This window comes from Cannabis sativa, chromosome 9, assembly GCF_029168945.1.
Source record: "Cannabis sativa cultivar Pink pepper isolate KNU-18-1 chromosome 9, ASM2916894v1, whole genome shotgun sequence".
Lineage (NCBI taxonomy): Eukaryota > Viridiplantae > Streptophyta > Magnoliopsida > Rosales > Cannabaceae > Cannabis > Cannabis sativa.
In genome coordinates this window covers 37,071,490-37,143,578 of record NC_083609.1, presented here as the reverse complement: position 1 = coordinate 37,143,578, position 72,089 = coordinate 37,071,490, and positions in this window count along the sequence as shown.

Below are 72,089 nucleotides of genomic sequence, written 5' to 3'. Positions count from 1 at the left end.
ACTAATTCAAATTAAATCGAAATTGAGTTCTGTAAAAAAGTAAATTGCTTAATTTTTTCCATACTATCCAATAAAAATAATTCTAGAAACAAAATTTCAATATTTTTCACGAGAATTCACAAACATCAATCAATCATCATATAACACTTAATACAACATGAAACCATCCAAATAACAAATAATCGTTTTAAAGTCCAAATTTCTTGCAAGCAAATCAATTACCATGGCTCTGAGGCCAGTTGTTGGAAATTATTTTACCAGGATCTTAGATCTACTCACAAATATGTTTTTTAACACCCTAAATATGAACTTTCTAAAACGATAAAATAAACACATATAAAGTTAAGAAAACCTTACATTGATGCAGCGGAATTAATGTCTCCTTCCACTCAGATCTCTAACCCTTGCATCCTTTCTGTCACAGAGTATTATCAAGATCTGAGCCCGAATAACCTTCTCTTCATTTGTGATCCTTCACGGTCTTCCAGTCTATGATTGAGTTACCACTTGCTGTGTGTGGGCACTTACTCTATCACTAAGGCTCGAAATTTATGAAGAGAAAAGAGAGAGAGAGAGGTTCGGCCAAGCAATAGAAAAGGGAAGGCTCAGTTTTCTGAAGAGAGAATTTTCTGTCAGAAGATGTTATGAAAGCATGTGTTTTGACTAAGCCATCACTTTCTATTTATAGGCAACTACTAGGTTTAGGTTAGGAATTATTTGAAATTAAAATAATGAAAATATCAATTTGAAAATCCATATAAAGTGGCCGACCATGGTGTGTATAATGGGCCCCACTTGAATTTGCAGTTTTCACAAATTTTATTTCTATTTTCTCAAAAACGCTAATTTTCCAATTCTAACCATTTAAATGCCAAAACTAATTATTTAATAACTAAAATAGATTATTAAATAATATTGTCATTTAATTTAATTATTAATTAGACATATAAAGTCTATTAATAAATAAATAAACCTAGAATCTCTTTTCTTTACAATTTCGCCCCTACTTAGTGAAAATTCATAAATTAGACATAGTCTAACTTTAGAATTATAATTGATTAATCACAAATCAATTATTGAGTCTTACAAGCAGTATGTTCTCAACTAGAATGGGGACCATGGATCTATATGCTGAGCTTCAAATAAGTGAACCGAATTTACTAAGTAAATTCCTACTTATTAATTTTTCGTTGAATCCACTCTTACAACTTAGAATTGCACTCTCAGACTTATATAGAGCATATTATATGTTCCACGATATAGATATGCTATCTCATTTAACCATTGTTATAATCTTATTGTGATCAAAGATCCTCTATATAGATGATTTATATCGAGATGGGATAATTTTACCGTATTCACCCCTCAATGTATTTTGCCCCTTAAAACACTTAGCTACCTGTAAATGGTGTTTAGTGATCTAAGAATTAGTCACTTAAACAAGAGCTCATCCATTTACTTCTATTTTCTAAGCTCGAAGGGAATCATCACTTGACTTCTATACACCAGTAGAAGCTATAGATTCCATATTTATGTTCAGCACTCCCACTCAATCATACTATCATGTTCCCAAAATATACGTATCACCCTGACCCAAAAGTAGGCTTAACTAATAAATCACAGAACATGAATAGTACTCCTGAGTTGAGCCTAAGAATATCAGGATTTAGATTCTTTTAATCTTAAGATCAACTATTGATATTGACTTGGAAAGATATAACGGCAAGTTTATAATATCTTAACTAAGTTGCAATATCGGTCCAGTCCAATGTATACTCCATACATTCGAAACTAGTATACTTTACTAATGTCCTGGAAAGAACATAACACTTACTCCAAGTGTAAGTACACATCATCGCTGATTATCACATTAGTGTAAATCCAAATCACTGATGAAACAGGGACTTAGTCTTTTGATTCATATGATCACAATCACATTCCACTGTGTTGACGATACTGTAATTGTGAATAAACATATGATCTGGATTTAACTGATTTTGTGTGTAAATGTAATAAACATATTAAACCATTAGCATGAAAAATTCATGCAAACATAAATCACTTCAAATTTTTTATATTGATAACTAATCAGATTGTAAAGGGTTTTATTTAGGGCACAAAACCCAACAGAACGTTCCTCCATTAGGGAAGGTTACTCACTAAAACAATAGCTATGTAAAACCAACAATGGAGATCGAATATCCTAATAATAAAGCTCATTATTTAAACTGTATTTTTTCTAATATTTATTTTAATCAATTTATTTTAAATATATATTTATTTAATTAAAATTTTTAATTTAGAATGAAAAATTCTAAATATAAATTTTAATTTAATATTTATAAATTATACTTAGATGGATATGAAAATAATGTGAATTATTTACATCTTAGTGATAATTTCCAATAAATATTAAGAAAATTATTCAATTTAAGTTGTTTCAAAATTAATTTAAATTAATTTACAACTCAAATTTAATTTTCTATAAATATATATTGCATTTCGAAAAATTGAAGTATATATAAGAATACAATTTTCGAAAATGCTTGTTAAAATAAAATAAAAATAAATCTTGGAAAAATTATTCTAATTTTATGTTGGTCCAAAATTAATAAAATTAATTTACAACAAAAATATAATTTACATATTTAATTAAATATTTAAGAAAAATTTCAAATATTTAAGTATCATGATGAATATCAACTTAAATATTAATTTTCTATTTAATTAAATACACTAGAAAAATACTTTAAGCGAAGTAGATAATAACTATCTAGATTTTCATTGACTAATTAATTTAATTTCTAATTATAATATATTTTAGTTCATTTATTTTAATTAATCATTAAATGAAAAAATCATTAATTTAAGTTGGTCCAAAATTAAAAAAAAATTTCAACTTTAATATATTTTTCAAATAAAATTCGAAATTTCTGCATTAAAGAAATGGAATTTCGAAATTATGGGAAAAAGATTAATAAAAGAAAATAATATATATTTTGAAAAATTATTCAGATTTAAGTTATTCTGAAATAAGATTCCAAACTTAAGATAATTTTCAACTTTAATTAAATAACATGAAAATAACAATATTTAAGTATCATGATTAAAATCAACTTAGATATTGAAATTTTCAATTTAATTAAATGTATTAAATTCAAGAAATAAATAATTAAGTATAGAGGAAACTTAATTATTAATTCTAGTTTAATACTAGGAAAATATTCTCAACTTAGATTGTACCAAAATTAATTATTAAATAATCAATTTCACAATGATATTTTCCTATTTAATATTAGAAATAATAACTAGTATAGAAATAACTATCTAGAATATATATCATTAACTAAGTGTTTTTCTAAAATTAACTTTAAAATATTAAAATGAAAAATAAATTTCATATATTTTAAAAGTTAATTATGTTGCTACTTCAATTTTAATTAGGTTAGACTAATATAATTAACCTAATACAATTATTTAAATAAGGCAACTGGGCCTTCACAATTGGGGTAGTTCATGTGAGGGGGAGTTGGGTTCAGTATGTTGTACCCACTTCTATTGGCCCCCAACTCTCACACAAGGCCCAAAAGAGAGGAATTTAACCTTAAAATAAACAATTGTTATTCATTGAATAAGCCCAAATCTAATTGGGTCTAAATAAAATTACTTATGTCAAATTTTATTTTAGCAACCTAGTCCATTTACTTAGTAAAACTTAAATGGGCTTCCTATATGCATCTAAGCCCAATAGCAAATATATAGGCTCACACAGGTCAAATGATTTGGATGGGCCCTATCATGTTATTAGGTTTACACAGATGAAAGAAGTACAAAATTTACCTGTTACAAATTATTTATAAGATCTATTGACAATTGGACTATGATTAAAATCAGATCATGGGATCTGTCAACAAGTTAATCATAGCAATTTAGATCAAATAAATAATAGGTTTGTTAAAAAAAAATTAAATGAACAATATAAATAAATAAACAAACATTGTTCATGTAACAGATGTGAAATAAGATATTAATATAATTAAATTATTATTCTTAAACTAACCAAATAAATTTTGAAAATTTAGGGTTGTTAAAACAAACCTCACTTTCACTAATTAGAAACTAATTTTAAAATATCTAGGTTTATTTGAATCAAATTAAATTAAATATCAAATAAGATCAATGATTTGAAATAAAGAATCTTCAATATCACTTTCAAATCTTATAATTTAATTAAATAAACTATTTTTAAAATAGATTTGGTTAGATAATTATTATTTTAGGAATAAAATAATAAATAAATAATAATTACCATAATTATATGTCAAAATATCTCGAATTAAGCAATATTCAAATTTCTACAAAATATCTAAGTTATTTAAATATTCAAGATATGATTTATAAATTTCCAATAAGGAAAAAAATGATATATATATATAAAAATATCATTTTTAAACTTATAATTTATAAATAATTAAATATTTAACAAAATAACAAATTTTGAATTTGAAAATATTATGGTAAGTGTATCTATAAAAATATCTATGTTAATTTCAAATTTATTAATTATTTAATTTGTCATATAAGATAATTTTAATATAATATTTTAAATAAAAAAGACAAAGTTATCTTTTAATTTAAAATATGTTAAATATCAAAATATCTAATCTTATAATTAAATAATATATAAATATTAAAGAAGTTAACAAATTTTTAAATCTGACCATAATTGGAAATATTTAAAATTGGAAATATCTCAAATTGGAAATATTTAAAATAGGAACCTCAGCATCAGCAGGGTGCTCGTGGGCGGATCTGCAGGGTTCTGGGCGAGGCTCATGCGGGCGCATCCTGCTTGTCCGAAGCACCTGGTGCATATGTGCACGTAGATTCGACAGCCATGAATCCCGATTTTCAAAATGCATAACTTTTTCAATTTTTATCGGAATTGAGTTCCGTAAAAAAAGAAATTGTTTAATTTTTCACAAGGAATCCAAATAAAATATTTTCAAAAATAGAAAAAATATTTTTCATGGAAAAATTTCGTACAACACATACATTCATCACATAAGCACATAAACCAACATGAAACCATCTAAATCAACACAAAACATCGTTTTAATTCATATTTCATGAAAGTAAATCATTACCATGGCTCTGGTGCCAGTTGTTGGAAATATTTTACCAGGATCTAGATTTACTAATAAGTATGTTTCATTAACATCCTAATATGAATTCTAAAACAATGAAATAAACACATAAAAGTTTAAGAAAACCTTACATTGGGTGCAGCGGAATATAATGACTCCTTCCGTTCAGATCTCTAGCTCTTGATTCCTTTCTGTAGTAGAGCATAATCAAGATCTAAACCTGGATCTTTTTCTCTCCTTCCTTGATGCTGATTCTCCTTCTTTGTTGCTTGGATTCTCCTACAGTCTTACACACTATGATTGAGATACCACTTGATGTGTGTGGACACTACTCTATCACTCAAGGATTTCGAAATTGAAGAGAGGAAAAGAGAGAGAGCGTGGCGCATGGCTTTTTCTGAAAGGAACAATATGCAAAGTCATGAGTTTCTTGAAGCCAATACTTTCTATTTATAGAATGCCATCTAGGTTTAGGTTAGAATTGTATGGCATTAAAATAATGAAAAATTATATGGAAAAAGCTTTGCATAGTGGCCGGCCATATAAGGAAATTAGGCCTCACTTTGTAACTTTCCCATTTAGTTATTTTTCATTCCCATTTTTTCAAAAATGCCAATTTTCCAATTTAACCATCTAAATGCCGATTCTAATTATTTAATAACTAAAAAAATAATTATTAAATAATATTATCATTTAATATATTTATTAATTTAGACATATAAAGTCTCTTAATTAATAAATAAACCTAGAATCTCTTTTCTTTACAATTTCGCCCTTGCTTAGTGAAAATTCATAAAGTAGACATAGTCTAACTTTTAGAATTATAATTGATTAATCAAAATCAATTAACTGAGTCTTACAAGCAGTATGGTCTCAACTAGTATGGGGACCATGGGCCTATATTTCGGAGCTTCTAATAAGTCGAACCGAATTTACCAAGTAAATTCCCTAACTTATTAATTTCTTATTGAATCCACACTTAGAACTTGGAATTGGACTCTCAGTCATATAGAATGCTCTTTATGTTCCACGATATAGATACGCTATTAGTTATCCATTGTTATAATCCTAATTTGATCAATGACCCTCTAATAGATGATCTACATTGAATAGGCACTAAATTACTGTTACACCTTCAATGTATTTTATCCTTAAAACACTTAGTTCCGTATAAATGATATTTCAGCAAAGTGAAATGAGATTTCTACCATTTATCTCTGTTTAGCCAAGCTCGAAGGATATCACCGTTTCACTTCTAAATTCCTATAGAAGTTATAGACTCCATATTTATGTCAGCGCTCCCACTCAATTATACTATCATGTTCCCAAAATGTACGTATCACCCTGACCCAATAGTAGGCTTAACTAACAAATCGAAGAACATGTATAGTACTCTTGAGATCAAACCTAATCATATTAGGATTAAGATCATATGATCTAGGATCAACGGGTGATATTGAGTTGAATAGATATTACGGTAAATTTTAATATATGTAATCAAAGTTCAATATCGGTCCCTTCCGATGTATACTCCAGACATCCAATACTGGTAAACTTTGCCAATGTCCTGGAAAGGACATAACACTTTTCCAAGGTGTAAGAATACCTATCGCTGATTATACCATGTCAGTCTAAATCTAGTGTTCTGACAAATCAGGGAATAAACTTTAAAACATATAATTAAGATTATATTCCACTGTGCTGACAACACTATAATCTTTAACAAATTCATATGTTCTGGGGATATGCTATTCAGATGGCAAATGACATTTTAAATGTTATTCCATCTAAAGTAGTCCCTACGACACCCGTCAAACTTTGGAATGGTCGTACACCTAGTTTACGCCATTACAGAATTTGGGGGTGCCCTGCTCATGTCTTAAGAAAGAAAGAAGGAAAACTTGAATCACGTACCGAAGTATGCATGTTTGTCGGAAATTCTAAAGAGACTAGGGGTGGACTATTTTATAGTCACAAGGATAACAAAGTGTTTGTTTCTACAAATGCTATTTTCCTTGAAGAGAACTATATTAAAGACTACAAACCGAAAAGTAAAGTTGTTCTAGAGGAATTGGTATCAGATATAAGTCCTTCCAATGTTCCGTCCTCTTCCACTCGTGAAGAAGACAATCCCACTCCCTCAGTTGAACAAACTGAGAAATCTACTACTAAAGTTTCTGTTCAGAAGATCACCGTACCTCGTCGTAGTGGGAGGGTTTCAACAAAACCAGCTCGTTATGGCTTGGATGGTGAAATCAATATGGTTGTAGGTGACGGTATTGATGACGATCCATTAACCTATAAACAGGCAATGGCTAGTCCGCAACGGAAACGATGGTCGGCCAGCATGGATTCCATGAAAAAGAACAAAGTCTGGGAATATGTAGACGCACCTGACGACTATCATCCGATAGGATGCAAGTGGGTTTACAAGAAGAAAAGAGGAGCTGGAGGCGAAGTCGAAACTTTTAAAGCTAGACTTGTAGCAAAGGGTTATACCCAAACAGAACGCGTGGACTATGAGGAAACTTTTAGTCCTGTTGCCATGCTCAAATCCATCCGAAGTCTTCTCTCCATAGCTGCTGCTTTCGATTATGAAATATGGCAAATGGATGTCAAGACTGCCTTCCTTAATGGGGTACTTGAAGAAACCATCTATATGGAGCAACCAGAAGGTTACGTTCTTCCTGGGCAAGAAAAGAAAGTTTGCAAATTAAATAGGTCTATCTATGGACTTAAGCAAGCTTCTCGCTCATGGAACAAAAGGTTTGATGAAATCATCAAGACCTACGGCTTTCTTCAGAATGAAGATGAACCTTGTGTTTACCAACTCAAGGAAGACCAAATAGTAGTATTCCTGGTCCTTTATGTTGATGACATTTTGATTATTGGAAACAATGTCAAGAAAATGACTCACATCAAGGAATGGCTCAACAATCAATTCGATATGAAAGATTTGGGTGAAGCAGCCTATGTTCTTGGTATTCAGATTATTAGAAACCGGAAGAACAGATCTCTTGCTCTCTCTCAAACAACCTACATAGACAAAGTCTTAGAGAGATTCTCCATGAACAACACCAATGGGGCAAACATTCCTTCTAGATATGGTATTCGTCTATCTAAGGAACAGTCTCCGACTGATCCTCAAGAGATAGAGGACATGGCGAAAATTCCCTATGCCTCTGCAGTTGGAAGTCTAATGTATGCAATGTTATGCACTAGACCTGACATCTGTTATGCAGTTAGAATCGTGAGCAGGAATCAGTCTAATCCAGGACATGAACATTGGAATCCAGTAAAGTATATTCTGAAATACTTAAAGAGTACAAGGAATCTTGTGTTAGTCTACAAGGGTGGTGCCTTAAATCCCATAGGCTACACTGATTCAGATTTCCAGGCAAGTCTTGAAGACAGGAAATCTACATCTGGGATGGTGTTTACTCTTGGGGGTGGAGCAGTGGTGTAACACCCTAACTAACTTAGGCGTATTACGTGATTTTTAAACGTACTGTGCAGCTCGTTGCTAATCAACGAGGTTTATGGAAAAACGTGATTAATTAAAATTTTGCTTTTTAATTAAACTTATAAACCATATTACAAAAGACTCGGGATCCCGATTTATAAAATCATTTACAAAAGTTTTAACTGTTTAACTATTACATAAAATTAAAAGTCGTCTAACGACCAGTTACAAAATTCAGCCTTGCTGTCCCGAGGATCGTACGCTCCAGGCCTAACCGCCCCGACATGTACAATCTCATAAGCTCGCTCACGGGCCATCAGCTATAGCCTTGCCTTTACCTACACATGAACATAAACTGTGAGTCGACAGACTCAGTAAGAAAAGCATAATAATATCATACATAAATCTAACTGCCGTGTCCAACACGATACTGAGTCCCGCTACTGCCATGTCCAACATGGTACTGAGCCACTACTGCCATGTCCAACATGGTACTGAGTTCTGAACGTTCACAGGGACGGTACTATTGACAAGTATCCTCCTGATCGGTCGAACCGGTCATACTCCTGGCCGGGTCATACTCCGGCTGTACCGACGGGATAGGTCAATAGCACTGAACCACTAACCAAATGTCACCTGATCGGCCGAACCAGGTCATACTCGGCCATTGGTCATACCACTGTACCGACGTGACAGGTTGGATGGTTCGAAGCCTATATACATAACTAATGTAATCTAGCAGTGCTTCCTACATGCACGCTAAACATGTCATCTACATATGCATACCGTTATACTAATCTTACCCGGATTCCGATTTCTGTGTGCTTGGGCCAACTCCGACTGGAACTGAAGCTGAGCGGCGGATTACTGGCTCCTAAACCATAAAAATCACAACGCTATAAGTGACACGCTAAATCACTTTCCCGGGGACTAAAACTAGGAACTAAAAGTTTCCCTATCGATAAAAAGCATTGCAATACCCCTAAAAACATAAAAACGAGGAAAACTAGGGTCCCCGAATTTTCCCCGGCAACCGAGACCGTTGCCCAACCGAATTCCCGTTCCGGAAAATTCAGAACCCTCATCCGAATTCCGGATGCACAACCGGAATCGGTTCCTCGCAGGCAGCCAACCAAAATTTTCATAACTCGACCAATTCAACCCCAATTGGTTCCAAACTTTCCAGACCTGCTCTAAACACCCCAAAGAACAAATCTAAGGCCTCAAAACCACCCAGAAAACACATATACAAAAATCAGCATTAGAGCTCAAGCTTTGAGTTCCAAACTCAAGCTTGAGCAAATCCACCTAAACATGCATTCCACTAGCTTAATTCTACTCAATCTAGCATAATATCACCTCTGAAAACTATTAGAAACAACAGCAACATCACAAAACAGATTCACAACATTTTCCTTCCAAAAACCACATTTTTGCATAGAAAACTCAAAGCTTTGAACAACCTAACTAACATGCTTCAAACAACTCAATTAACATCAATTAAACATGCTTTGAACCTCAGAAAATAACAACCAAACACAAGAATAATAAATACAAAAGCATGCATTTTACTCAACTTTTTCATCATTTTTCATCAAAGTTCAAGAGAAAACTAAAGAAGCTAACCTAGCTTGAAGATTGCTTAGCTTTGGATGAGAATCCACTAGAGAATCAAGCAAAAATCCACCCCCTTTGCACCCACATGCACAGCCGAGAGAGAGAGGAAAAGAGAGAGAGCTTTGAGTGTGTGAGTTTTCAAATTTCTTTCTAATTTTGACTAAGTGTGGAATTAAAGGGAAAAAGGAGTTTATAAAGCATTTAACATATTATTTCAGCCAAGTAACAATAGAATAAACATTTATTTTTCCATTTCATAAAGTCACAAAAGACAAAATACTAATGGGGCAAAAAGACCATTTTGCCCCTCCACCTTAAAACCACATAAATCATACTAAAGGGGTATTTTTGGGAAATTCTAAATTCCCGGCCATTCCCGACATTCCCAATGTCTAAAACCCGTCCCCAAATTACTAACATACTAAGTTGTGATTTCTACTGAGCCAAACGCCGAGTTCCAAAATACCGGACACCGGAAATGCAAAATATAAAAACTACTGATGACATAATCATGCATTTCTGAATTCCATAAATAACAGTAATAAATTATTTAAATAGCTATAAATAATTTCATAATTAAACATAAACAACTGCTAATTTCCAAATTAACTAAGCGGGCTTTACAAGTGGTTTGGAGAAGTTCAAAACAAACCGCGATATCAGACTCAACTATGGAAGCTGAATACATAGTTGCAGCCGAAGCTGCTAAAGAACTTGTCTGGCTAAGAAAGTTCTTCACCAGTATAGGTGTCGTCCTGGAATGGAAAAGCCTCTGGTCTTACTTTGTGATAACAATGGAGGAATAGCAAACAGTAAAGAACCTCGAAGCCACAAGAGAAGCAAACACATTGAAAGGAAGTATCACATTATAAGAGAATATGTGGCAAGAGGGGATGTACTAGTTGAGAAATTTGACACAGAGGACAACCTAGCTGATCCATTTACAAAAGTCTTGGCCGTGACAGCATTTGAAAAGCACCGTCAGAATTTAGGATTAATTGATATGTACTAATTAGTTTTATATTAGTGCAAGTGGGAGTTTGTTGGGTTTTATGCCCTAAATAAAACTCCATTTTAATGTAATCTATTTTATTCAACATCAATAAAGAAACAGAAGTATTTTTCATTCATTTGTGTATGTTTTGGTTTACTTTATCAATTGCTTGTCTATTTGATTTATAAATTCATCATAAACCCTTTTCAAATACTTGATCCTGTTTATTGTGTTCTCATCACATTGGAAAGTAAACATGACTATGTGAATAAAGTTTCCTAGATTTATCAGACACAGGGTTTTACTGATATGATAATCTACAACAAGAGTTTACTTGCATTTGGAGAAAGGCTATGTTCTTTCCAGAACATTAGTTAAAGTAAAGCTCAGGTTTGATGCATGGAGTATGCATCGGAAGGGACCGATATTGAACTTTGACTTAGATTTAATTAAACTTACCGTAAAATCTATTCAAGTCAATATCACCTAGTTGATCCTAGATCAAATGTTCTTAATCCTATTATGATTAGGCTCAACCTTGAAAGGCTATTCGTGTTCTTTGATTTGTTAGTTAAGCCTACTTTTAGGTCAGGGTGATACATACATTTTGGGAAAACGGTAGTGCAATTGAGTGGGAGCGCTAACATAAACATGGAATCTATAGCTTCTATCTGACGAATAGTAAGCAAAGGATGATCTCCTTCGAGCTTGACCAAACGAACATAAATGGTGGAGTACTCATTTCACATAAGCTGAAATATCATTTATACGGGATTAAGTGTTTTAAGGATAAAATACATAGTAGGGTGTTACGGTAATCTAATCCCTTTACAGTGTAGATCATTCATATAGAGGATCATTGATCAAATTAGGATTATAACAATGGATAACTAATTATGTGTCTATATGGTGGAACACATAGAGCATTCTATATACTGAGAGTGCAATTCTAAGTTCTATGCGTGGATTCAACGAAGAATTAATAAGTTAGTGAATTTTAGTGATAAATTCTTGATCTACTTATTGGAAGCTCGGTTATATAGACCCATGGTCCCCGCACTAGTTGAGATAATATTGTTTGTAAGACTCATGTAATTGGTTTTGATTAATCAATTATAATTCTCAAATTAGACTATGTCTATTTGTGAAATTTTCACTAAGTAAGGGCGAAATTGTAAAGAAAGAGTTGTTAGGGGCATATTTGTTAATTATGATACTTTGTATGGTTCAATTAATAAATATGATAAATGACAATATTATTTAATAATTATTTATAGTTATTAAATAGTTAGAATTGGCATTTAAATGGTTGAATTAGAAAATTGGCGTTTTTGAGAAAATCAGATACAAAAGTGATAAAACTGCAAAATTACAAAAAGTGAGGCCCAAAACCAATAAGCCATGGCCGGCAACTTTTTTAGCTATTATCCTCTGATATTTTCATTATTTTAATGCCAAATAATTCAAACCTAACCCTAGTGGAATGCTATAAATAGGTAGTGAAGGCTTCAGAAAAAAAAAACACACTTTTCATTCAGAAAAACCTGAGCCTCTCTCTCTACCTTTGCCGCCACTCTCTCTCTCTCTTCTTCCTTAATATTTCAAAACCCCTTAGTGATTAGAGTAGTGCCCACACACAGCAAGCAATACCTCAATCATAGTGAGGAAGATCGTGAAGAAAGATCATCAGCAAAAGGAGTTTCAGCATCAAAGATTCAGAGAAAGAGATCCAGGTTCAGATCTTGATAATACTCTGCGACAGAAAGGATACAAGGGTTAGAGATCTGAACGGAAGGAGTCATTTAATTCTGCTGCACCCAATGTAAGGTTTCCTAAACTTTATATGTGTTTATTTCATCGTTTTAGAAAGTTCATATTTAGGGTGTTAATCAACATACTTGTGAGTAGATCTAAGATCCTGGTAATAATAATTTCCAACAGGAAGCTCATAAGATAGAATTGCCTTGACTCTCGCCTAAACGGGACAACGCTGAATTCCAATCTTGATCGAATAAAAGGTTGATAGAATGTTTAACATTTTAGATGAGCTGACAACTATATTCAATGAATGGTAACTTTGACTCTCGCCTAAACGGGACACTGATATCAGTTTGTTGAAAACCTGGGAAATTATTTAGGATTGTATGTTTTAGTATTTTCACTTGTCATTCCTACTTGCTATATGTTTAATAATTTCTAAATTGTGTATGAATTTATATTGAACCATGTTATTTTCTGTTATTAAATTGTAGTTTAATTTCGAATCTTCATTGTTGGTCTAACTTGGTTTGTTTATCTAATGAGATAAATCCCTAATGGATTTTCACCATTAGACATACTTAATAGTGTTAGATCTCGAAAGATAAATATCGTATATGCGACATCTAGCTGTTCATCAATCGATGACACCTTAGACTAGTATTTTTACGATATGAAACAAGAAGATTATATAAATAAGATTACTTTGACTTTCTCTAATCGAAGCATCGTTGGATTCTTATTTAAACAACGAAATTATCCTAATTCCTCTTAGCTTATTCATCTCGAAATTAGCTCAATAACATATCATTGGATGAATGGTCTATAAATCATCTCATGTCATTCTATATTTTCTCTTAAGAAATTAAATGACACATATGATTATAATCCCGAAATTCTATTCCCAATTGATATAAATCCTCAATCTTAGAAATCTCCTACTTGTATGGGCAAATCAGACTCAGAGTTATATTAGTAGTTGTGGTCCAAGAAAGAATTACTCATTATATTCAGTTACACTTTCCAAGTGTTTAATATCCATCTTCTATTAATGGATTCAAACTGTATGGAATATGAGTTGGTATTCTGTGACCAGGATCCACTTGCACTAGTCTAAGAACTCTTTGATGTAACTATACCTAAGTCATCAAAAAGACACAACCACATTTTTTTTATTAATCTATGGCATTTGTATCTTGTTCATAGTGGATTAGACAAGATCAATCTCTGCAAAGAGTTAATATGCCTATATCCACTGAAAGTAGTTCATTTCATTCGCAGATGGATGTACATTCAGGGGTGGATATGAGTTTTTCGTTGTATTCTTAAAACGATCACTCTAGATTATACCTTATGCAAAGAAATTTGAAATGTTTGAAAAATTTCATAAATTTCTAGCAATGGTTAAAACCATTAAGGTAAGTGGTTAAAGATCTTGCGAACTGATAGGGGTGGAGAAATAGTTAGTAGATATGCAGTTCAAAGATCATTAATTTGATTTTTGAATTATATCCAAACTTACCTCCCCAGAAATTTCGATTTGCATATTGATGATTAGTTACTAGTCGTTGCCTAAATCCTTCTATGGTAATACAATTTCAGAATGATGTAATGGTTGTATACTTAATGTAAATCATTGTTAGATTCATGGATGACCTAATCAAAATCTTAAGAAAAGCTAGAACTGTTAACCATGGTTTGTTAGCTATTCTAAGTGATTTGGGGTGGACCATCCCATAGTCAATAGATAAGAAAATGTTTGTTTAAACAAATACTACTTTTCTAAGATAATGACTAAGTCTGAAAATAAAGTAGCAAATAAAGGAGATATTTATTTCTTGATTCCAAAAGTGTTCTATCATCTTATTTGACATATGATGATCCCACTGCCTCTGTTGTCTTGTCACGACCGAAGAAGTCAATACCATTTAGTTTTCTTAGACATAATTCGCGGTACCTTGTCGTAGTGGGAGAGTTTCTAGGAACTCACCTTCTTATGACTTGGAAGACACTAGTGATTAAAATCCATTGTGAGTTTAAACAAGTAATGGATTGTCAAGATAAGAAACTAAGAAGAAAAGCCAAGAGAACTATGGTTTAATCCATTCACATGGAGTAACCTAAATTTTTCTATTACAAGGACATAAAAGGAAATTTTCGTTTATAAGTCTATTCAATGAACTTAACAAAACTTCTTGTTCCTAGTATTATAGGTTTGAGTTTATCTAAACCTATGGCTTGTGGTATACCTGGTAATTACTTACTCTAATGCAAGCAACTTACTTTAGTAAGATGCTCAAGCATTTTCTTTCTAATGGAATGTTGGGTTTTATGCCCTAAATAAAACTCATTTCAATATAATTAGATTTACTTATTAATATAGATCAGAAATAACATTTAATGTTGCATGGTTCAAATGATTTATTTCATGATTATATGTACATAATGTATAAATTCATTTGGTTCACATACTTGATCCTGTTTATTGTGCCGTCAACACATTAGAAAGTAAACATGACTATGTGAATAAAGTTTCCTAGATTTATCAGACACAGGGTTTTACTGATATGATAATCTACAACAGAGTTTACTTGCATTTGGAGAAGTGTTATGTTCTTTCCAGAGCATTGGTTAAAGTAAAGCTCAGGTTGGATGCATGGAGTATGCATCGGAAGGGACCGATATTGAACTTTGACTTAGATTTATTAAACTTACCGTAATATCTATTCAAGTCAATATCGCCTAGTTGATCCTAGATCAAATGATCTTAATCCTGATATGATTAGGCTCAATCTCGAGAGGCTATTCGTGTTCTTTGATTTGTTAGTTAAGCCTACTTTTAGGTCAGGGTGATACGTACATTTTGGGAACACGGTAGTGCAATTGAGTGGGAGCGCTAGCATAAACATGGAATCTATAGCTTCTATATGGGAAATAGTAAGCAAAGGATGATCTCCTTCGAGCTTGACCAAACGAACATAAATGGTGGAGTACTCATTTCACATAAGCTGAAATATCATTTATACGGGGTCAAGTGTTTTAAGGAATAAATACATTGTAGGGTGTAGCGGTAATTTAATCCCTTTACAGTGTAGATCATTCATATAGAGGATCATTGATCAAATTAGGATTATAACAATGGATAACTAATGATGTGTCTATATGGTGGAACATATACAGCATTCTATATACTGAGAGTGCAATTCTAAGTTCTATGCGTGGATTCAACGAAGAATTAATAAGTTAGTAAATTTTAGTGCTAAATTCTTGATGTACTTATTGGAAGCTCGGTTATATAGACCCATGGTCCCCCCACTAGTTGAGATAATATTGCTTGTAAGACTCATTTATTGGTTTTGATTAATCAATTATAATTCACAAGTTAGTCTATGTCTATTTGTGAAATTTTCACTAAGTAAGGGCGAAATTGTAATGAAAGAGTTTATAGGGGCATATTTGTTATTTATGATACTTTGTATGGTTCAATTAATAAATATGATAAATAACAATATTATTTAATAATTATTTATAGTTATTAAATAGTTAGAATTGGCATTTAAATGGTTGAATTAGGAAATTGGCATTTTTGAGAAAATCAGATACAAAAGGTGTTAAAATTGCAAAATTGCAAAGCCCAAGGCCCAATCCATTAAAGGCATGGCCGGCCACCTTTGTAGCTATTTTAAGTTGATTTTTTCATTATTTTAATGCAATATAATTCAAATCTAACCCTAGTGGAATGCTATAAATAGATAGTGAAGGCTTCAGAAAAATAACACTTTTCTTCAGACTTTCTGAATCAGAAAAGCTGAGCCTTCTCTCTCCCTATCTTTAGCTACCATTTCTTCTTTCTTCTTCCTTAGAATTTCGAAATCCTTAGTGTATGAGTAGTGCCCACACACATCAAGCAATACCTCAATCATAGTGAGGAAGATCGTGAAGAAAGATCATCAGCAAAGGAGTTTCAGCGTCAAAGACTCAGAGAAAGAGATCCAGGTTCAGATATTGATAATGCTCTGCTACAGAAAGGAATCGAGGGCTAGATATCTGAACGGAAGGAGTCATTTAATTCCGCTGCACCCAATGTAAGGTTTCTTAAACTTTATATGTGTTTAATTTATCGTTTTAGAAAGTTCTTATTTAGGATGTTAATAAACATACTTGTGAGTAGATCTAAGATCCTGGTAAAATAATTTCCAACATGGAAATCTATAGAAGCTTCACAACTTCTTAGGCATAGATTTTATTTATCTAAGGAAAAGTTTCAACTATTCCAGAAAAGATAAAGCCATGAAAGAATTTCTTATATCAACAGTGAGAGGCCTTAGATATGCTTTTGTATGCCTTAGACCAGACACCTGCTGTTGAGTGGGAGTAAGGAGTAGGTATCAGATTAATCCAGGAGAAGAACATTGGAAGACAATCAAGTAAATCTTAAGATTAAGAAGAGGAACTATATGTTAGTCTATAAGGGTGTGTTTAAAACTTAGACTACACCACATCAGATTTCGAAATTTGCCTTTGTGCTAGAAAATCTTTCTGATAAGATGGTGATTACTCTGGGGGTGGAATAGTGATTTTGGAGAAGTGTAAAAACCTATCTGAAGTCTCTAGGTCTACCAGAAAGGTACTGAATGTTAAAAGTTGCAGGAAAGGTACTTATTCAGTCTAAGGAAAGTTTTATACATTTTTGGCACCATTCCAAATTGCCTTAACTACTAGTGTTAATTTCCTGATTAACCAAAAGTAGCTGCCAAAGGTATAGAATCCAGTATCCCAAGAGAGTAGACATATAGAGAGGAATTTCACATTATCAATGATTTTGTGATTAAAGGAAGAGTAATGGTGGAGAAAAAGTTGTGCTTAATTCAACCTTTCAGATCCTATTACGAGGAGTTTACTACTACTACACTTGATTTGTATATCAAGGTGTTGAGATTATTTGAAACACACTTTTTGTTTTTTATTAGTGCAAGGGGGAGTTTGTTGGGTTTTATACCCTAAATAAAACTCATTTCAATATAATCAGATTTACTTATTAATATAGATCAGAAATAACATTTAATGTTGCATGGTTCACATGATTTATTTCATGATTATATGTACATAATGTATGAATTCATCTGAAACCCTTTTCACATACTTGATCCTGTTTATTGTGCTGTCAACACATTGGAAAGTAAACATGACTATGTGAATAAAGATTCCTAGATTTATCAGACATAGGGTTTTACTGATATGATAATCTACAACAGAGTTTACTTGCATTTGGAGAAATGCTATGTTCTTTCCAGAGCATTGGTTAAAGTAAAGATCAGGTTGGATGCATAGAGTATGCATCAGAAGGGACCGATATTGAACTTTGACTTAGATTTATTAAACTTACCGTAATATCTATTCAAGTCAATATCACCTAGTTGATCCTAGATCAAATGATCTTAATCGTGTTATGATTAGGCTCAATCTCAGGAGGTTATTCGTGTTCTTTGATTTGTTAGTTAAGCCTACTTTTGGGTCAGGGTGATACGTACATTTTGAGAACACGGTAGTGCGATTGAGTGGGAGCGCTAACATAAACATGGAATCTATTGCTTCCATCTGGCGAATAGTAAGTAAAGGATGATCTCCTTCGAGCTTGACCAAACGAAAATAAATGGTGGAGATCTCATTTCACATAAGCTGAAATATCATTAATATGGGGTTAAGTGTTTTAAGGATTAAATACATTGTAAGGTGTAACGGTAATCTAATCCCTTTACAGTGTAGATCATTCATATAGAGGATAATTGATCAAATTAGGATTATAACAATGGATAACTAATGATGTGTCGATATGGTGGAACATATAGAGCATTCTATATGCTGAGAGTGCAATTCTAAGTTCTATGCGTGGATTCAACGAATAATTAATAAGTCAGTGAATTTAGGTTATAAATTCTTGATCTGCTTATTGGAAGCTCGGTTATATAGACCCATGGTCTCCCCACTAGTTGAGATAATATTGCTTGTAAGACTCATATAATTGGTTTTGATTAATCAATTATAATTCTCAATTTAGACTATGTCTATTTGTGAATTTTTCACTAAGTAAGGGCGAAATTGTAAAGAAAGAGTTTTAGGGGCATATTTGTTAATTATGTTACTTTGTATGGTTCAATTAATAAATATGATAAATGACAATATTATTTAATAATTATTTATAGTTATTAAATAGTTAGAATTGGCATTTAAATGGTTGAATTAGAAAATTGGCGTTTTTGAGAAAATCAAATGCAGAAAAGATAAAACTGCAAAATTGCAAAAAGTGAGGCCCAAATCCACATTGCATGGCCGGCCACCTTTGTAGGGTTTTTCCCTCTGATATTTTAATTATTTTAATGCCAAATAATTCAAACCTAACCCTAGTGGAATGATATAAATAGATAGTGAAGGCTTCAGGAAATTTACACACTTAAATTTTCTAACTTTTCATTCAGAAAAAACTGAGCCTTCTCTCTCTCTCTCTCTATCTTTGCCCGACCACTCCCTCTCTCTCTTCTTCCTTGAATTTCGAAATCACTTAGTGTTAAAGTAGTGCCCACACACAGCAAGTGATACCTCAACCATAGTGAGGAAGATCGTGAAGAAAGACTTTCAGCAAGAAGGAGTTTCAGCATCAAAGATTCAGAGAAAGAGATCCACGTTCAGATATTGATAATGCTCTGCTACAGAAAGGAATCAAGGGCTAGATATCTGAACGGAAGGAGTCATTATATTCCGCTGCACCCAATGTAAGGTTTACTAAACTTTGTATGTGTTTATTTTGTCGTTTTAGAAAGTTCATATTTAGGGTGTTAATCAACATACTTGTGAGTAGATCTAAGATCCTGGGAAAATAATTTCCAACAGGCTGTGTGCAGCCTTCCTGGGCTACACGTGCAGCCCTCCAGGGCAGCCAGCCACCAAATGCGGGTTTCATGGGATTTTTTCCCAATTTCGAATTTTTTGTAATTTTCAAACCCTAATTTCAAAATAAAATATTATTTTTAATATATTTAAACTAAAATATCAATTTTTAAATTAAAAATAATTAATTTTAATAGATTATTATTAATTTTATGATATTTTGAGGTTTAAATTTAAAAATTGATTCTTTTAGTTTTTAAATTATTGTCAGATTTAAAAGTTTGTTAATTTCTTTAATATTTATATATTATTTAATTATAAGATTATATATTATAATATTTGACATATTTTAAATTAAATTATAGCCTTATCTTTTAATTTAAAATATTATATTAAAATTATTGTATACGATAAATTAAATAATTAATAAATTTTAAATTAATCTAGATATTTTTTTATAGATATTCTAACCATAATATTTTCAAATTCAAAAATTTGTTATTTTGTTAAATATTTAATTGTTTATAAATTATAAGTTTGAAAAATGATATTTTACTATTTAATATCATTTTACTTATTAGAAATTTATAAATTGTATTTTAAATATTTAAATAAACTAGATATTTTTTGTAGAAATTTGAATAATGCTTAATTTAAGATATTTTGACATATAATTAGAAAAATTATTATTTATTTATTATTTTATTCTTAAAATAATAATTGCCTAACCATATCTATTTTAAAATTGGTTTATTTAATTATTTAATTTTATTAAATTATAAGATTATAAAATGATATTGAAAATATATTTTTTTCAAATCATTTATCTTATTTTATAATTAATTTAATTTGATAAAATAATTCAAATACACCCAGATATTTTAAATTAGTTTTTTCATTTTTGAATTTTAAATTTTGATGAGAAATTTAAGGTTGGTTTTAACAACCCTAAATTTTCAAAATTTAGTTGGTTAGTTTAAAATAATAATTTAATTATATTAATATGTTATTTCACATTTGTTACATGGATATTGTGTTTGTAATGTTTGATTATTTATTTATTCAAAATTTTTTTTGCAAACCTATTATTTATTTGATTTAAATTGCTATGATCAACTTGTTGACAGATACAATTATCTAATTTTAATCATAGTCCAATTGTCAATAGATCCTATAAATAATTTGTAACAGGTAAATTTTGTACTTCTTTTATCTGTGTAAACCTAGTAACATGATAGGGCCCATCCAAATGATTTGACCTGTGTGAGTATATATGTTTGTTTTTCGGCTTAGATGCATATAGGAAGCCCATTTAAGTTTTAAGTAATTAAATGGACTAGGTTGCTAAAATAAAATTTCACATAAGTAATTCTATTTATTTAGGCCCAATTAGAATTGGGCTTATTCAATGAATAACAATTATTTATTTAATGGTTAAATTCCTCTCCTTTGGGCCTTGTGTGAGAGTTAGGGGTCCAATAGTAGTGGGTACGACATACTTAACCCAACCCACCCTCACATGAACCACCCCAATTGTGAAGGCCCATTTGCCTTATTTACATAATTGTATTAGGTTAATTATATTAGTCTAACCTAATTAAAATTGAATTAGCAACATAATTAGCTTTAAAATATATGAAATTTATTTTTCATTCAATATTTTAAAGTTAATTTTAGAAAAACACTTAGTTAATGAGATATATTCTAGATAGTTATTTCTAGTAACTAATTATATTTTCTAATATTTAATTAGAAAAATATTTTAAGTTGAAAATTAATTATTTATTGATTAATTTTGGACCAACTTAAATTGAATATTTTTCCTAGTATTAAATTAGAATTAATTATTAAGTTGATTTTATACTTGATTATTTAATACATTTAATTAAATTAAAAATTAAATATTTAAGTTTATTTTATTCTTGACACTTAAATATTATTATTTTTCAGAATATTTATTTAAATAGAAAATTATTTTAAGTTGGAAATTTTAATTTCAGAATAAGTTAAATTTGAATAATTTTTAAAATATATTTTATTTTATTAATCACTAGAGAACTAAGTCGCGCTTCGCGCGGTATTCCCAAATTTTTGTAATCTTTATATATAAATGTATATTATACTTATGATGAGTGACATAATCTAAAATATAATATTTTCATGTGTGTACTATTATTAATTACTATAAAGGAATTGATTATAGATTTATCAATTTAATTATATAATTAGATTCGATTTTATCATTATTTATAATTTATTGTATTATGTAATTTTTTTAGATAAGTATATTAAATATCAGAGAGAAATAAATAAAAATATGAAAAAAGAAAAAAAAAATAATAATATAAATATATAAATTTGATTTGATGACCTAAAATAATAATAAAAAAAATTAAATTAAAATTAAGTAAGCAAGATCAAGTTATCAATTACCCATATAATTTTTAACAAATCAAAATGAATGTAAGAATACTTTATTCATAGTATAGAAGTATACTAATAATGTTGTTCTTAATCCATGTCGAATTTTTACAAATAATAAAAAAAAAACTTAATAAGTCATATATCTCAACATTTAAAAATATATAAAATGAACTAAATTTACTAATTTTTTTTTTTATAATAGATTAAAATATTGTAGGATGCCATCTTATTTTCTTTAGTACTTTCATTTATATAAATATATAGAAAGTAGATATTAACGTACATAAATACATAGACTAATAATAGATTTTACAATAATATATGAGATTTAGACTAAAGTAAAAATAATATAATCTATAGTTTTTATAAGAGTTTTTTATTAAAAAATAATTATTATGAAAATTAATTATATTTTAAAAATAATAAAATAAATTATATAATTTTTAACTATTTTATATAAGTAATAATATTATACATATTTAACTAATATTAATAGTATGAATAAAAAATCTAAAAAGTATATGTATTTTTCTATTAATAATTATAGGTTTTAATTATTTTATATACGTAATAATACAATATATCTTCAACAGAAATTAAAAATTTAAAGTAAAAATCTAAAAAGTATATTTTTTATTTGTTAAAATACTTTAAGATTTTTTTTAATTTTAAATATTTGACAAAGATTAAAAAAATTAAAAAAAAATATGTGTAAATAAATAATATCAATCACCTACATATTTTGATCACTGATTGGGGAAGATTATATTTACCAATCTTCCACATATAAAATAAATAATACTAATTTTGAATAAATAATAGTAAAATATATATTCAATAAGTTTAACTTTCACGATAGTCATATATCACTAAAAGTAATTTTCAAAATTATATAATTAAGGAGACTTAGACCATGTTTGGTATTGTTTTCTGTTTTTTGTTTTAAAAAATTGTTTTTAGAAATGAGAACAAAAAATAGTTTTTAAAGTTTTTAAAACACAAGTCATGTTTGGTTAGTGATTTTTAAAAACAATATTGACCAAAGGTGGATTGGTTTTTAAAACAGAAAACAACATTTTGTTGTTTTTAAAATTCTTGTTTTTTGTAACTTTGTTTTCTGAAAACTGTTTTTAAAAAACAAGGCCAAACAAGCCAAATTGTTTTTAAAAACAATTTTCTGTTTTTAAAAACAAAAAACAGTTTTTTAGTTATGATGCCAAACATGCACTAATTATTCTTAATTCTTGTCTTTTATTTTTCTTTTTTTATTTTTTATTTTCTTAAAAAAAGAAGCCTTATTAATCTAATAAAATATGATATTAATAAATTACTATAGTTTTAATTATTTAAATACAAATTAAAACAAAGAATTTAAGAAAATACTTTCTATAGAAAAAAATTAAATAATTTTTTTATAATTATTTTCAACTAGATACAGATTGAAAAATACAAAAATTTAATTTGAATTAAAATTTTATTAAGTTCATCAATCACTCATATAAAAAAATAAATTATACTAACTTTGTGACAAACCAAAATAAAAGAATATTGATCTATTTAATGTAAAAATATATCATTTACAATAATTTCTAAACCATGTGAGATTTTTGTGAAGTGACTCCCATATTACTAGAAGCATAAAAAAATGTCGAAGAATAAGAAAATAAAGATATATTTAACAAAAATTAATAACGTAAAATAAAAATTCTAAAAATATATATTATTTTTATTTGTTAAAAAACTGAGGATTTTTTTTTAAATTTAAATATTTGACAAAGATTAAATAGTGCAAAAATATGTAAAAATAAATAATATTAACTTTGAAACAAATAAATTATATATAACCTATAAATTTGACATATAGTTTTAATTATTTAAATACATTAAAACAAAGAATTATAAAAACAAAAATACATTTTATTGGAAAGAATATTCAAATGATTTTTTTTATAATTACTTTAAACTTGATAAAGATTGAAAAATACAAAAATATAATTTGCATTCACTTGAAAAAAAAAATATAACTAATTGTGTAAGAATAAGTTCATCAATCACCTACATAGAAAATAAATTAAGATAACATTGTAACAAATAAAACTAAAAGAATATTGATCTATTTAATATGAAATTATATCACTCACAATAGTTTCTAAACCATGTGTGACTTTTGTGAAATGACTCTTATATTACTAAAAACATAAAAAATGTGAAAAAAAAATGAAAAAATAAAGATATATTCAACAAAACTAATAATGTAAAATAAAAATTCTAAAAATATATATTATGTTTATTTGATAAAAAAATAAAGGATATTTTTTGTAATATTTTAAATATTTGACAAAGATTAAATAATGTAAAAATATGTAAAAATAAATAATATTAATTTTAGAACAAATAAAATATATAAAATCTATAAATTTAACATTCACACTAGTCTCATAAACACATATAAAAATATATATTTAAAAAGTCTTATTACTCTAATAAAATATTATTTATTAATAAATTAATATAGTTTTAATCATATATATAAATAATAATAAATAATTATATAAAATAATAAATTTTATATAAAAAAAAATAAATAAATGATTTTATTAATAATTATTTTAAACTCGGCAAAGATTGAAAAATGCAAAAATGTATTTTGTATTTACTTTAAAAAACAATTATAGCTAATTGGGCAAAATTAAGTTTATCAATCACCCACATAAAAAATTAATAATATTAATTTTGGAACAAACCAAAGCAGAAGAATCGTGATCTATATAATGTAAAAGTATATCACCCACAATAATTTTTAAACCATGTGGTACTTTTTTAACTTGACACTCATATTACCAAAAGTATAAAAATTTTTTAAAAATGTGAAAAAAAAAAGCGCAAAGAAAACTCACATAAGATGCCACAAAAATATGTGAAAATAAATAATATTAATTTTTAGAACAAATAAAATATATATAACCTATAAAATTTAACATTCACAATAGTCTCATAAGTACATGCAACACCCTAACTAGCCTAGGTGTGTTAACGTGATTTTAAACTTGATGTGCAGCTCGTTGCTAATCAACGAGGTTAATGAAAATCAAGCTTAATTAAAATTTGCTTATTTAATTAAAATTTATAATATTACATACAAAATATTTCGGGATCCCATTTACAAAATACTTTACAAAAGTTTGCTATTCATTTACAAAATATTTGTCGCCCAGCGACTAACAACAAAAGCCCTGATGTCCCGAGGATCGTACGCTCCAGGCCTAACCGCCCCGACATGTACAATCTTCATCTGCTCGTCCTCACGGTTCCTCGGCCTTAGCCTTGCCCTTACCTACACATAAACATAGCACTGTGAGTCGATAGACTCAGTAAAAAAAGCATAAATCATATAACATACATATATCCCGGATTATGATCAGACGCCCATACCCTTGACCATAACCCTAATCCCCGTGTCCCACACGGTACTGAGTCTAGAACGTTCGTACGACGGTACTTTTGACATAGTAACAGCCTATACTCGGTACGCTAGTCATACTCTAGTCGTACCGATGTGATACTGTATCAGCCTATACTCGATACACTAGTCATACTCTAGCCGTACCGATGTTTTACTGTCAAATAGTACAGTGCAATTGACCATAATATCAGCCTATACTCGGTACGCTAGTCATGCTCTAGCTGTACCGATGTGATACTATCAAATAGCACGAAAGCCAACATACATATCTAATGTAATCTAAAAGGCTTACTAACATGCACGCTAAACATGTAAATACATATGCATACTGTTATACTAATCTTACCTCGATTCCAAATTCAGGTGTTCCGGTCGACCTGAGTGCAATAATCTGCTCGGCGAATTACAGGCTCCTAAATCACATCAATCATAACACTGATAAGCGACACGCTAAATCACTTCCCGGGGACCTAAACTTGAAACTAAAAGTTTCCCTATCGATAAATAACATGGCAATACCCTAAATAACATAAAAATGGGAAAAACTAGGGTTCCCAAATTTTCCCCAACCGGTTAGGGATGTAAACGGGGCGGGGCGGGTGCGGGGATTGCTCCCCCACCCCCATACCCGCTTCTTAAATTCACCCACATACCCGTCCCAATACCCGTTTAAATTAAAGCGGGGGCGGAGCGGGTAATACCCGACGGGGGAAGGATCCCCATCGGGTACCCATTACATATATATTTTTGAAAAAAAAATGATGTCTTAAAGAGAATTAAAAAAAATAATCAAAAAAATTTAGTAAAACAATAAACTTAAGTAGAATAGTGTGTATAGTAAAAAAAAATGTATAATCAATAAAAAGCCTAAAGCATGAAGTTATTTTAATTGTAGTAGTTATGATTTTAAAATTTAAATATATACATATATCATATCTATAACACCCTAACTAGCATAGGCGTATTACGTGATTTTTAAACGTACTGTGCAGCTCGTCGCTAATCAACGAGGTTTATGGAAATCGTGATTAATTAAAATTTTTCCTTTTTAATTAAACTTATATAATATTTTATACAAAAATACTTGGGATCCCGATTACAAAATACTTTACAAAAGTTTACTGTCTAATACAAAATACTTGTCGCCTAACGACTAATTACAAAAGCGCTACTGTCTCGAGGATCGTACGCTCCAGGCCTAACCGCCCCGACATGTACAATCTTCATCGGCTCGTCCTCACGGTTCCTCAGCCTTGGCCTTGCCCTTACCTACACATAAACATAGCACTGTGAGTCGACAGACTCAGTAAGAAAAGCATAAATCATAAAACATACATAATCCCGGGTTATGATCAGACGCCCATACCCCTGACCATAACCCTAACTGCCGTGTCCCACACGATACTGAGTCCCGAACGTTCGTACGACGGTACTATTGACAAGTAACAGCCTATACTCGGTACAATGGTCATACTCCAGCTGCTAGTCATACTCTAGCCTGTACCGATGTGTTACAGTATCAGCCTATACTCGGTACACTGATCATACTCCAGCTGCTAGTCATACTCTAGCCTGTACCGATGTGATACGGTCAAATAGTACAGTACCACAAACCCTATTATCAGCCTATACTCGGTTCACTGGTCATACTCCAGCTGCTAGTCATACTCTAGCCTAACCGATGTGATACAGTGTCAGCCTATACTCGGTACACTGATTATACTCCACCTACTAGTCATACTCTAGCCTGTACCGATGTGACACAGTCGGATGGTACGAAGCCAACATACATATCTAATGTAATCGAACAGGCTTCCTACATGCACGCTAAACATGTAATACATATGCATATTGTTATACTAATCTTACCTCAATTCCGAATTTAGGTGTGCCGGTAAACCTGAGTGGAACGAACTGCACGGCGGTTTACAGGCTCCTAAATCATAACAATCACAACACAGATAAGTGATACGCTAAATCACTTCCCGGGGACTTAAACTAGAAACTAAAAGTTTCCCTATCGATTAAAGGCATGGCAATACCCTAAATAACATAAAAAACGAGAAAAACTAGGGTTCCTGAAAATTCCCCAACCGCCAGACTTGTAATGACCGCTCTAGTAATGTGGATTAGAAAAGGCAATTAGCACTAATTTTTATTATTTTATTATTATTTGTGAATTAATTTATTTGTGGACCCCAATATTTAGAAATAAATGTTAGAGTTATAATTTCTCAATTTCGGAGATTTTATTAAACTCTAGGGGTATTATTTATCTTATATGTGAAATATGTTAATTTTGTAATTTTTGCTCGGCGACAACGGAAAATGCGATGGATGGCTAGATAATCACATGAGTAAGTTTAGAACCCTATTTTATAGTGGGGAATATTTTAGAGAAAATTAATTACCGGGTTTGAGCGGGGTTATGGATTTTGACCATTTTACCCCTAGCTTTTAAATACCCTAGTTTTAAGTCTAAGGGCATTTTGGTCTTTTTGTTTATGGATGAGTGAGGTGGCTGCCCAAGTAGTTGACACCTAGCACTTTGTTTTTCAGCAAGTTTTAATTAAGGGAAAAATCATTTCATTTGAGGGAAAAATCAAAGAAAAATCAAATTGAAGAGAACTCTCTCTTTCTTTCTCTTTCTACCAAAGTGGTAAATCAATGGGGAAGGGTCAGTTAAATCTTTGGAGTTTCCAAGAAAGGAATCTTGGAAGATTCAAAGTTGAGGTAAGCCCTAAAGAACCCTTCTTAGTTTTCAAGTTTTAAAGTTAGGTTGAATTGGTGATTTTGTAATTTAGGTCAAGTTAAGGTTTGATGTGTTTAGGATTCGAATTTTAGTGGTTAGTTCGAGTTGATTGAAGTTCCTAGTACTCGATTTTATTGCTTGAGTATGGTTTTAAGCAAGCTTGAGTTTTGAAACTCAAGCTTTGAGCTTTAATGGCATAAATTGAATTATTGGTTTGTTCTCAGGATTTGTTGATTGGAAATGGATGTTTATACATCAAGTATAGTATACCTGAGAGTTTGGTAAAGCTCAGATTGATTTGAATCAAGGGGGATTAATTTTTGGTTCCCAAAGCAAAGAGAATCTCCCGGGTTCTCGTGTTCTTTGCACCAACCTACGGCCGACTACAGTGACCTGCATCGGATGCCTGGCCTGAACCTATTTACTCACGGGGAATTTTCTAACCCTAGTTTTGGCCAATTTTGAGATATTTGTGGTATTGCCAAAAGGAGGTTTATCGATGGGGAAACTTTTAGTTTCAAGTTTTAAGTCCCGGAAAGTGATTTAGCGAGTCACTCATCCGTATTACTATTATCGTGATTAGGCATCCATCTAGCACGTGAATCTGCCTGTGTCTTCGTGGCCAAGACACTTGAATTCGTAAAACAAAAAGAACCGTGTATAATGTATGATGTGATTATCCGAACGTGTGTATATGTGTTTATATATGCATGCTCGAATTATGTTAAACACTACCAACACTTGTATGAATAAGTTATAGAGTGTATTGGTACAAGTTGATTGTTGTGATTAAGAGTACGATATGCTGATACCAACACAAGCATGGATAATGCTAAGTGTGTGCGTGGTACATCACTCGTTGTTACTCCGTGATCGGATAAACCCTACCAACACTCGCATGCTACAAAAGTGTACGTTGTGTATGTGGTATGCTGGTTGTACCTGTGTATTGAACGTTCATACTCATTCCGTTAAGCTTCCGTAAATAGGTGTATGGGCGCCTAATTAAGGTGCTCCGAAATTATATGGTATGTTATATGCATTTCTTACCGAGTCCGTTCGACCATGCGTCGCTTCTTTCCATGTGTAGTAAAGGAAAGGCGAAGGCCGAACAGAATGAACCCGAGCTCGGTGAGGTTGTACATGTCAAGCGCGCGACCCGGAGTGTTCTGGCCTTGGACATCCGGGTGTTGTATTTTGTAGCCGCCGTGCGACCTAACTTGTATATTTTGAATGTAAAGTTTAAACAAGAATTTTCAAAAGTTTGAAATCGTGATCCCGGATTTGTAAATATTATATTATTTTACAAAGTTTAATGTTTAAAGCAAAAATTTTAAGTTGACACGTTTTTCAAGAAATTTCTTTGATTAGCAAAGATTGCACAATAATTGGAAAAGCACCGTAACGTGCCTTAGCATTAGACAGGCGTTACAATTTTGGTATCGTAGCCGCCAGTTTGTCTACCGAAGCTTGCTATGACATGTACAATCTTCATCAAAGAAAGCTCTGCCTCACTGCCTGGGCAAGCCTCGTACTTGTTTAGTATTTTAAATAAATGTGAATGAGAAAGCATGTTAGGAAGCATATTAGATTTAAATTAAATATATTTCTTTAAAAGAAAAGAAAAGTGTGTTGCCTTGGGTTATTAAGAGCGTGTTAATTTTGATCGTCGTCTAACCTGCTCGGCTTATGGATTCGCAAAGCTAAGTCCTATTAAATGGACGCCCCGCGAAATACAAGAAGTCAGTGGTGGCATGGCCGAGACCGGAGGCGGCTCAGTGGGAATCCTCAAAATCCTCGTGGTCGCGCCGTGGCCGTGGCGTAGCCTCGTGGTGGTCGCCCCGTAAATCCACCTCAAGCTCCTCCCGATCGGGAGCAAAGATTTGCGAGATGCAAGATAAAATCCGCCGCAAGATGAAGAGATTCGTAGATTGAGGCAAAGCAGGTCCTCCCGCCGTGCCTCCTCGAAGTTCAGTGTCCGTTGGGGTGCAGGCTGGCGCAGTAATGAACCCGTTGTTGGCACCGTATGGAACCGTTGTACGAAAGATTTCGAAAACAGCACCTCCCGCGTTGTTTCGGGAGGCCCCGATGTGATGAAGGCCGAGCAATGGCTTTCGATGATCGAGCGTATTCTCAACTTCATGGGGAGTGGTTGGAAATGATCTGGGTGACTCGCGCCACTTTCCGCTTTCAGAAGATGCCCTCGTGGTGGGGCGGGAATTGATAACCCTCACTCCTGGGACGTCACGCCGATGACCCGGGAGGAATTTAGGGAGTTATTTAACTCCAAGTATTACAATGAAGCTGTCCGCAAAGGCAAAGCGAAAAGAGTTCACTCGATCTAGTTCGCACCGAGGGTATGTCACTACCAAGTACACAACGAAATTTGATCGGCTATGGCTAAATCAAAGCCAGGAATCGTGCCCACTCGACTCCCGCAAGAAAGAAAAATACTTAGCGGGTTTGAGTGCAAAAATCCGACATGATTTGGTTATTACCACTACCGAAGCAACCACGTATGCGTCGATATGGTTGAGAAGGCTTCAGAGCCGAGGGTGCAAGAAATTTCTTCGTAGCCCCGGTGACTCCGAAAAGTGTCGTGGAACCCCCACCGTTCCTACTCCCGTTTATGGCAGGTGGATGGTGGTGGACTCCACCACCGAGCGTAAAAGAAAAGTTGTTCCAGCCTTCCTGCGGGCTCCTGTGGCAAAGCAAGCGGTTCCGTGGGAACCAAGGGCAGCAGGAGGACGTCGTGGTTACTCTTATCCCGAGTGTCCAAGGTGCAAGAAACATCATCCGGAGAGTGTAACCGGAAGACATGCTTCCCGTGTGGCATGGTGGGGCATTTCAAGAAAGATTGCCCCTGTGCAAAGAAAGAGGAGCCGAAAGATGAGGTGAAACCGGCTCTCGCTCGTGTGTTTGCCATTACCCAAGCCGATGCCGCAGCCGGCCTTCGTTAGACAGTGTCACTCTTCCCGTCAACAACTTGTTAATTACGTATTATTTGACTCGTGAGCTACACGTTCATATGTGGCTACAAGGGTGATTGATCTTTGGGGTAGGCCTTGTGATATTTTAGAAAGAGGGTTTGGAACCCTAATGCCTACGGGGAATTGGTTATCTCTAATAGCGCATTAGGTCTATGCCGATTAGGATCGAAGATAGGGAATTGAGTACCGACCTTATAGAATTGAAATTAATCGAGTTTGATGTTATACTCGGGAATGGATTTTCTATCCAAGTATTCGGCCAAGATAGATTGTAGGCGTAAAATGGTGACTTTTCACTGAAGGTGAAGATCCATTTGTTTATGTCGGGATCTGCTTCGTGGTCTCGATCCCGCTTATTTCGTGTTGAGAGCTGGTGGATTTACTATGCAATGGTTGTGTAGGATTTCTAGCGTAGTATTTGACTCCAGCAGACCTGAAACATTTGGGCCTCGAGGTAGTCCGGTGGTGAAAGATTTTTCGATGTGTTTCCCGAGGAATTGCCGGGATTGCCGCCACAAGCCGAGAGATTGATTTTGTAATTGATTTGGCACTCGGAGTCGAACCCGTTTCTAAAGCTCCGTATAGGATGGCTCCACGAACTCAAGGAGCTTAAGTTACAACTTCAAAGGGGATGCTTGATATCGGGTTTATTCGACCCAAAGCTGTATCGCCCGGGGGAGCTCCGGCTTCTTTTTGTGAAAAGAAAGATGGTTCCCTCGTAATGTGTATTGATTATCTGGAATCCTAAACAAGCCGACGATTAAGAACAAGTACCCGTTGCCTAGGATCGATGATCCGTTCGATCGCCTGTGGAAAGTTGCAAGAGTTTTCGAAGATTGGATTTACTTCGTCCGGTTATCATCAACTTAGAATTCGGAGGAGGACATACCGAAGATCAGCTTTAGAACCAGATACGGCACTATGAGTTTCGGTAATGTCATTCGGATTGACTAATGCTCCCCGCGGCCTTTATGGATCTCATGAATAGGTGGTATTCAAGGATTTCCCTCGATAACCGCGTTATGTTGTTTATCGATGACATTCTTGTGTACTCAATGCCGAAGAGGAGCACGAGCATCATCTTTCGAATGGTGTTACAATGCCGACTTAGTGGATCACAAGCCGTATGCCAAGTTCAAAAAGTGCGAATTCTCGGTTGTCCGAGGTGTCCTTCTCCGGGTCACATAGTTGGGAAAATGGAATTATGGTTGATCCAAACAAGATAGACCGTGAAGAATTGGCCGAGGCCCAAGTCTCAGGATGACAAGAAATTAGAAGTTTTCTCGAGTTAAGCAGTGGTATTATCGACGTTTTGTCGAAGGATTTTCTAAACTTTCTATGCCCCTAACCGAATTGACCAAGAAAATCGAGATTTGTGTGGTCGATAAGTGTGAATCAAGCTTTCAGAGTTGAAGCAACATTGATACCAGCTCCTCCGTGTTAGCTTTGCCATCTGGATCAAGAGAAATTTGTTGTTTATCGTGATGCATCCGCACAGGTCCTGGATGTGTTCGATGTGCAAGCCGACGAGTCATAGCTTATGCCTCTCGTCAACTGAAGGATTATGAGCAGCGTTATCCAACTCATGATTTAGAGCTCGTCCGTTGTGGTTTTTGCTTTAAAGATTTGGCGACATTATCTTTACTTTAGTGAAAAGTGTGAGATTTATACGATCATAAAAGTCTTAAATACTTTTTCACCCAAAAAGATTTGAATATGAGGCGAGAAGGTGGTTGGAGTTAGTTAAAGACTACGACCGTGAAATACTTTATCACCCCGGAAAGCCAATGTCAGTGGCCGATGCTCGAGTGCAAAAAGGTCCCTAGCCAAGTGTGTACTACTAAGCTATGATAGCTCGCTCAACTAGCCTCGAAAATGGTTAGTATGAATTGAGTTCGTGGCCTGAAAATTACATAATTTAACACTCCAACTGACCCGTTGGAGAGAATCCGAAAGGCACAACCGGAAGATCCCGAGCTAGTTAAAGTTCGAGATGAAGTAGTGGCCGGCTCGCCTAGAGGTTTTTCAATCGCGAGCAAAGTTGGAATGTTGTTATATAAAGCTCGAGTTTGTGTTCCTAGTGTTGATGAGCTTAAGAAAGAGATACTTGATGAAGCTCACACCACGCCTTATTCGTTGTGATCCGGAACCACCAAGATGTATCGTGATTTGAAACCCTACTTCGGTGGTATGGGATGAAAAGAGATGTAGCGGGACTATGTGTCCAAGTGTTTAACTCCGCCAAAGCGATTAAGGCCGAACATCGAGACCTGGCAGTAGTTATTGCAACCTTTAATCCTTCCTGCAATGGAAGTGGGAGGACATCGCAATGGACTTTGTGAATCGGGTTACCTAGAACTAATAGGATGTATGATTCCGTATGGGTCATCATGGATAGATTTACAAAGTCGCGCTACCACTTTCTACCAAAGGAAAGTTACCTATTCAAAGGGAACAAGATGCCGAATTGTATGTGAAGGAGATAGTTCGTCTCCATGGAGCCCCTAAATCTATTGTGTCGAGTAGGGATCCAAAGTTCACATCGAAGTTTTGGGTGAGTCTTCGAAGGCTATGGGTACCAAGTTAAAGTTTAGTACAAATTTTTCACCCTCGGGGACCGATGGTCACGTAAAGAACTATCCAGATTTTGGAAGACCCATCACCCAGCCCGTGTCATGGACTTTGAGGGTTCATGGAGTAAGTATTTGCCTTTAATTGAGTTCTCCTACAACAACAGCTACCAAAGTACAATAGGGATGGCTCCCTATGAAATGTTATATGGTAGAAAATGTCGTTCTCCTATTCATTGGGACGAGACAGAGAAAGGAAATACCCGGGGTCCAGTAATTAGTGCAAAGGACCAATGAAGCTATTGATAAGATCAAGGCTCTGATGCTTGCTTCTCAAAGCAGTGCGGCAAAGTTATGCCGATCCGAAGCGCAGATGTCACATTTCGTGCAAAGGGAACATGTTTTCCCGCGAGTTTCACCCATGAAGGGTATTAGACGCTTTCGGGAAGAAGGGTGTTAAGCCCTAGGTTCATCGGGGCCATTTCGTATACTCGAGAAGTTGCCTGGGCAGTAGCGTGACGGCCAGGGGCCTTACCACCAAAGATTATCGCCGTTCATGACGTATTTCACATCTCTATGTTAAGGAAATACGTGTCGACCCGACTCATGTCTTGAGTTATGAAGCCCTTGAACTACAACCCGTACTTATCCTATGAAGAGCAACTCCGTTCGTATTCGGATAGAAAAGAAAAAGTTCTTCGCAACAAGACTATTGCACTAGTTAAGGTGCTCGAGGAACAAGAAGGTGGAAGAAGCCACCGGGAATTGGAGTCGATATGAGGACTCAACATCCGTAGCTATTCAAAGTTAGATTTCGGGACGAAATCCTATTAATCTGGGATAATTGTAATGACCGCTCTAGTAATGTGGATTAGAAAAGGCAATTAGCACTAATTTTTATTATTTTATTATTATTTGTGAATTAATTTATTTGTGGACCCCAATATTTAGAAATAAATGTTAGAGTTATAATTTCAATTCGAGATTTTATTAAACTCTAGTGGTATTATTTAGCTTATATGTGAAATATGTTAATTTTGTAATTTTGCTCTACGACAACTAAAATGCGATGGATGGCTAGATAATCACATGAGTAAGTTTAGAACCCTATTTTATAGTGGGGAATATTTTAGAGAAAATTAATTACCGGGTTTGAGCGGGGTTATGGATTTTGACCATTTTACCCCTAGCTTTAGAAATACCCTAGTTTTAAGTCTAAGGGCATTTTGGTCTTTTTGTTTATGGATGAGTGAGGTGGCTGCCCAAGTAGTTGACACCTAGCACTTTGTTTTTCAGCAAGTTTTAATTAAGGGAAAAATCATTTCATTTGAGGGAAAAATCAAAGAAAAATCAAATCAAGAGAACCTCTCTTCTTTCTCTTTCTCTTTCTACCAAAGTAAATCAAGGGGGAAGGGCCGTTAAATCTTGGAGTTTCCAAAGAAAGGAAGCTTGGAAGATTCAGGTTGAGGTAAGCCCTAAAGAACCCTTCTTAGTTTTCAAGTTTTAAAGTTAGGTTGAATTGGTGATTTTGTAATTTAAAAGTGGCCGTTAAGGCTCGATGTGTTTAGGATTCGAATTTTAGGGTTAGTTTGAGTTGATTGAAGTTCCTAGGTACCGATTTTATTGCTTGAGTATGGTTTTAAGCAAGCTTGAGTTTTGAAACTCAAGCTTTGAGCTTTAATGGCATAAATTGAATTATTGGTTTGTTCTGTGATTTGTTGATTGGAAATGGATGTTTATACATTGCATAGTATACCTGAGAGTTTGGTAAAGTTTGGGATTGATTTGAATCAAGGGGGATTAATTTTTGGTTCCCCAAAGAGTAGAACCTAATCTCCTGCCTGGTGGTCTCCGTACCAACCGTCGACCGTTGGTGACCTGCATCCCGGATGCTTGCCGGGGAACCTGCCTTCACCTCGTTGGGGAATTTTCGAACCCTAGTTTTGGCCAATTTCAGATATTTAGTGGTATTGCCATGAGGTTTATCGATGGACAGAAAACTTTTAGTTTCAAGTTTTAAGTCCCTAAAAGTGATTTAGCGAGTCACTCATCCGTATTACTATTATTGTGATTAGGGCATCCATCTAGCACGTGAATTCCGTTCTGTGCCACAAGACACTTGAATTTAAAATGGTAAGAACTCGTGTATAATGTATGATGTGATTATCCTGAATGTGTGTATATGTGTTTATATATGCATGCTTGAATTATGTTAAACACTACCAACACTTGTATGAATAAGTTATAGAGTGTATTGGTACAAAGGATTGTTGTGATTAAGAGTACGATACAAAGGATACCCACACAAGCATGGATAATGCTAAGGGGTGTGGTACATCACTCAGTGTTACTCCGTGATCGTGATAAACCCTACCAACACTCGTACAGCCAATGAGGTACGTTGTGTATGTGGTATGTGGGTTGTACCCGTGTATTGAACGTTCATACTCATCCGTTAAGCTCGTAAATAGTGTATGGGCGCCCACATTGCTGTGCCTGGAAATTATATGGTATGTTATATGCATTTTCACCGAGTCCGTTGACTCACGCTCGCTTCCATGTGTAGGTAAAGGAAAGGCGAAGGCTGAACAGAATGAACTCCGAGCTCTGGTGAGGTTGTACATGTCAAGCGCGCGACTCGGGAGTTGTTCTGCTCCTCGGACATCCGGGGTGTTGTATTTTGTGCACGCCGTGCGACCTAGAACTTGTATATTTTGAATGTAAAGTTTAAACAGTAAATTTTCAAAAGTTTGAAATCGGGATCCCGGGATTTGTAAATATTATATTATTTTACAAAGTTTAATGTTTAAAGCAAAAATTTTAATTTGACACGTTTTTCAAGAAATTTCTTTGATTAGCAAAGATTGCACAATAATTGAAAAAGCACTGTAACGTGCCTTAGCATTAGGGCGTTACAAGACTGGTTCTGCAACCGGAATTCCGGTTCTGGGAATTCCTGAACCCCATCCGGAATTCCGGTTGCACATCCGGAATTCTGGTTCCTCGCAGGGAACAACAAAAAATTCATAACTCATTCCAAACAACCCGAAACCATACCAAACCTTCCAGACCTGTTATTTAGACCCTAAGGAACATTTCTAAAGCATCAAAACCGAGCTTCATGCATACAATCAAAAATCACCATTAAAGCATCAAGCTTTGAGTTCAAAACTCAAACTTGATTAAACATCACTAACATGCAACCAAATCAGCTCAAATCTACCTAAACATGCATATAATAACTTCAGAAAACAACAGGAAGCAACAACAACAAGTGCAGCAATAGATTCTTCATTTTTCTTTGAAAAACATAGTTTTGAGTAAAAACATTCCATATATTGATAAAATCAACAAATCACCAACACAATCATGCTTAAATCAACATTTTAAATCATGTTCTAACTTCAGAAATCAACAACAACATACAGCAGCAAGTACAGCAACAAAACTAAGCATGCAACCAATTCTTACTTGATTTTTCAAGAAACTAAAGAGGAAAAGAGTAAGAAAAATACCTAAAGCTTGAATTGTACACAAAATCAGCTTGAAAAACCAAAGAATCAACAAAAATCTTACTGCTCAAAGGGGGGCCGAATAGAGAGAGAGTTGAGAGAAAGAGAGTTTTGCTTTTCTTGATATTTTTTTCCAATTTGATAAAAATGATAAAAATTAAATTCAAATCCTTATTTCAGCCAAAACCAAACATAACATAACATAAATTTCCAATTACTAACTCCACTAAAGGACAAAACATCATTGGAGCAAAATGACCATTTTGCCCCTCCACACTAAAATAACATAAAGGGCACTAAAGGGTATTTTTGGAAATTCTAAATTCCCGACCGATTCCTACATTCCCAATGTCTAAATAACCGTCTCACAATACTAATATACTAAGTTGTAATTTTATTGAGCCAAACATCGAGTTCCATGTTATTGGGCACCGGAAATGCAAAATTATGAAATTCACTATATGACATAAAATGCATTTAAGAATTCAATAATAACAGCATAAATAATTATTTAAATATCTATAAATAATTTTCATAATTAAACATAATTAACTGCTAATTTCCAAATTAAACTAAGTGGTCTTTACAACTATCCCCCCCTTAAAAGGATTTCGTCCCCGAAATCTAACCTGAACAACTCTGGATATTGAGTTCTCATATCTGACTCTAGCTCCCAGGTGGCTTCCTCCACCTTGCCGTTTCTCCAGAGTACCTTGACCAATGCTATGGTCTTATTCTGAAGGACTTTATCCTTTCTATCCAGGATCTGCAATGGCTGTTCTTCGTATGTCATATCTGGCTGCAGCTCTAGGCTCTTATAACTGAGTATATGAGAAGGATCTGAAACGTATTTTCTCAGCAAAGAGACATGGAATACGTTGTGAACTGCTGAAAGAGCTGGAGGCAACGCTAACCGGTATGCCACTTGACCTATCTTCTCGAGAATCTCGAAAGGTCTTGTAAATCTAGGGCATAATTTGCCTCTTTTCCCAAAACGTTTGATCCCCTTCATTGGAGACACCCGTAAAAACACATGGTCCCCTACTTGGAACTCAACATCCCTGCGTTTCGGATCTGCATAACTTTTCTGTCTACTTTGTGAGGCAAGCATTCTAGCTTTTATTTTCTCAATTGCCTCATTGGTCCGCTGCACTGACTCCGGACATAGGTATTTCCTCTCCCCTGTCTCATCCCAGTGGATGGGAGATCTACACTTCCTACCGTATAACAGTTCATAGGGAGCCATCCCTATCGTACTCTGATAACTGTTGTTGTAAGAAAATTCTATCAACGGTAGATATTTACTCCAAGAGCCTTCGAAATCCATAACACAGGCTCGTAACATGTCCTCCAATATCTGAATTGTCCTTTCGGACTACCCATCTGTTTGAGGATGGAATGTTGTACTGAATTTCAGTTTTGTACCCATTGCTCGTTGCAAACTCTGCCAAAACTTGGAGTTGAATTTCGGATCTCTATCCGAAACTATAGACTTCGGTACCCCGTGAAGTCTTACTATTTCCTTAACGTACAATTCTGCCAACTGATCCACTGAATAGGTTGTTCTAACAGGCAGAAAATGAGCAGATTTCGTGAATCGATCCACCACTACCCAGATGGAATCGAACAAACCCGTGGTTCTAGGTAACCCAACCACGAAATCCATCGTGATATCCTCCCACTTCCATTGAGGTAGGGTTAAAGGCTACAACAACCCTGCTGGTCTCTGATGTTTATCCTTAATCTACTGACAAGTGAGGCATCTCGATACGAATTCTACCAAATTCTTCTTCATACCGCTCCACCAGAAGTACGGTTTAAGATCCTGGTACATCTTAGTCGTGCCGGGATGCAGAGAATAAGGGGTAGAATGAGCCTCCTCAAAGATCTTATTCCTGAGTTCCACACTACTCGGAACACAAACCCTAGCTTTATACAGAAGCATCCTGTTGTCCGACACTGAAAAATCCCTGGCTTTGCCAGCGAAAACCTTGTCTCTGATTTTTGCTAACTCAGGATCAGTCATTTGAGCGACTTTAATTCTTTCCAACAGATCGGATTGCAGCGTCAAGTTGTGAAGCTGGCCTACCACAAACTAAATGCTGGATTTAACCATGTCCTCTGCTAACTAAGGTGAGATCTGAATCATGCTAGCTACCTGCCCGGGACCCTTCCTGCTCAGGGCATCGGCCACTACATTGGCCTTCCCAGGATGATAGAGAATCTCACAGTCGTAATCTTTCACTAACTCCATGTTAGGTTTTATGCCCTAAATAAAACTCATTTCAATATAATCAGATTTACTTATTAATATACATCAGAAATAACATTTAATGTTGCATGGTTCACATGATTTATTTCATGATTATAGATCAGAAACCCTTTTCACATACTTGATCCTATTTATTGTGTCGTCAACACATTGGAAAGTAAACATGACTATGTGAATAAAGTTTCCTAGATTTATCAAACATAGGATTTTACTGATATGATAATCTACAACAGAGTTTACTTGCATTTGGTGAAATGCTATGTTCTTTCCAGAGCATTGGTTAAAGTAAAGCTCAGGTTGGATGCATGGAGTATGCATCGGAAGGGACCGATATTGAACTTTGACTTAGATTTATTAAACTTACCGTAATATCTATTCAAGTCAATATCTCCTAGTTGATCCTAAATCAAATGTTCTTAATCCTATTATGATTAGGCTCAATCTTGAAAGGCTATTCGTGTTTTTTGATTTGTTAGTTAAGCCTACTTTTAGGTCAGGGTGATACGTACATTTTGGGAACACGGTAGTGCAATTGAGTGGGAGAGCTAGCATAAACATGGAATCTATAGCTTCTATCTGGCGAATAGTAAGCAAAGGATGATCTCCTTCGAGCTTGACCAAACGAAGATAAATGGTGGAGTACTCATTTCACATAACCTGAAATAATGTTTATACTGGGTCAAGTGTTTTAAGGAAAAAATACATTGTAGGGTGTAACGGTAATCTAATCCCTTTACAGTGTAGATCATTCATATAGAGGATCATTGATCAAATTAGGATTGTAACAATGGATAACTAATGATGTACTAATATGGTGGAACATATAGAGCATTCTATATAACTGAGAGTGCAATTCTAAGTTCTATGTGTGGATTCAACGAAAAATTAAAAAGTTAGTGAATTTTAGTAATAAATTCTTGATATACTTATTGGAAGCTCGGTTATATAGACCCATGGTCCCCGCACAAGTTGAGATAATATTGCTTGTAAGACTCATATAATTGGTTTTGATTAATCAATTATAATTCTCAATTTAGACTATATCTATTTGTGAAATTTTCACTAAGTAAGGGCGAAATTGTAAAGAAAGAGTTTTAGGGGCATATTTGTTAATTATCACACTTTGTATGGTTCAATTAATAAATATGATAAATGACAATATTATTTAATAATTATTTATAGTTATTAAATAGTTAGAATTGGCATTTAAATGGTTGAATTAGAAAATTGGCATTTTTGAGAAAATCAGATGCAGAAAAGGTAAAACTGCAAAATTGCAAAAGTGAGGCCCAAATCCACTAGTATAGGGCCGGCCACTTTTGTAGGAAATTTAAACTAATATTTTCATTATTTTAATGCCAAATAATTCAAACCTAACCCTAGTGGAATGCTATAAATAGATAGTGAAGGCTTCAGGAAATTTACACTTAAATTTCTACACTTCTGATTCAGAAAAACCTGAGCCTTCTCTCTCTTCCTTGGCCGCCACGCTCTCTCTCTCTCTTCTTCCTTTGAATTTCGAAATTACCTTAGTGATTAGAGTAGTGCCCACACACAGCAAGCAATACCTCAATCATAGTGAGGAAGATCGTGAAGAAAGATCATCAGCAAAGGAGTTTCAACATCAAGGATTCAGAGAAAGAGATCCAAGTTCAGATATTGATAATGCTCTGCTACAGAAAAGGAATGAAGGGCTAGATATCTGAACGGAAGGAGTCATTTAATTCCGCTGCACCCAATGTAAGGTTTCCTAAACTTTATATGTGTTTATTTCATCGTTTTAGAAAGTTCATATTTAGGGTGTTAATAAACATACTTGTGAGTAGATCTAAGATCCTGGTAAAATAATTTCCAACAACTGGCCTCAGAGCCATGGTAATTGATTTACTTGCAAGAAATTTGGACTTTAAAACGATTGTTTGTTTGTTTTTGGATGGTATCATGTTGTATTGAGTGTTATTTAATGATTGATTGGTGTTTGTGAATTTTCGTTAAAAATAATTGAATATCTGTTTCTGAAATTATTTTTATTGGTTAGTATTGAAAAAATTAAGCAAGTTACTTTTTTACAGAACTCAATTTCGATTTAATTTGAATTAGTTATGATTTTTTGAAGATTCGAAAAAAATGGAGTTGTGCTGAAATTTTCCTGCGATCGCGAAAACTATCCGTGCAGCTCGCAATTTGTTTCGTTTTTCTTCGATTTTTCATGCTTTTTCATGGAATTAACTTCCGATTTTTTGTGTAGTTCTATATTTATACTATTACTATTCCTAATTCAATTCTAATTATCATTATGAATTAATTTAATATTTTTAAATTTAATTTAAGATATTAGTGTAATTTGAATTTAAAAATAGTTAGTATCTATCTTATTTGCTTAATAATCTATCTTATTTTTAAATTGAAGGTCAGATTTTAAATTTTCAAATTAAATCTTTTTTTAAATAATTTGACCTTATTTAAATTTAAAATAAGATAACTATAATCATGTAATTTTAAATAGATGTAAGATATTTTGCTAACTTTTAAATTTTGTTATTTTATTTATTTAAATTACATTTAAAATCTGAAAAAGATATTCATTTATCTTTTTTAATTTTTTATTTAATTTTTATTTATAAAATAACATTTTATTTTTAAAAATAGTTAGCAAATTTTGAAATGATATTTAGGTTGGTTGAAACCCAATTTTTCAAAATTGTAAGTTTAATTTTAAATTTAATTTTTTTTTTAAATTTCGAATTTTTCAAATTTTTTATTTAAATTTTCGAAAAATATTATTTTTTTATTTAATTAATAATTTCGAAATTAATTATTTAATTTAAAATTAAATAAATCCTACATCCAACTATCCAGCTAACCTTGTTGTGTGTAAGTTTTCAAAACCTATTATTACTTGATTGCAAATAGCCATGGTTATTTTTTGCCAGATCTAATGATCTGATGGCTCCCTTGGTCAAGTTAATAATTTGTAACAGGTATATTTACAATCTTCTTTCATCTTTGTATGACCTAGCAACTTGATAGGACCCATCCAAAGTGTGCCTGTGTGAGCCTATGTGTTTAATTTTATTATAGATGCATATAGGTTAATGTTGCTAAATAAAATGTCATAGTTTTTGATAAATTTTATTTAGGCCCATTTAGTTTTTGGGCCTATTCAATTAATAACAGTTGTTCATTTTAAGGTTAAATTCCTCTCTTTTGGGCCTTGTGTGAGAGTTGGGAGCCATAGAAGTGGGTACGACATACTAAACCCAACACCCCCTCACATGAAACACCCCAATTGTGAAGGCTCATTTTCCTAATTTGAATGACTGTACTAGGTTAATTACACTAGTTTAACCTAATAAAATTGATTAGCAACATAATTAATTTCATTTATTTTGAAATTAATTTAAGAAAATTATAGTTTAAAGAATTTTTTATTCTAAGCTAAACTATATGTATTTTCTTGTATTTAAATAAATATAGAATTATAACCATCTAGATTCTTTCTGAAGCTTAATTTAAATTTTTCATTAAATATTCCTATTTAAGTTGATATTTAGTTATCTACAACTAACCAACTTAAATCTGAATATCTTTTGGATTGAAAATTTCAAAATTAAGTTGAGGAATTTTAGGCATTGGTTATTAAGATTCTTTAAATATTTTTTAAGTTAATATCTTTTCAAATATTAACTTAAAATGGAATATTATAGATATTTTTTAAGTTAATATCTTTTCGAATATTAACTTAAAATGGAATATTTTCAAATTAAGTGGTTACAACTTAATTTCTGATATTTAATTAAATTTAAATTTGAAAAATATTTAGGTTCTAGATTTTTTCTTATACAACCTAAATTAGATATTTTTTCAAATTTTGTAGAAAAGATACTTAGTCAAATAAGATATTTTCTAGATAGTTATTTTTAGACTACTTATTATTTCTAATATTAAATAGGAAAATATTATACATTGTGAAATTAATTATTTAAATAATTAATTTTGGTACAATCTATTTTAAGTATATTTTTCCTAGTATTAAACTAGAGATTAATAATTAAGCCTTCTCTACACTTAATTATTTATTTCTTGAATTTAATACATTTAATTAATTTAAAAATTAAATATCTAAGTTGATTTTCATCATGATACTTAAATATTTCTTTTTCATGACACTTTATTAAATAGAAATTTTTTTTTAGTTGAAATTTAATTTTTCAACTAAATTTAAATAATTTTCAAAATATATTTTTTTCTTTATTTTATTAATCAAATTTTGAAATTGCATTTCTTAAATTCTGGAATTTCAAATTTCATTTGAAAAATAGATTAAAGTTGTAAATTATTTATTTTAATTTTGGACCAACTTAAATCAATGATTTTTTTTCATTAATTGATTAATTTAAAATAAATGAATTAAAATATATTATTAGAAATTAAATTAATTAGTCAAAGGAAAATCTAGATAGGTGATATTTTTGCTTGAAGTATTTTTCTAGTGTATTTAATTAAATAGAAAATTAATATTTAAGTTGATTTTAATCATCATACTTAAATATTTGAAATTTTTCTTATACATATTTAATTAAATAAGAAAATTATATTTTTTGTTGTAAATTAATTTTATTAATTAATTTTGGGCCAACATTAAATTAGAATAATTTTTCCAGGATTAATTTTTTATTTTAACATGCATTTTCGAAAATTGTATCCTTGAATACTTTAATTTTTCGAAATGCAATATATATATATATATTTATAGAAAATTAAATTTGAGTTGTAAATTAATTTAAATTAATTTTGTAACAACTTAAATTGAATATTTTTCTAAATATTTATTGGAAATTATTACTAAGATGGAAATGATTCATATTATTTTCATATCCATCTAAGTAAAATTTATAAATATTAAATTAAAATTTATATTTAAAATTTTTCATTCTAAATTGGAAATTTTAATTGAATAAATATATATTTAAAATAAATAGATTAAATAAAGAGAATCAAAGAAAATACAACTCACTTTAAATAATGAGCTTTATTATTAAGATGTTCGATCTCCATTATTGGTCTTACAATAGTTAAATATTTTCAATATAACCTGGAGACGCTAGACTTCGTCCCCCTATGGATGGTTATTCGTTGAACTCATTTAACACCGTAAGATCTCCTTTGATAAGTGTTTTGTAAGTTTTCGTCTCTATTAGACTGTCCCCTACAGTGACTACTTAGAGATAAACTTATAAAACATGAAACAATGGTGGAAGCTCATAAAATGAGAATAACCTTGACTCTCGCCTACCAGGACAACGTTGGATTCTTATTTTGATCGAATAAAAGGTTGCTAGAATGGTTTCTATTTTAGATGAGCTGACAACTCTATTCAATAAATGATACTTTGACGCTCGCCTACCGGGACACTGTATCAGTTTGTTAGAAACCTTGGAAATTATTTAGGATTGTATGTTTTAGTATTTTCACTTGTCATTCCTACTTGCTATATGTTTAATAATTTTTGAATTGTGTATGTATTTATATTGAACCATGTTATTTTCTCTTATTAAATTGTAGTTTAATTTCGAATCTTCCTTATTGGTCTAACATGTTTGTTTTTCTAATGAGATAAATCCCTAATGGATTTTCACCATTAGACATACATAATAGTGTAAGATCTCGAAAGATAAATATTGTATATGCAACATCTAGCTGTTCATCAATTGATGACACCTTAGACTAGCATATTTACAATATGAAACAAGAAGATTATATAAATAAGATTACTTTGACTCTCGCTAATCGGTACATCGTTGGATTCTTATTTAAATAACGAAATTATCCTAATTCTTCTTAGCTTATTCATTTCGAATTAGCTCAATAACATATCATTGGATGAATGGTCTATATATCATTTAATGTCATTATATTTTCTCTTAAGAAATTAATTGACGCATATGATTATAATCCCGAAATTCTATTCCCAATTGATATAAATCCTCAATCTTAGAAATCTCCTGCTTGTATGGGCAAACCAGACTTAGAATTAAATTAGTAGTGGTGGTCCAAGATAGAATTACTCATTATATTTGGTATAAATTTTAAGTCTTTGACTTTAATTTTAGATTCCAAATAGAAATTTTCTTATATTTCTAATTCCAGATACAATACAGTTACACTTTCTCAAGTGTTTAATATCCATCTTTTATTAATGGATTCAAACTGTATGGAATATGACCTAGGTATTCTGTGACCAGGATCCACTTGCACTATTCTAAGAATTCTTTTATAAACGTAAGTCATCAAAAGACACTACCACATTTTTTTTAATCTATGGCATTTGTATCTTGCTCATAGTGGATTTGACAAGATCAATCTTTGCAAAGAGTTAATGTGCCTATATCCACTGAAAGTAGTTCATCTCATTCGCAGATGGATGTACATTCAGGGGTGGATATGAGTTTTTCGTTGTTTTCTTAAAACGATAACTCTAGATTATACCTTAAGCAAAGAAATTTGAAATGTTTAAAAATTTCATTAATTTCTAGCAATGGTTAAAACCATTAAGGTAAGTGGTTAAAGATCTTGAGAACTGATAGGGGTGGAGAAATAGTTAGTAGATATGCAGTTCAAAGATCATTAAATTGATTTTTGAATTATATCCAAACTTACCTCCCCAGAAATTTCGAGTTGCATGTTGATGATTAGTTACTAGTCGTTGCCTAATTCTTTCTATGGTAATACAATTTCAGAATGATGTAATGGTTGTATACTTAATGTAAATCATTACTAGATTCATGGATGACCTCATCAAAATCTTAAGAAAAGCTAGAGCTATTAACCATGGTTTGTTAGCTATTCTATGTGATTAGGGGTGGACCATCCCATAGTCAATAGATAAGAATGTTGGGTTTTATGCCCTAAATAAAACTTATTTCATTATAATCAGATTTACTTATTAATATAGATCAGAAATAACATTTAATGTTGCATGGTTCACATGATCTATTTCATGATTATATGTACATAATGTATAAATTCATCTGAAACCCTTTTCACATACTTAATCCTGTTTATTGTGCAGTCAACACATTGAAAAGTAAACATGACTATGTGAATAAAGTTTCCTAGATTTATCAGACATAGGGTTTTACTGATATGATAATCTACAACAGAGTTTACTTGCATTTGGAGAAATGCTATGTTCTTTCTAGAGCATTGGTTAAAGTAAAGCTCAGGTTGGATGCATGGAGTATGCATCGGAAGGGACCGATATTGAACTTTGACTTAGATTTAATTAAACTTACCGTAATATCTATACAAGTCAATATCTCCTAGTTGATCCTAGATCAAATGTTCTTAATCCTGTTATGATTAGGCTTAATCTTGAAAGGCTATTCGTGTTCTTTGATTTGTTAGTTAAGCCTACTTTTAGGTCAGGGTGATACGTACATTTTGGGAACACGGTAGTGCAATTGAGTGGGATCGCTAGCATAAACATGGAATCTATAGCTTCTATCTAGCGAATAGTAAGCAAAGGATGATCTCCTTCGAGCTTTACCAAACTGAGCCTCTCTCTCTCCCTATCTTTAGCCGCCACTTCCCTCTTCTTTTCTTCTTCAATATTTCGAAATTCTTAGTGTGAGAATAGTGCCCACACACAGCAAGTGATACCTCAACCATAGTGAGGAAGATTGTGAAGAAAGACTTTCAGCAAGAAGGAGTTTCAACATCAAAGATTTAGAGAAAGAGATCCAGGTTCAGATATTGATAATGCTCTGCTTCAGAAAGGAATCAAGGGCTAGATATCTGAATGGAAGGAGTCATATAATTCTGCTGCACCCAATGTAAGGTTTCCTAAACTTTATATGTGTTTATTTCATCGTTTTAGAAAGTTCATATTTAGGGAGTTAATAAACATACTTGTGAGTAGATCTAAGATCCTGGTAAAATAATTTCCAACAAAGAAAGTGTTTGTTCAAACAAATACTACTTTTCTAAGATAATGACTAAGTCTGAAAATAAAGTAGCAAATAAAGGAGATATTTAATTCTTGATTCCAAAACTGTTCTATCATCTTATTTGACATATGATGATCCCACTGCCTCTGTTGTCTTGTCACAACCAAAGAGGTTAATACCATTTAGTTTTCTTAGACATAATTCACGGTACCTTGTCGTAGTGGGAGAGTTTCTAGGAACTCACCTTCTCATGACTTGGGAGACACTACTGATTAAAATCCATTGTGAGTTTAAACAAGTGATGGATTGTCAAGATAAGAAACTAAGAAGAAGGCCAATAGAACTATGGTTTAATCCATTCACATGGAATAACCTAAAGTTTTCTATTACAAGGACATAAAAAGGAAATTTTCATTTATAAGTCCATTCAATTGACTTAACAAAACTTCCTGTTCCTAGTATTATAGGTTTAAGTTTATCTAAACCTATGGCTTGTAGTATACCTGGTAATTACTTACTCTAATGCAAGCAACTTACTTTAGTAGGATGCTGAAGCATTTTTCTTTCTAACGGAAATCTATAGAAGCTTCACAACTACTTAGACATAGATTTTATTTATCTAAGGAAAAGTCTCAACTATTCCAGAAAAGATAAAGCCATGAAAGAATTTCTTAAATCAACAGTAAGAGGTCTTAGATATGCTTTTGTATGCCTTAGACCAGACACCTGCTGTTGAGTGGGAGTAATGAGTAGGTATCAGATTAATCCAGGAGAAGAACATTGGAAGACAATCAAGTAAATCTTAAGATTAAGAAGAGGAACTATATGTTAGTCTATAAGGGTGTGTTTAAAACTCTTAGACTACACCATATCAGATTTCGAAATTTGCCTTTGTGCTAGAAAATCTTTCTGATAAGATGGTGATTACTCTGTGGGTGGAATAGCGATTTTGGAGAAGTGTAAAAACCTATCTGAAGTCTCTAGGTCTACCAGAGAGGGACTGAATGTTAAAGTTACAGGAAAGGTACTTATTCAGTCTAAGGAAAGTTCTATACATTTTTGGCACCATTCCAAATTGCCTAAACTACTAGTGTTAATTTCCTAATTAACCAAAAGTAGTTGCCAAAGCTATAGAATCCAGTATCCCAAGAGAGTAGACATATAGAGAGGAATTTCACAATATCAATAATTTTGTGATTAAGGAAGAGTAATGGTGGAGAAAAGGTTGTGGTTAATTCAACCTTTCAGATCCTATTACTAGGAGTTTACTACTACTACACTTGATTTGTATATCGAGGTGTTGAGATTATTTGAAACGCACTTTTTGTTTTATATTAGTGCAAGTGGGAGTTTGTTGGGTTTTATGCCCTAAATAAAACTCATTTCAATATAATCAGATTTACTTATTAATATAGATCAGAAATAACATTTAATGTTGCATGGTTCACATGATTTATTTCATGATTATATGTACATAATGTATAAATTCATCTGAAACGCTTTTTACATACTTGATCCTATTTATTGTGCTGTCAACACATTGGAAAGTAAACATGACTATGTGAATAAAGTTTCCTAGATTTATCAGACATAGGGTTTTACTGATATGATAATCTACAACAGAGTTTACTTGCATTTGGAGAAATGCTATGTTCTTTCCAGAGCATTGGTTAAAGTAAAGCTCAGGTTGGATGCATGGAGTATGCATCGGAAGGGACCGATATTGAACTTTGACTTAGATTTAATTAAACTTACCGTAATATCTATTCAAGTTAATATCGCCTAGTTGATCCTAGATCAAATGTTCTTAATCCTGTTATGATTAGGCTCAATCTTGAAAGGCTATTCGTGTTCTTTGATTTGTTAGTTAAGCCTACTTTTAGGTCAGGGTAATGCGTACATTTTGGGAACACGGTAGTGCAATTGAGTGGGAGTGCTAGCATAAACATGGAATCTATAGCTTCTATCTAATGAATAGTAAGCAAAGGATGATCTCCTTCGAGCTTGACCAAACGAACATAAATGGTGGAGTACTCATTTCACATAAGCTGAAATATCATTTATACGGGGTCAAGTGTTTTAAGGAATAAATACATTGTAGGGTGTAACGGTAATCTAATCCCTTTACAGTGTAGATCATTCATATAGAGGATCATTGATCACATTAGGATTATAACAATGGATAACTAATGATGCGTCTATAGGGTGGAACATATAGAGCATTCTATATACTGAGAGTGCAATTCTGAGTTCTATGCGTGGATTCAACGAAGAATTAATAAGTTAGTGAATTTTAGTGCTAAATTCTTGATCTACTTATTGGAAGCTCGGTTATATAGACCCATGGTCCCCGCACTAGTTGAGATAATATTGCTTGTAAGACTCATATAATTAGTTTTGATCAATCAATTATAATTCTCAAATTAGACTATGTCTATTTGTGAATTTTTCACTAAGTAAGGGCGAAATTGTAAAGAAAGAGTTAATAGGGGCATATTTGTTAATTATGATACTTTGTATGGTTCAATTAATAAATATGATAAATGACAATATTATTTAATAATTATTTATAGTTATTAAATAGTTAGAATTGGCATTTAAATGGTTGAATTAGAAAACTGGCGTTTTTGAGAAAATCGGATGTAGAAAAGATAAAACTGCAAAATTACAAAAAGTGAGGCCCAAATCCACTAGTATAGGGCCGGCCACTTTTGTAGGAAATTTAAACTGATACTTTCATTATTTTAATTCCAAATAATTCAAACCTAACCCTAGTGGAATGCTATTAATAGATAGTGAAGGCTTCAAGAAATTTACACTTAAATTTCTACACTTCTGTTTCAGAAAAGCCTGAGCCTTCTCTCTCTTCCTTGGCCGCCACTCTCTCTCTCTCTTCTTCCTTTGAATTTCGAAATTACCTTAGTGATTAGAGTAGTGCCCACACACAGCAAGCAATATCTCAATCATAGTGAGGAAGATCGTGAAGAAAGATCATCAGCAAAGGAGTTTCAGCATCAAGGATTCAGAGAAAGAGATCCAGGTTCAGATATTGATAATGCTCTGCTACAGAAAAGAATCAAGGGCTAGGTATCTGAACGGAAGGAGTCATTTAATTCCGCTGCACCCAATGTAAGGTTTCCTAAACCTTATATGTTTTTATTTCATCGTTTTAGAAAGTTGATATTTAGGGTGTTAATAAACATACTTGTGTGTAGATCTAAGATCCTGGTAAAATAATTTCCAACACTCCAACCAACGCCTCTATCTCATATTCAAATCTTTCTGAGTAAAGAAATATTTGAGACTTTTGTGGTCGGTATAGATTTCACACCTTTCTCCGTAAAGGTAATTCCACCAGATCTTCAATGCAAAAACCACCGCGGCCAACTCTAGGTCATGAGTCGGGTATCGCTGTTCATAATCCTTTAACTGATGGGAGGCATAAGTGATAACCTGATCAACTTGCATCTGCACACACCCCAGACCCTGTCTGGATGCATCGCAATAAACTACAAATTTCTCTTTATCTGAAGCCAAGGCTAGCACTGGAGCTGTGTGTTGGGAATTATTTTACCAGGATCTTAGATCTACTCACAAGTATGTTTATTAACATGCTAAATAAGAACTTTCTAAAACGATAAATAAACACATATAAAGTTAAGAAAACCTTACATTAATGCAGCGGAATAAATGTCTCCTTCCACTCAGATCTCTAACCCTTGATTCCTTTCTGTAGCAGAGTATAATCAAGATCTGAGCCCGAATCTCCTTCTTCTTCAAGCTTTGATCCTTCACAGTCTTCCAATCTATGATTGAGTTACTGCTTGCTGTGTGTGGGCACTTACTCTTTCACTAGGGTCACGAAAAAGATGAAGGGAAAAGAGAGAGAGAGATTTCGGCCAAGGTAGAGAGTGAGGAAGGCTCAGTTTTTCTGAAGAGAGAAATTTCTATCAGAAAAGGCTAATGAAAGCATGTGTTGTGAATGAGCCATCACTTTCTATTTATAGGCAACTACTAGGTTTAGGTTTAGAATTATTTGGCATTAAAATAATAAAAATAATAATTTGAAAAATCTAATTAAGTGGCCGGCCTAGGTGTTGTAATGGGCCTCACTTAATTTTGCAATTTTATCAAATTTTATCTCTATTTTCTCAAAAATGCCAATTTTCCAATTCTAACCTTTTAAATGCCAAAACTAATTATTTAATAACTAAAATACATTATTAAATAATATTGTCATTTAATTTAATTATTAATTAGACATATAAAGTCTATTAATAAATAAATAAACCTAGAAAACTCTTTTCCTTACAATTTCACCCCTGCTTAGTGAAAATTCATAAAATCAGACATAGTCTAACTTTAGAATTATAATTGATCAATCACGAATCAATTAATGAGTCTTACAAGCAGAATGTTCTCAACTAGAATGGGGACCATGGATCTATATGCTGAGCTTCCAATAAGTGAACCAAATTTACCAAGTAAATTCCTACTTATTAATTCTTCGTTAAATCCACTCTTAGAACTTAGAATTGCACTCGTCGTACTTATATAGAGCATATTGTATGTTTCACGATACCAATATACTATCTCATTTAACCATTGTTATAATCTTATTGTGATTTAAAGATCCTCTATATAGATGATTTACATCGAGATGGGATTTCTTTTACCGTTCTCACCCCTCAATGTATTTTGCCCCTTAAAACACTTAGCTACCTGTAAATGGTGTTTAATGATCTAATAATTAGTCAGTTAAACAAGAGCTCATCCATTTACTTCTATTTGCTAAGCTCGAAGGGAATCATCACTTAACTTCTATACACCAGTAGAAGCTATAGATTCCATATTTATGTTCAGCACTCTCGCTCAATCATACTATCATGTTCCCAAAATATACGTATCACCCTGACCCAAAAGTAGGCTTAACTAATAAATCAAAGAACATGAATAGCACTCCTGAGTTGAGCCCAAGCATATCAGGATTTAGATTCTTTTAATCTTAAGATCAACTACTGATATTGACTTGGAAAGATATGTATAACGGTAAGTTTGTAATATCTTAACTTAGTTGCAATATCGGTCCAGTCCAATGTATACTCCATACATTCGAAACTAGTATACTTTACTAATGTCCTGGAAAGAACATAACACTTACTCCAAGTGTAAGTACACATCATCGCTGATTATCACATTAGTGTAAATCCAATAACACTGATGAAACAGGGACCAAAACTTTTGATTCATATGATCACAATCACATTCCACTGTGTTGACGATACTGTAATTGTGAATAAACATATGATCTGGATTTAACTGATTTTGTGTGTATGAATGTAATAAACATATTAAACATGTTAAACCACTAGCATGTAGAATTCATGCAAACATCAATCACTTCAAATTTCTTATATTGATAACTAATCAGATTGTAAAGAGTTTTATTTAGGGCATAAAACCTAACAAACTCCCACTTGCACTAATATAAAACAAACTGCGCAAATAGGTCAATCTGATGTCTTGATCTTCAGATCAAGTGTAGTATATTTGAATCCACCCAAACTTCTGGAAACTAGTTCATAAATACTCTTATGAAACATCATTTACTATATGCTTTACTTATCAAGGGATACTGAAATCTTTACTGTTTTAAAAGTACATCTGAATTAACAGAAGACATATCTCTCATATTTTAAAATATGTAATTGAGATAATACAGTGTAGACTTTTCTTCAGTGATATAACTTTCTGGTATTTTCGAATAGACCAAGTTATAGTTCTTCTCTGGTAGAGCTTGAATTATTATACAATAATTCCTCCACCCCCAAAGTAAGCACCATCTTATATAAATCGAAATTAGATGGTGAGATACAAAGACAACTGATACACAGTTCCTTAATATCTGACATATAGATCACTTTCATAAATCCTTCTTGAATATCTTCTAATGTTCCCTATTTGATTACATCTCAGATAGCTCCCACTCAATAGCAAATGTCTGGTTAAATAATACTTTTAACCTCTGATTGTTTAGAGAGTTACCTAGTTGTGACTTTTGTGTTAGTCTGAAACTTTAAGTTAAGACTAAGTCATCAACATAGCAGACTAGTATTTGAAGTGAAAAATACATGCCAGAGATAAAGTAATCAAAATTAAGATACCATCAAATTTTATGAGGATTAAGAATTCTTGGTTCAAGTCATTCGAATGGACTGAACTAGAGTTCTTTATCTTATTCTCATAATTCTGATAAGCTATTCCTATCCATGTGAATGGTTGGATTTGCTTTTCAGTAGTGTTCTTAAGTACCTATCACAATTATCAACCTAATGAAGATGGGTATAGAATTTTAAAATTCTCCCACTCAATTAAGGTAGTGTGAAACTTTAACAAAGAACTTTCAAAGGTATCAAGCTTTTACTTACAACAGTAAAATCGAAATGGAACATACAATCAAGATCAAGAATTTATATTGACAATAGCTGACTCATTATATTACTTTTATGTTTAAACAAGATACGTGTTTCATAGGGAATTGTGGAATAGATTTCACCCCTAAGAATATACATATAGGGTACTATGGATAACCTCCACCCCTAAGTATATAGAGATTATGATCCACCCCTAAAGGTTGTAAAGATCATGATTCTCTTAGTGTGATAGAGTTTATGTGGAGTTGAATACTATCCAGAGTTCATTAGATATAAAAGATCGTTGAACTGCATAGTTTTCTTAACTTTTCTCCACCCCTATCAGATCATAAGATCCTTTTATTAAACAAATTCTTAATAATTGTATGAGACTGAACAATTATTGATAAACATAGAAATAATTTCTAGTGTTTATATAATATAACTCTGTGAAGAGTTGTAAATATTATAGAATTTGCATCAATAATAAAAACACTTACACATACAAACATACAAATATAATGTGGTAATTGTTGATGAAGATAAAATAAATGAAGCTCAATCTCATAATTTGCAATAGGGAATTTCGAAAAAAAACTTTATTAATATTAAAAAAAATGTATTGCAACAATATGAGAGAAACAGGGATAAATATCCCTAACTAAAATTTGAAATCCAAATTGTCTTTAAACTAAAACAATTAATTCAAAAATAAATTGAAGAGCTTCATCTTCATTTGGACGATTTCACCCTTGGTCCAGCTTGCTGATCCAACTCAATTGAGTTCAAGTAGCTTGGCCTATAAGAAGAAGAAAACAAATAAACAAAGTTAGTCCAGAATCATAAATCCAATTGGATAATAATTCACTAAAACTCTTAAAGTTTATAAAAGGAAATACCTTGTTTCTTTGCAAGAAGTTTAGGACATTGGGGTTTCCAATGACCTTTTTCATTGCAGTGGAAACACTTTCCTTTAAGTGTAGCATCACCAGAAGGAGCAGCCTTTTTCATGGCTTTGGCTCGCTTCTTGGTGTTCTTCCACTTCTTCTTCGATTTGGGCTTTGAAGCAGAGGCGACATTTGCTTCAGGTTTCATCGTCCCATTACCATTACCAGGATTGTGAGGTTTACTCCCTTTCTTCTTGGGTCCTCCAATCAAATTTTCATAAGTTTGAAGGTCATTGACTAATTCATGAAAGTCAATTTCCTTCTTATTCATGACATAATTTGATGTGTATGGTAGAAATGCTGGAGTCAGGCTATTCAAGATAAGACTAACTTGAGTAGCACTGTCCATTTCAGCACCATGATCCTGGGCTTCTTGGAAATAACTGGACATGAGGAGAACATGATCACACACGTTTTGATGAGGTTCCATCCGTGCGTTAATGTACTTCTTAGTCGCGTCAAAGCGTGACTGAAGTGATGCCTTACCGAATAGCTCATTTAACTTCATCATAACTTCAGCAGCCTTCTCAGTTTTAGAAAACCGAGTTTTGAGGGTGTCAACCATGCTAGAAAGCATAAAGTATAGACCTTTGTCATTTCCCTTCAGCCAACGCTCATACTTTTCTTTCACAGCTTTGGATGCATTGTCCCCAGCACTTCGTGTGACGGCTCAGTTAAAACAAACAAGGCACTTTCTCCTATGAGAGCAATATTAATGTTCTCATTCCATTTATTAAAGTTAGATCCATTCAGCTTATTTTCAGTCAACAGTGATAACATGGCATTCATTTTGACAAAACAGGATACTACAAAATAATAGAAATCAAAAAATAGAAATTAATAATGGTTTAACACACAAAATCAATTCAGAAATTATAAGCACATAGCAAGTAGGAATGATATGAGAAAATACTTAAAAAATTCAATCCTAAATAATTTCCAAGGTTTTCAACAAACTGATATCAGTGTCCCGTTTAGGCGAGAGTCAAAGCTACCATCCATTGAATAGAGTTGTCAGCTCATCTAAAATGTTAAACATTCTAGCAACCTTTTATTCGATCAAGATCAGAATCCAGCGTTGTCCCGTTTAGGCGAGAGTCAAGGCTATTCTATCTCATGAGCTTCTACCATTGTTTCGCAATTTGCAAGTCAAATATGGTCGCCACCATTAGGGTGATCTATACCATATAAAACACTTACAAACCACTTATCATGCGAGATTAAACGGTGTGAAATTGCTAATGAACGTTCCTCCATTAGGGAGGATTACTCACTAAAACAAACGCGGTGTAAAACCCACAATGGAGATCGAATATCTTAATAATAATAAAGCTCATTGTTTAAAATGTATTTTCTTTATTATTCTAATAAATAAATCTCATTAAATTCTAAATTAAGAATTAAAATTCAAAAAATAAGAATTTAATATAATATTTATAAAATTATACTTAGATGGTGATTGAAATAAAATTAATTATTTCCATCTTAGTAATAATCTTAAATATAAATATTAAGGAAATTAATTTAAGTTGAATTAAATAAATAATTAGCAACTTAAAAATTTCCTTTGAGAATATATTTATTGGGTTCGAAAATTTAAAGTATATAAAAATACAATTTTCGAAAATAATAAAAAATAGAAAAGAAATACTTCAAGCAAAAATATCACCTATCTAGATATTCTTTTGACTAGTTAATTCAATTTCTAACAATATATATATATATTTTAAATTCATTTATTTTAAATTAATCAATTAAATGAAAAAATCATTGATTGTAGTTGGCCCAAGAATTAATTAAAATAAATAATTAATTTACAACTCAATCTTATTTTCAAAAAAAAAATTCGAAAATATTGCATACTTAAAATGCAAATTTCGAAATTGATTAATAAAATAAAGAAAAATATATATATTGAAAATTATTTAAATTTAAGTTGAAAAATTAAATTTCAACCTAAAAATAATTTTCTATTTAATTAAGTGTCATGAAAAATCAATAAATATTTAAGTATCATGATAAAATCAACTTAGATATTTAGATTCTTCAAGTTAATTAAATGTATTAAATTCAAGAAATAATAATTAAGTGTAGAGAAGGCTTAATTATTAATTTCTATTTAATACTAGGAAAAATATACTTAATAAAATTGTACCAAAATTAATTATTTAAATAATTAATTTCACAAAGTATGATTTTCCTATTTAAATATTAGAAATAATAAGTAGTCTAGAAATTACTATCTAGAAAATATCTTATTTGACTAAGTATCTTTTCAAAATTTGAAAAATATCTAATTTAAGTTATATAGAAAAAATCTAAAACTTAAATAATTTCAAATCTAGATTTAACTAAATATCACAAATTAAGTTGTAACCACTTAATTTGAAGATATCTTTTAAAGTTAATATTTGAAAAGATATTAACCAAAAAATATCTAAGATATTCCATTTCAAGTTAATATTTGAAAAAGATATTAACTTAAAAAATATCTTAAGAATCTTTAATAACTAATGCCTAAGATTCCTCAACTTGATTTAAAATTTAAATCAAATATTCAAATTTAAGTTAAATAAGAAAAATCAGTTGATACAACTAATTTATAACTTAAATAGGAATATTTAATTAAATAAGCTCCAGAAAGAATCTTAGTTAGTTAAAATTCTATATTTAATTAAATACAAGAAAAATACAAATAGTTTGTCTAGAAATAATATCTAAAACTAAAAGCGTTCTTCTTAAAATTAATATTAAAATGAAAATAAATTTTCATATATTTTAAAAGTTAATTATATTGCTAATTCAATTTTATTAGGTCAAACTAATATAATTAACCTAGTACAGTTATTCAAATCAGGCAAATGGGCCTTCACAATTGGGGTAGTTCATGTGAGGGGGTGCCGGGTTCGCATGTCGTACCCACTTCTATGGCTCCCAACTCTCACACAAGGCCCAAAAGAGAGGAATTTAACCTTAAAATGAATAACTGTTATTAATTGAATAGGTCCAATAACTAAATGGACCTAAATAAAATCTATCATGGTGTGACATTTTATTTAGCAACAACCTATATGCATCTATATTAAAACAAAATAAACATATAGGCTCACACAGGCACACTTTGGATGGATCCTATCATGTTGCTAGGTCATACACAGATGAAAGAAGATTGTAAAATTTACCTGTTACAAATTATTAACTTGACCAAGGGAGCCATCAGATCATTAGATCTGGCAAAAAGTAACCATGGCTATTTGCAATCAAGTAATAATAGGTTTTTAAAACTTACACACAAGCTAAAAACACATACTCCTGCAACAAGGTTAGCTGGATAGTTGGAAGTAGGATTTATTTAATTTTAAATAAATAATTTCGAAAAAATAAATAATTAAAAAAAATATTTTAATTTTCGAAAAATAAAAAAAAATCTATTTTAATTTCGGAAATAATAATTTAAATTTCGAAATTAAAAAAAATATTTAAAATTAAACCTACTTTTTGAAAAATTAGGTTTCAACCAACCTAAATATCATTTCAAAAATTTGCTAACTACTTTTAAAAATTAAATGTTATTTTAAAAATAAAAATTAAATAAAAAATTAGAAAAGATAAATAAAATATCTTTTCAGATTTTAAATTTAATTTAAATAAAAAAAATAACAAAATTTAAAAGTTAGCAAAATATCTTATATCTATTTAAAATTACATGATTATAAATATCTTATTTTAAATTTAAATATGGTCAAAATATCTAAAAAGATTTAATTAAAAAATCTTAAAAGATAAGATATTTTTAAATATCTTAAAAGATATTATAAATATCTTAAAAGATAAGATATTTTTAAATATCTTAAAAGATATTATAAATATCTTAAAAGATCTGACCTTAAATTTAAAAAAAAATATAATCAAATTTAAAAATAAGATAGATTTTTAAGCAAAAAGATAAATACTAATTCTATTCAAATTCAAATTACACTAATATCTTGAATTAAATTAATAACAAAATTAAATTAATTCAAAATGATAATTAGAATTGAATTAGGAATAGTAATAGTATATATACAAAACCATACAAAAAATTGGAAGTTAATTCCATGAAAAAGTATGAAAAATTGAAGAAATAAGAAAAAATTCGAAACTGTACGGACAGTTCTGCGATCGTAGGAAAATATCAGCACAGCCCCGATTTTGTCAAATCTTCAAAAAATCATAACTAATTCAAATAAAATCCAAATTGAGTTCTGTAAAAGGCTAACTTGCTTAATTTTTTCCATACTATCCAATAAAAATAATTCCAGAAACGAAATCACAATTATTTTTCACAAAAATTTCACAAACATCAATCAATCATCAAATAACACTCAATACAACATGATACCATCCAAAGAACATACAAACAATCGTTTTAAAGTCCAAATTACATGTAAGTAAATCAACTACCATGTCTCTGAGGCCAGTTGTTGGGAATTATTTTACCAGGATCTTAGATCTACTCACAAGTATGTTTATTAACATCCTAAATAAGAACTTTCTAAAATGATAAATAAACACATATAAAGTTAAGAAAACCTTACATTAATGCAGAGGAATAAATGTCTCCTTCCACTCAGATCTCTAACCCTTGATTCCTTTCTGTAGCAGAGTATAATCAAGATCTGAGCCCGAATCTCCTTCTTCTTCAAGCTTTGATCCTTCACAGTCTTCCAATCTATGATTGAGTTACTGCTTGCTGTGTGTGGGCACTTACTCTTTCACTAGGGTCACGAAAAAGATGAAGGGAAAAGAGAGAGAGAGATTTCGGCCAAGGTAGAGAGTGAGGAAGGCTCAGTTTTTCTGAAGAGAGAAATTTCTGTCAGAAAAGGCTAATGAAAGCATGTGTTGTGAATGAGCCATCACTTTCTATTTATAGGCAACTACTAGGTTTAGGTTTAGAATTATTTGGCATTAAAATAATGAAAATAATAATTTGAAAAATCTAATTAAATGGCCGGCCTAGGTGTTGTAATGGGCCTCACTTAATTTTGCAATTTTATCAAATTTTATCTTTATTTTCTCAAAAATGCCAATTTTCCAATTCTAACCTTTTAAATGCCAAAACTAATTATTTAATAACTAAAATACATTATTAAATAATATTGTCAATTAATTTAATTATTAATTAGACATATAAAGTCTATTAATAAATAAATAAACCTAGAAAACTCTTTTCCTTACAATTTCACCCCTGCTTAGTGAAAATTCATAAAATCAGACATAGTCTAACTTTAGAATTATAATTGATCAATCACGAATCAATTAATGAGTCTTACAAGCAGAATGTTCTCAACTAGAATGGGGACCATGGATCTATATGCTGAGCTTCCAATAAGTGAACCAAATTTACCAAGTAAATTCCTACTTATTAATTCTTCGTTGAATCCACTCTTAGAACTTAGAATTGCACTCTCAGACTTATATAGAGCATATTGTATGTTTCACGATACCAATATACTATCTCATTTAACCATTGTTATAATCTTATTGTGATTTAAAGATCCTCTATATAGATGATTTACATCGAGATGGGATTTCTTTTACCGTTCTCACCCCTCAATGTATTTTGCCCCTTAAAACACTTAGCTACCTGTAAATGGTGTTTAGTGATCTAATAATTAGTCAGTTAAACAAGAGCTCATCCATTTACTTCTATTTGCTAAGCTCGAAGGGAATCATCACTTAACTTCTATACACCAGTAGAAGCTATAGATTCCATATTTATGTTCAGCACTCTCGCTCAATCATACTATGATGTTCCCAAAATATACGTATCACCCTGACCCAAAAGTAGGCTTAACTAATAAATCAAAGAACATGAATATCACTCCTGAGTTGAGCCCAAGCATATCAGGATTTAGATTCTTTTTAATCTTAAGATCAACTACTGATAGTGACTTGGAAAGATATGTATAACGGTAAGTTTGTAATATCTTAACTTAGTTGCAATATCGGTCCAGTCCAATGTATACTCCATACATTCGAAACTAGTATACTTTACTAATGTCCTGGAAAGAACATAACACTTACTCCAAGTGTAAGTACACATCATCGCTGATTATCACATTAGTGTAAATCCAATAACACTGATGAAACAGAGACCAAAACTTTTGATTCATATGATCACAATCACATTCCACTGTGTTGACGATACTGTAATTGTGAGTAAACATATGATCTGGATTTAACTGATTTTGTGTGTATGAATGTAATAAACATATTAAACATGTTAAACCACTAGCATGTAGAATTCATGCAAACATCAATCACTTCAAATTTCTTATATTGATAACTAATCAGATTGTAAAGAGTTTTATTTAGGGCATAAAACCTAACACTGTGATCAACCTCTGTTTCAGCTCTTGAAAGCTATCTTCGCACTTGTCTGACCACGCAAACCGCTAATTCTTCTTTGTAAGTTCGGTTAAGGGTGTTGAAATCTTAGAAAACCCTTCCACAAACCTACGATAATAACCGGCTAAACCCAAGAAGCTTCTAATTTCTGTCACTATGTTCAGTCTTGGCCAATCCCTGACGGATTCTATTTTCCCTGGATCCACCTTGATCCCGTCTTTGCTAAGAAAGACACCTGAGATAGCCAAAATTCACATTTCTTGAATTTGGCATAAAGCTTGTGTTCCTGAAGCCGTTGCAAAACCATTTGAAGATGTAATTCATGCTCCTCTTCTGATTGAGAGTACACAAGGATATCGTCGATAAACACAATAACACAGATATCGAGGAAATCCTTGAATACCCTATTCATCAAATCCATAAATGCTGCAGGAGCATTGGTTAGTCCAAACGACATAACCAAGAATTCGTAATGTCCATACCTAGTACGGAAAGCCGTCTTCGGAATGTCCTCCTCTCAGATTTTCAATTGATGATAACCCGATCGGAGATCAATCTTGGAAAAGACCGTCTTTCCCTAAAGTTGATCAAAAAGATCATCGATCCTAGGTAATGGATATTTATTCTTCACTGTTAGCTTCTTTAACTCCCGATAGTCGATGCACATTCTCATAGTTCCATCTTTCTTCTTGACAAATAAAACCGGAGCTCCCCACGGTGACACACTAGGCCGGATAAACCCTATGTCAAGTAATCCTTGAAGCTGAATCTTTAATTCTTTAAGCTCAGCTGGAGCCATTCTATACGGAGCCTTGGAAACCGGTTCCACTCCGGGTGCCAAATCTATAACAAAATCAATCTCCCGCTGAGGTGGTAAACCTGGAAATTCTTCAGAAAATACATCTAGAAATTCTCGAACAACCTTGATGTCCTCTGGCCGAATGGTATCTGGCCGAGTGGTGTCCATCAACACGGCCAGAAACCCTAAACAACCGCCATGCAGTAACTCCCTAGCTGACATGGCCGAAATCATTGGGATCCGAGATCCCCGAACCGAACCAACAAATACAAATGGTTCTTCACTTTTCGATTGGAAGATCACCATCTTCCTCTTCCAATCAATACTGGCTGAGTATTTAGATAGGAAATCCATTCCTAAAATAATATCGAAATCCACTAGGCTCATTTCTATCAAGTCAACACTTAACTCTCTACCATCTATTCTGATCGGCATAGACCTAATCCACCTTTTGGAGATAACTAACTCTCTGCCAGGTAATAGGGTTCCAAACCCTAGTTCATAACTTTCCCACGGTCCATCCAATTTACTAAAGATTCTGGTTTCCACATAAGAATGTGTGGCCCCAGAATCAAACAGCACTGAGTAAAATGAGTTATTAACTGAGAGCTGACCTGTTACCACTGAAGGGCTGGCTTCTGCATCAGCCTGAGTAATGGCGAACACCCTAGCTGGAGTGGGTCTCGCCGGAGCCCTTGGTGCCTCTGATCTGAGCTGGGGACATTCCCTCTTGTAATGTCCGGGCATGCCACACTGAAAGCATCCCTGACCTCTACACTCACCCAGATGGTGCCTTTTACAACTGGGGCACCCTGGGTAAGAAAACTGGGTCTCAGTACCACCCTGACGGCTGCCTCTACTCTGGTTCCCTCGGAACCTCTTGTTCTGCCCCGAGCCACCGGATGCAGTGGATGTTTTCCTCTTTTGATCCATGGCCGAACCACTACCTCCCCTGCTAAAGCCTGATGCAGGAGGGGTAGGAGCCCCGCCACTCACTGGAGTCCTAACTGACTCTGACATACATCCAACTGTGCCCTCAGCCCGCAGTGCTTTCTCCACCATCTCAGCATAGGCGGTCTTGTCGTCCGTATTGATCATAAGGTCATGCTTGATCTTCACATTAAGTCCATCAAGATATTTTTCTTTCTTACTGAAGTCGGTTGGCACAATTCCCGAGGCCAACCTCGCCAACCGATCAAACTGGGTGGTGTACTCTGTCACACTCATATTTTCCTTCTGGGTCAGGTGTGCGAACTTTTTCCTCTTGGCACTTCTAAGGGCCTCATTGTAGTATTTCGCGTTGAAGAGCTCCTGGAACCTTTCCCAGGTCATAGTGGTGACATCATGAATCTGAGACACCATGTCCCACCAGACTAAGGCGTCCTATTGAAACTGAAAGGTGGCACACACCACCCTGTCATTCCCGGTGACACCCATAAAGTTCAAAATTCTTGTGATCACCGTTAGCCACTGCTCGGCTTTCATGACATCCGGACCTCCCAGAAAAACTGGAGGTGCCTGCTTCCGGAACCTTTCATACAAGGGTTCCATTCTATTTCCCGCTACCACTATCTTGGCCTGAGCAACAGGGGCAGGTGCCACAGGAACTTCTGGCACCGGCACTGCAGGAGCACCCTGCTGCCTCAATCTCTGAATCTCATGATCTTGCTCCTCTATTCTAGCTTGCATTTCGGCAAACCTAGTTTCCCAATTCTGGGCTTCCTGATTGGCTTGAGCAGCCTGGGCAGCCTGTGGCGGGTTATCCTCACCCCGACCAAGGGCCCTGCCCCTGGGACCTCTACCACGGCCCCTAGCATTCGGGGGAAACTGAGCTCCTTGGCCCTGATTTGACCCGACCGAGTTGCCCTGACTCCTGGTGTTCCGCCTGGCGTCCATCTAGTCTGAACAGCCTGCGAAACCAAGAGTTGGCACATTAGGTCATGATCATCGAGAGCTTACTAATGCCGCTTAATTTGAAAATTAAAAACATGCGACTATTCTACTATCAGGCTACTAACATGCTTCCTATCAGGCTTTTCTTATTTCATAATAATTAAATAAACTACTAAAGCAATAAAAGCTTACTGAACCGTAGAACGAGCTAACTGCTGATGATGATTGTACATGTCGTGACGATCTTTGGAAGACAACCTGGCAGCTCTGATACCAATTTGTAACACCCTAACTAGCATAGGCGTATTATGTGATTTTTAAACGTATTGTGCAGCTCGTCGCTAATCAACGAGGTTTATGGAAATTGTGATTAATTAAAATTTTTCCTTTTTAATTAAACTTATATAATATTTTATACAAAAATAACATAACATAAAACCAACAAATCCCCAAGACAATCATGCTTGAATCAACATTTTAAATCATGCTCTAACTTCAGAAATCAACAACAACATACAGCAGCAAGTACAGTAACAAAACTAAGCATGCAACCAATTCTTACTTGATTTTTCAAGAAACTAAAGAGGAAAAGAGTAAGAACAATACCTAAAGCTTGAATTGCACACAAAATCAGCTTGAAAAACCAAAGAATCAACAAAAATCTTGCTGCTCAAAGGGGGGCCGAATAGAGAGAGAGTTGAGAGAAAGAGAGTTTTGCTTTTCTTGATATTTTTTTTCCAATTTGATAAAAATGATAAAAATTAAATTCAAATCCTTATTTCAGCCAAAACCAAACATAACATAACATAAATTTCCAATTACTAAGTCCACTAAAGGACAAAACATCATTGGGGCAAAATGACCATTTTGCCCCTCCACACTAAAATAACATAAAGGGCACTAAAGGGTATTTTGGAAAATTCTAAATTCCCGACCGATTCCGACATTCCCAATGTCTAAATAACCGTCCCACAATACTAATATACTAAGTTGTAATTTTATTGAGCCAAACATCGAGTTCCATGTTACCAGGCACCAGAAATGCAAAATTATGAAATTCACTATATGACATAAAATGCATTTCAGAATTCAATAATAACAGCATATATAATTATTTAAATATCTATAAATAATTTTTATAATTAAACATAATTAACTGCTAATTTCCAAATTAAACTAAGCGGTCTTTACAATATCGGGGCGGGTTCGGGGCGGGTATCTATTCCCCTACCCCTCCCCCGCCCCGTTTCCAACTCGGGTATGAATCTTTAAACCCATACCCGCCCCCGCCCCCGAAAGTCTACCCCCGTACCTGCCCCATTAGGGGCGGGTACCCGAACCCGTGGGTATAATTTCCATCCCTACAACCGGTAGACCGGGAATTCCAGTTTTGGGAAAAATTCCTGGAAGCCAACCGAAATTCCGGTTCCTACATGCCTCTTTGAACTGGAATTCCGGTTCAGTGCAAGAAACACCAAAAAATTCATATCTCGACCAAATCAACTCCAAACCAATTTCAACTTTCCAGACCTGCTAGTTAGACCCCAATGAACATTTCTAAAGCAACAAAACAAAGCTTCATGCACAAATACAAAAACCACCATTGATGAGCCAAGCTTGAGTTCAAAAACTCAAAGCTTTCTCATCCAACTAATTAGCCCTTAAAACCTACTTAAGTCACCTTAAATAAACATAAAATAACTACAGAAAACATAATCTAATCACAGCAGCAAGAACAGCAAGCTAAATCACCTTTCACCATTAAAACCAAAGTTTGAGTTTAAAACACCAAACTTGAATAAAATCAACTAACAACCACTAAAACCTGTTCTAATCCATTCATCTGAACATAATTAAGCCTAAGAAAACAACAATAAACACACACAATAGCTGCAGCAACAAAACCATAGGCATGCATAAATTTTCTTCCTTAAAACTCAAGAAAACTAACAAGAAAGTTACACAAGGGTTACCTTAGCTTGGACTACACTTAGAATTGATGAAAACTTACAGAATTTGAGGAACAAAAGATCAAACCCTAGCAGCCCCTAGGATTTTCAAAAGAGAGAAAGAGAGTTTGAGAGAAAAAATGATTTTCCTAACTTTTCTAATTTTTGAATAAAATGAGATAAAGAAATGGTTTTCCTTATTTTGTTTCAGCCAAACTAAGTTAGAAAAATCAAATTAATAGCTTAATTAAAAATCCATAAAAGACAAAGCACATATGGGCAAAATGACCTTTTTCCCCTCTCACATTAAAATGACATAAAAAGGGTACTAAGGGCATTTTGGAAAATTCTAAATTCCCGACTAATCTCGACATTCCCAATGTCAAAAACACCGCCCCGCTAAACAAAAATACTAAGATGTGATTCTACCGAGCCATACACCGTGTTCCATGTTGTCGGGCACTGAACATGCAAAAATATGAAATTTCTATATATGACATATAAAATGCATTTTGAATTCAAATAAATCAACATAAATAATTATTTTAATATCAATAAATAATTTTCATAATTAAACCCTAATTATCTGCTAATTTCTAAATTTAAACTAAGTGGTATTTACAGCACATATAAAAATATATATTTAAAGAGTCTTATTATTCTAATAAAATATCATGTATTAATAAATTAATATAATTTAAATTATTTAAATAAAAATTAAAATAAATAATTATAAGAAAATAACTTTTATATGAAAAAAATAATCAAATGATTTTATTAATAATTATTTTAAATTTAATAAAGATTGAAAAATACAAAAAATTATTTTTGCATTTAGTTTAAAAAAAATTACAACTAATTGAGCAAGATTAAATTTATTAATCACCCTGCTATCAAAAACAAAAAAAAAAATTTATCAATCACCCATATCAAAAATAAATAATACTAATTTTGGAACAAACCAAAGTAAAAGAATAGTGATCTATATAATGTAAAAGTATATCACCCACAATGATTTTTAAATCATGTGGGACTTGTTTAGCATGACCCTCATATTACCAAAAGCATAAAAAATATTAAAATATGTGAAAAAATAAGAAAAAAAAAAAAGAAAAGCAAAAAAAAAACTCACACAAGATGCCACATCACTTCTCTTTTAACCTTCCTCTATATTTATTTATATATATATATATATATATATTGATTGATATATATAGATATATAGATTGATGATTAGTGAAAAAAGTGAATTGTTATTAGTTTATTAAAAAAAAAAAAAAGAATACACATTAAAGTTTAAAACAATACTTTTTCAAATTTCATTAAAAAAAAATTATAAAATCTATTTTGCCGGTTGGAGTGAAAAGTGGGAAAATTCACTATAGTGTTGGAGATATTTTTGGTGTAAAAATAAGTAATATTAATTTTAGAACAAATGAAATATATAAAATCTTTAAATTTAACATTCACAGTAGTCTTATAAACACATATAAAAATATATATTTAAAGAGTCTTATTACTCTAATAAAATATTATTTATTAATAAATTAATATAGTTTTAATTAAATATATATATAAAAATTAAAAAAATAATTATTTAAAAAAATAACTTTTATATGAAAAAATAAATAAAAAATTTTATTAATAATTATTTTAAACTCGGCAAAGATTGAAAAATACAAAAATGTATTTTGCATTTACTTTTAAAAAAATTACAGCTAATTGGGCAAAATTAAGTTTATCAATCACCCACATAAAAAATTAATAATATTAATTTTGGAACAAACCAAAGCAGAATAATAGTGATCTATATAATGTAAAAGTATATCCCCACAATGATTTTTAAAATATGTGGTACTTTTTTAGCTTGACACTCATATTACCAAAAGTATAAAAAATATTTAAAAATGTGAAAAATAAGAAAAAAAAAAAGCAAAGAAAACTCACATAAGATGCCACAAAAATATGTGAAAATAAATAATATTAATTTTTAGAACAAATAAAATATATATAACCTATAAAATTTAACATTTACAACGCATAAGCACATATAAAAATATATATATTTAAAGAGTCTTATTATTCTAATAAAATATCATGTATTAATAAATTGATATAATTTTAATTATTTAAATAAAAATTAAAATAAATAATTATAAGAAAATAACTTTTATATGAAAAAATAATCAAATAATTTTATTAATAATTATTTTAAATTTAATAAAGATTGAAAAATACAAAAAATTATTTTTGCATTTACTTTAAAAAAAATTACAACTAATTGAGCAAGATTAACTTTATCAATCACCAATATGAAAGATAAATAATACTAATTTTGGTACAAACCAAAGTAAAAGAATATTGATCTATATAATGTAAAAGTATATCACCCACAATGATTTTTAAACCATATGGGACTTGTTTAGCATGACCCTCATATTACTAAAAGTATAAAAAATATTAAAATATGTGAAAAAATAAGAAAAAAAAAAGAAAAGCAAAGAAAACTCACACAAGATGCCACATCACCTCTCTTTAAACCTTCCTTTATATATATTGATTTTTCCACAATTTCGAAATAGCATTAATTAAATGCAGATAATTTTTAATTTTTTTTTTTTGAAAAATAGATTAAAATTGAAAATTATTATTTTTTAATTAATTTTAAATCAACTTAAATCAATTAAATTTTTCATTAATGATTAATTAAAATAAATACACTAAAATATATTATATTTTAATTAGAAAATAAAGATATATGTTAGTGAAAATCTAGATAGTTATTTTCAGTTTGCTTGAAGTATTTTTCTAATTATATTTAATTAAATAGAAAATAAATATTTAAATTGATTTTATTCATGAAACTTAAATATTTGATAATTTTCTTAATATTTAATTAAATAAGAAAATTATATTTAGGTTAAAAATTAATTTATTAATTAATTTTGGACCAACACAAATTAGAATAATTTTTTTAAGGATTTATTTTATTTTATTTTATGCAATTTCGAAAATGTATTTATTTTTAAATACAATGGATTTCGAATTTTGTTATGTATATTTATAGAAAATTAAATTTTGAGTTGGAAATTAATTTTAATTAATTTTGGATCAACTTAAATTGAATAATTTTCAAAATATTTATTGAGAATTATTACTAAGATGGAAAATAATTTTATTTATATTCAAATCTATTTAAGTATAATTTCACAAATATTAAATTAAAATTTATATTTAGAACTTTCTAAATTGGAAATTTTAATTAAATAAATAGATTAAAATAAATATTAGAAGAAAATACACTTTAAATAATGAGTTTTATTATAAGGATATTCGATCTCCATTGTTGGTTCTACATAGTGTTGGGTTTTGTGCCCTAAATAAAACCCATTTCAATATTATCAGATTTACTAATAAAGATCAGAAATCACATTTTATGTTGCATGGTTCACATGATTTATTTCATGATTGTTTAATGTATAAATTCTATTAGGTCCATAACATATGTATTTGTTCGTGATTATAGTGTTGTCAGCACAGTGGAATATAATCATGTTTATATGTTCGAAAGTTTAATTTCCTGATTTGTCAGTTCACTGGATTTAGACTGGCATGATGTTGGAAATTATTTTACCAGGATCTAGATTTACTAACAAGTATGTTGGATTAACAACCTAATATGAATTCTAAAACAATGAAAATAAACACATATAAAGTTAGAAAACCTTACTGTGGGTGCAGCGGAATATTATGACTCATTCCGTTCAGATCTCTAGCCCTTGATTCCTTTCTGTAGCAGAGCATTACCAAGATCTGAACCTGGATCTTCTTTTCTCCTTCTTTGATGCAGATTTTCCATAGTCTTACATACTATGATTGAGATACCACTTGATGTGTGTGGGCACTACTCATCACTCAAGGAATTCGAAATTACAGAGAAGAAAAGAGAGAGAGAAGGTGGCGTGTGGCCTTTTCTGAAGGAAACTAATGTTCAATGTTGTGTGTCTGTTTCCTGAAGCCAACAATTTCTATTTATAGAAAACCCTCTAGGTTTAGGTTAGAATTGTATGGCATTAAAATAATAGAAACTACAAATGGCAATTCTCATGCATAGTGGCCGGCCATACAAAGGGTATTGGGCCTCACTTTGCAACATTCCCATTTTGTTATTTTCAATTCCCATTTTCTTAAAAATGCGAATTTTCCAATTTAACCGTTTAAATGCCAATTCTAATTATTTAATAACTTAAAAAACAATTTTTAAATAATATTGCCATTTAATATATTTATTAATTTAGACTTGTAAAGTCTCTTAATCAATAAATAAACCTAAAATCTCTTTTCTTTACAATTTCTCCCTTGCTTAGTAAAAATTCATAAAGTAGACATAGTCTAACTTATAGAATTATAATTGATTAATTAAAATCAATTAACTGAGTCTTACAAGAAGTATGGTCTCAACTAGTATGGGGACCATGGGTCTATATAACCGAGCTTCCAATAAGTCGAACCGAATTTACCAAGTAAATTCCCTAACTTATTAATTCCTCATTGAATCCACACTCAGAACTTGGAATTGCACTCTCAGTCATATAGAACGCTCTATATGTTCCACGATATAGACACGTCATTAGTTATCCATTGTTATAACCCTAATGTGATCAATGATCCTCTATATAGATGATTTACACTGAAAAGGCACTACTGTTACCGCTACACCTTCAATGTATTTTATTCTTAAAACACTTAACCCTGTATAAATGATATTTCAGCTAAGTGAAATGAGATCTCCACCATTTATCTTCGTTTGGTTAAGCTCGAAGGAAATCATCCTTTACTTTCTATTTGCCAAATAGAAGCGATAGATTCCATATTTATGTTAGCGCACCCACTCAATTGCATTACCGTGTTCCCAAAATGTACGTATCACCCTGACCCAAAAGTAAGCTTAACTAACAAATCAAAGAACACGAGTAACCCTCTTGAGATTGAACCTAACCATATCAGGATTAAGATCATTTGATCTAGGATCAACAGGTGATATTGAATTGAATAGATATTACGGTAAATTTTAATATATCTAATCAAAGTTCAATATCGATCCCTTCCAATGTATACTCCATACATCTGATACTGGTAAACTTTGCCAATGTCCTGGAAAGGACATAACACTTTTCCAAGGTGTAAGAATACCTATCGCTGATTATACCATGTCAGTCTAAATCCAGTGTTCTGACAAAATAGGGAATAAACTTTTGAACATATAATTAAGATTATATTCCACTGTGCTGACAACACTATAATCTTAACAAATTCATATGTTCTGGACTTAAAAATAATTCATACATTATATATACATATAATCATGAAATAAATCATGTGAACCATGCAACATAAAATGTTTTTTCTGATCTTTATTAATAAGTAAATCTGATTATATGAAATGAGTTTTATTTAGGGCACAAAACCCAACAAACTCCCACTTGCACTAATATAAAACAAAAAGTGCATTTCAAATAATTATTAACACCTTGATATACAAATCAAGTGTAATAGTAGTAAACTCCACGTAATAGGATCTGATAGGTTGAATTAAACACAACCTCTTCTCCAACATTACTCTTCTTTAATCACAAAATCGTTGATAATGTGAAATTCCTCTCTATATGTCTACTCTCTTGGGATACTTGATTCTATACTTTTGGCAACTACTTCTTGGTTATTCAGGAAGTAACCCTAATAGTTAACGCAAGTTGGAACGGTGCCACAAAAGTATAGAACTTTCCTTAGACTGAATAAGTATCTTTCCTGCAACGTTTAACATTCAGTCTCTCTCTGGTAGACCAAGAGATTTCAGATAGGTTTTTACACTTCTCCAAAATCACTACTCCACCCCCAAGTA